Genomic DNA, 72,089 nt, shown 5'->3' with positions numbered 1-72,089 from the left:
CAGGCATTACCCACTTCTTTCCCCTACTTACTGTTACCTATGGATATTCATTTCACGGATGTTGGTGATATGACAACAATGTCCTGATGTGATCACAACAGCCAGCAAAAAGTCAATCATTCCATGCTCACACTATGTACAGTTCATTTGCAATGGTTATAGCTGTTTCAATCAATACAAATTTGCAATACATGAAATACTAGTAGTCGAGTTTTATCCAAGGGTGTTTATTGTTGTGCTAAGAAATTGAGGGGAAAGTGCAATGGAACGGAGTGATGATGAAGAAAAGTCCAGGGTATTGTTCCACTCTGTTTGTAGCACATGTGCAGTGTCCATGGGGACATAGGAAGGGGAGCAATGGCAGTTCAAGGTGCACAAGGTGACGGTGTGGGACACAAGAGGGACAATCAGAAGAGTCTCATTTCCTGGCGGTGGTCTTGGCAAGTATCTCTGGCTTCTGTCTGGTTCAAAGGGAACATTTACAGGGTGGTTCACCTTCTGCAGGGGGAGGGATTCTGGTGGCCTGTGGGTCCTGTGGCGGGGCCTCATGAGCCTAGCAGCAGCGGAAGGGGAGGACTGTTCAGATGCCTGACTAGTGGTAGGGGCCCGCTGGTGTGCTGTTGACTCCCTCAAGATGTTGGCCATGTCTGCCAGCACCCCTGGTATGGAGATCAGGGTGGTGTGGATGGCCTGCAAGTCCTCCCTGATCCCCTGATACTGTTCCTCCTGCAGTCGCCTGTTCTCCTGCACGTTGTCTAGGATCTGGCCCATTGTGTCCTGGGAATGTTGGTAGGCTTCCAGGATCTCAGTGAGTGCCTCCTGGAGAGTTGGTTCCCTGGCCCCGTACTCCCCCTGGTTCACAGCAGTCCTCCCAGTGTCCCTGGTGGCCTGTGCCTCTGTCCCTTGAACGGTGTGCCCACTGCCACTGACCCCAGGTCCCTGATTGTCTTGTGGGTGAGGTGTGGCCTGGGGTCCCTGTACAGGTGGGCACACTGCTGATTGACGTGTCCTGGGGACAGAGGTGTGGGTACGCTGGCTGGATGCTGTGGTGTTGGTTCCTGATGGGGGAGGCTCTGTGGTGGTCTGTGAGTGGGCTTGGATGACCGGCTGTCCAGTGGTCCCTGATGGGCCAGGTAGGTCCACCAGATCCAGAAGTCCAGAGTTACTGTCATCACTGGGGGCCTCTTCTGTTGGGGGACTGGATAGTGGTGGCACCTCCTCTCCAATGACATTGGCTGGGGTACCCGTGGGGATGTAAATGCCGTATTATGCTTCAAGTGTATGACATTTGTACTTCCCTGGCTTCCCCTCTATGGTTGTTGTTACCCTGCCAGCTTTTGCTTGTGTATGTTGATGTGTTGTGGGATTGTTAGTTTCCCTATGCTGGGCATGCTTTAGTGATGGGTGTCCATGCAGGGTTGGGAGGGGTGCCCACGCATTGGTACAGCATGCAGGGCCTTACATGGGGATTAGTGAGATGTGTTGGTGGAGTGTGTGAGATGTGGTGGAGTGATGAGAGTGAAGGGTGAGGGTGTGTGATGGCATTCAGATATGGGGGCTGATAATTGTTAAATGTTGACTTACCAGTGTCCAGTCCTCGGCAACTCCAGCGAGTCCCTCAGGATGCAGTAATGCCAGTACTTGCTCCTCCAATGCTGTGAGCTGGGGAAGAGGTGGGAGTCCACCGCCAGTCCTCTGTATGGCGAGCTGGTGTCTTGATGCTATGGAACGTACCTTCCCCCGTAGGTCGTTCCACCTTTTCCTGATGTTGTCCCTTGTTCTTGGGGGCTGTCCCACGGTGTAGACCCTGTCCACGATTCTCCACCATAGCTCCATCTTCCTTGCTATGGATATTTGCTGTATGTGTGCTCCAAAGAGCTGTGGCTCTACCCTGACGATTTCCTCCACCATGACCCTTAACTCCTCCTCAGTGAAAAGGGGGTGCCTTTGTGGTGCCATGGGTGTTGTGTGATGTGTGTTGGTGAGGGTGTGTTGGGTAATGTGGTGGGGTGTGTGATGTGGAGTGCGTGAGGGGTACATGGGTGTATGTGGTGTGTGTGTCTAGTTGTCTCTGTGCTTTTCTTCTCATTCTTCTGGTGGCAATTGTTGTTCGTAAGGGGTTGTGGGTAATGTGGGTGTGTGTTTTATAGTGGTGTGGGCATGTAGGTGTAGTGTGTGTATGAATGTCAGGTGTGTGTATTTGGTATTGCCCAATGTAGTGTTGTTACGTATGTGGGTGTCCATTCTGAGTGCGGTGGTGTGTACCGCCAATGGTTTACCGCCGTTGAATGTCTGCTGGGGTGATTCGCGGGTCATAATGTGATAGGTGTTGTTTTGTTGGCGTAACAGTATGGGTTTTGGGACCGCCAGTTTATCACTGACCTTTGGTCTGGTGGATTTGTGTATGTGGCTGTATTCTGTCGGATTGGTGTGTGTGTGTGTCATAATATGGTGGACGGATATTCGCCAGTGCAGCGGTAAGTTGGCGGATTTACCGCTAATGTCATAATGAGGGCCTATGTGTTCCTTTCATGAAAGAACCATCCATCTGGAGCTGTTGCTGGGCCAGTATGATCATAACCTAAAGCTACCTGTCTCAGAGTCCCTGTTCCTCACAGGGCAGTGACTGGAGCGCAGTAAGTATGAAAAAAAGACTCTCCATTTGCACAGACCCGAAAGGTGAGGCACCAGTCCACTGTACCATATGCAGCAGGCTTGGTCAGGACACTTGTATTTCTGCTTCTCCGGTGCCAGCCAGTAACAGCGAGACTGCTTGTTCAAGGGTTGGGCCCTAATGTAGCCTGGCCAAGGAAGAAAGTTATCAATGATCCAAACATAGTCCCTCGAAGGTATGAGTGAGCAGAAAAGGGATATAAAATTCTGAGTTGTTCTGAGCAGGGGCCCCAAATTATGTTTGGCCCGTGCCCCCCCCCCAAAAATCCTTAAGATGTCCATGCCTTTGAAACCAAATCCTGACACCAGTGCTCACTTGGAAGCAGGCCAAACAGGCTGGCAGAATATTGACTTTATAAAACTTAACCTGTTGGTATATCCGTATTAGTTGTCCAACTGCCTTTAATTTTGTTCAGAACTAGAAGGGCCCCTTTTTTGCTACCACTGTGGAAATGCAGCATTAAATGTTGCTCCTCCATTTTAGTGTTGCTATAAGAAGGGTTGATCACCCATTATGCCCACTCTGTGTGCACTTTTGTGATGGACAAATTTTGAGTGCTGGCACTTCTTGATTTCACAACCAGCTAGACTAGAGGATAGGGAATGCAAGGCTGCTGTTAGCTCTGAAAGCTGCAGAAACCAACCTACAACCCCCTGAACTCATAGAAGCGAGGAAAACCTCTGGTTTATCTCAGATCCCCCACACACAGAGAGTTGCCCTGTCTCCACTCTTCATTTTCCTCTCCTTACTTTTAATGTGTGCCTCTTCCTCCAGGACTGTCAGCCACTCTCTCCTTTTTCTCTTTTCCTTACTTTCATCTATCTTTCTCTTATCTCTCCCTTTTTGACCAGCCATCCTCTTTATCTATCACACTTTTCCCTTCACTGTACCTAATCTCTTCCTGTCCCTCTTACCACTGAATACAACTCACTAAGCCTAACTTAGGTGTCTGAATACCTGATGAAACAACTAAGAGCATTTGGTGTCAATGCCTGGTTGGATGATAGTGCCTGATGGTATGACTGTGCATAGTAGTGTGACTATGACTGATGGGATATGTGTGTCTGATACAATAACTATCTAATAGGTGGTAATTAATCCACAGTGTTACTGGGCAGTACTCCATCTAGGGTAAGCAAGTCTAGACACCACCAGCAGGGATGTGTGCCATTATGAGCAGCAAAGGTGTTCCCATGACAGGAGAGTGGGTTTGAGTGGATAATTAAATATGACTACACTTGGGGATTTAAAGCTCCCTGTTCTGGCCCTGGTCCAGGCCCAGGAAAAACGTACATTAAGCACTAGATAGAGCTGTGAGTACCTTATCCAAGAGCATTTCAGTCATGCATGGGGTCTGACCGGATGAGTTGCATCCTTACACCTCACTTAATGGGGCTTTTTATAATTCTCCTTTTAGCAGCATATACAACCATCTTGAAATATCTTTATAAAAAACAACTACATTCTAAGATGAATAGCTTTGTGCAGTGCACTACCATCACCTAATGCTGGGGCAAACAAGCATTTGCAAAGTCAATAGCCTTGTTTTCTAATACAGAGACCTATTGACATTTCCAATGTTTGCTGTAAATGCACTTTTGTACATTAGTTTCCAACACGGCAACAGAGAACCCCCTACTTAGCCAAGTTTGTTTTTCCAAAGAAGTAGTAGCTTCCTCTGTGTTCATGAATGTGGAGTATTGTGTGTAGAAAGTGAGATGTAGCACGAGGGCTTTCTTCAAGGTGGAGGAGCCATACATATCTCCAGGAGGGGTGAGCTGTCTGTTTGATAGAACCCTTGACGTATCTGGGCGTAAATGCTTTGACTTGATTGACAGTCCACACAGCCAGTTGCTTCTCGCTATAATAGTTTTTGCATGTTTTGTTTTTATAATTGACAGAAGCATGCGTTCCAGTAAAAACAGTTTTCAGCAGGGGATCAGTTGGAGTGCTTTCTCGCGGAGTATCAATTGTTTTACGTGCTGGTCCTGGAAAGCGTTGATTAATAGCGTGGCATGATGATAGCAGTTACTCGGCATAATAGCACAGGCTTATCAATGAGACTGTGTGTAGGGCACTAATGGAAACAGCAATACGGGCATCTTACAGGCATGCTAACATCTTAGTGCTATCCGGAGTTAATGATTAAAATCATACTTGTTTGCACAAATGTAGTTTGTATTTTAATGATTAATAGCCTTGCATCATTCGACAACCAAGGATTGTACCTTGGCGTAGCGCAAATTTTGACTCCATCCTTTACACGTCAATCATTGCGAAAATATGCATGTATATTTCACATTATATTTACTGTGTGTTTTCATATTATTAACACGTGCGCTTATCTTGCTGCATTAATGAAATGTAATTACTGAAAGACTGAAGCTTTATACCCTTGCATATTAATATTAATTTAAAATTGTCTATATGTATTTATTCTTAACATTTTACATTCACATTTTAAGTTGCATTAGTTGAAGTACTACGTATTCTCTTCTTTCTGTGTTGCATTTATTATGAAAAGTTGAAAGTGCACCTGTAGAACCATATACTCGAAATGTATATTAAATGTATAGTTAAAGTCAGGCTTACTTAACTGACTAAAGGCCTTAATTCTGAAATGCATTCTTTGTTTGGTTAGCGTGTTCTTTCTTTGCAGGTGCGTTTCAAGGCTTCACTAGCTAGAGGAAAGGAGTATAACTTGTGTATTAGTTTCACTACGTTCAGGGTGACCCAGACTGTTCGATTTCTGTGGGATGAGAAATCTAGGTGATATTACATTTTACAAGACTCACTTGAAAATCTTTGGTCCCTGGAAGAAGGGGAGAGATAATGTTGATGTTATAGGTTCTGTTTGTTTTAATTAATGCTGACATTGTTAGAAGTTAAGGCAGATTCCCTTAGACTTTCGAGGGGTACAGACCCCTCTGTTTCTTTTATTCTGTCAGGTGTGAGGCTTTATGGTAAATGCGTATTCCTTTTTGAAGACTTCTACTAAAGTCTTCACTATGCTGACACCTTGCATTCCCAAATTGCTTTGCGCCTTTATTCCAACCATTCTCATGATTTATTTCCGAACCATCCTCACTCCTCACTTAGAATTCTCACTAAGAACCATTTCATGTTTAAGAAGGAGAACAGGAGCTTCTTTTTGGAACAAGTATTTCTAATTCTCTGTAATTTCTCTGTATCTTAATCTATTAAGACTGGATCAATTGCAATATTTCAACTTGCCAGATTCAATCTTGTGCTTCTTCAATATTTTAATGACATGCATATATATTTGATTGATTATTGATTTGCAATAAATCAAGTTAATCTAAATTTCTGATTCTTGGTGTTTATTGTGGGGCCAAATGAGCTTCACTGTAAATTAAATTGGCTGTTAATGTAACTCTCATATCCATCTCAGTCAACGAAAAAGGTCCATCGGATGAGAGTGTAAACTGACACTCCTGCGCGTTCTCAACCGTGTGATGCCTTCATGTCCTAGAACATCTGGTCTAAACTGGCATTTGCACCTTTATATGCCTTGTAGTGTTTGTATTTATGTGATTTGAGGTGCACTTCCTCTTATTTATTGGTATGTAGTTGTGTTTTCAAAGGTTTGCACGGATTATATTGGTTGGTCTCAACTTTTCTGCATTTGGAGCACTTCACCAAACATAGGTTTATTTTTCACATGCTGTGGTCAAATGGTGCAGAATCTAACTTTGGTGGGTGGGATCTGTGCTTATAAGTAGGGCACATGGTTTCACTGCAACACTGCTAGTACTTTAAACTTTTACATCATACGACCCGTATATGACTACTTTCAATCATTGCCCTATCCTGCATTACAGTGGCTCGTTGCCGTGCCCTTAGAGAGGACTGGCTCCATGAAAGTTCTCAATATCTGTACATTTTTTTTGGTTAGGCGAATCTCAAGTCAGGTGATTTGAAGTCATGCAGTGTGATTCAACGTGTAGTAGTTGGTCGCATGTGTTTGTTTTTGCAGTGTTCTGTTGGTGTGATTTTTAGAAAAATTTTGATTTCAGTTTGTAGTAATAAGCAAAAAACAAGTGCAGTGCATATTTAGGGCCACCTTACAACATACACAAATGTATGACTCACAAAGGTGAATTGTGTATTTTCAAGCATGGATGTGCTGGGCATCTTTGTTCAGTTGACCTCCTTAAGAATATGCAGGAGTCTTGCAGGCATCCAGCATATTTACATCCATTTTCCTGCCACACTGTATGTGGCAAAGAATAGACTCCTTTTAAGGTTAACAACTTAAAAGGAATCATTGAGTGGCCCATAAACATAAAATCTTAGGAGCTGCCATATTTACTTTCAACTCTTTCCAAGCATTGAGAACACATATCATTTAACAGCACCCACACAGAGCTTGAACCCTGATCCACTTTAAAGCTAGACACATCAGTGCAAAATTTATTTTTAAAAAACATTACAGCATGTGCTCAAAGTTTTCCATTGGGATGAGCCGGCAGCGCTGCCAAATGCTAGGTGTAGGGTATTCACATTTTCAGAGTAGTCACCACCAATAGTTTGCCTTTTTGCTGAACCCTAAATCTTGACTGAGTTTAGAACTCTGTGCACTTTACCCCTGTTAACCAGGAGGAGAGTACCAGTGCTTCCCTTTTAAACATGGTTGAGTTGGCTTATTCCAAATTGACACATTTAACTTGCCAGTAAGCCCCTAGTTTATGATATATAAAGCGCACCCAGGACATGGAAGTGAAACGCTACCTGTAGACTGCAGCACCATTGTGCCATTCACTATAGTGTCAGTACATAAATGGCTTCAAACCTAGCATTGTAGCTTGATTGCCACAGTGTGAAACCTGCAGTACAACCTGTTACCGTAATCTTTTTTGACAGGTAAAAAACAATATTTTAAATATTAGTAAGTCACTCCTATGTTAGCCTTGTAGTCTATAAGTTAAGGTGCATGGTATTTAAAAGTGGAACTTGTACACATTTTATATTGCCACGTTACTACAGTGTCAACACCCTAAAACTATTTTCACTATGGCATGCCTAGGTGTCCTATGTAGATAACCAGTGTACAAAATAAAATACTAATACTATATCTTGGAAATATGACCAGCTAGAAAAATAAGTAAAGCGTTATTTTTAATAGTTATTTCAGAACCATTTCAATTGTGAAGTCTGATTTTGAATAAATATTAAGGAAAATTACTTTTAGAAAGTTACCCTTTAATTCTCTGAACTGTCAGCAGGCTAATTAACATACACCTCTGCCAGTTCTTAGCCTGTGCTCATGCAAATAGTTTTGAGCTATGTGTGAAAGGACTCATAGGAGTGCACAATAGTCTGATTTGGATGAGCCGAGATGATTCCTCTAAGCTCAAAAGAACATGCAAATTGAAGGCTTTTTTTGGCACACCATGATCAAATTCCGCTTAACAGGTACTTTGGGCAACATTTAACACTTTGGGCACACTTGTAATGGGGAGAACAGACTGAATGCCAAGACAATTCTTGTGAATCCCCTGTCTGGCTACTTGTTGTGGGTAAGAGACTATTTCAAACTGGAATTTAGTATTAGATGTGGTAGGACACTCAGAGCCTACGTTTAGTGTGGCCACCTTGAACATACCCTGACTCATGGTATTTTGGACCTGTCTGCAGTAAGGCAAACAGGAACTACTGAAAAAGTAGGTGGGGTTCGCTCCAGGAACTTTTTAACCCCATTGGTTAGGGTGTGGCCATCAGTCATCCCTCCCACTGCTGGTGCCAGGCATATATGTGATACCCGAGTCATCCGCGCCAGAACACATTCTGGACCTGAGTAAAATAAGAAGTCATAACTTGCTGTCTGGTAACTGAGGAGAGGAGCCCTGAGGGCTGGACCTGCTCCTTCTTGCACCCAGGACAAAGAAGTGAAGTGGACTCAAAGAGACAGTTGACTAACCTCCTGTGTGGCTACAGGAAGACATAAACTGCAACAGGCTTTTCCCTGAAAGCACCCAGCTGATCAATAGAAACTGGAGCTGGACTGGACCCTACTCTTGGCTTCTCCCTAACAACTTGTGAGGCTGTAACTGCTTCACATGATGTCCTGGGCACTTCAGATGTCTACTCCAGCATTTGACTGGGACATAAAAGACCAAGGGCCTGATTTAGGGCCTGATTCTAACTTTGGAGGACGGTGTTAAACCGTCCCAAAAGTGGCGGATATACCACCTACCGTATTACGAGTCCATTATATCCTATGGAACTCGTAATACGGTAGGTGGTATATCCGCCACTTTTGGGACGGTTTAACACCGTCCTCCAAAGTTAGAATCAGGCCCTTAGTGTTTGCCAGAGGGGTTACTCCATCACAAACGTGACGGATATCCTGTCCACCAAATTACAATTCCATTATAGACTATGTAACTTGTAATACAGCGCATGGGATATCCATCACGTTTGTGACAGTGTGAACCGTCCACCAAACTGTAAATCACACCCTAAGCCTAAAGGAAAAATCTTTGACCGGGATGGACCTGGTTGGTATATCTGACCCATGCCCCATTGAGATCAGCCTGAATTTACTCCTAGGTCCTGATCTAGTGCAACCATAGGCTCCTAGTGCTTTTTGGCACTATTGTTACTTAATGTATATCTGTGGTTCTCCGCCTTAGATTTTTGTCATTTTGGTGTCATTTTGTATTATTCATTTTACTCTGTTTTTCATATCCGATTTGGGATTTTTATTGTTTGGCGTTTTGACTTTATTACTGTGTCGTGCTGCATAAATTCTTCAGGCATTGCCTTAAGTTAAAGCTGTGTGCTGCGTACCTACCATATGTACCAGGGGATTGAGTGCCTATTAATTTAGTGACTTGGTGGGTTCACCCTAACAAGGATCGTCCTTATTCAGTGAAGTGGGCAGTTGCCAATCGCAAATAATAATCTAACACTACGGTTACCCAATGCAGTGGCCAGGGGTGTAACATAAGCTCCTGCAGCCCCTGGTGTGAGGCCCGACTCTCTAGGGGTCTGCCAAAATCAATGAGTATCAGTGAGATATGGAAGACTCGGGGGGCCCTCATCACATTCCGCTGAGGAGCTCTGCCATTTTGTGTTACACCACTGGCAAAGAATGCTTCATTTTGATTGCAAATCTTGTCTCTTTCTGACACTGCCAGATACTTTTTGTCTCTTTTTCTCATTCTTGCAGCTACCTTTTCATCTCTACTTACTCTCTTTCTCACTGGCTTTCTTTTTTTGTTTGTTTCTCTTTCTCAGGCTTGCAATCTGATAATGATAAATAAGTCCCCATGCCCAAAAATGAGTGCTTGTGCCCACCTCCTGCAACCACTGTCACAAATTATTCACTGCAGAAGACGGTCAGGAAGGAGCTTGGCAGCTGTGCGCTTAACTTGTGCTGTCAGACTTGGAAATAGTGAAAACTGGCTATGTGGGTGCTCAGTTTCAGAACATCACTTTTTAAAAGAGAGTTACATTGGCTCAGAAGCATTCCTCTTCCAGCAAGATACACCCTTCATTCGAAAGGAGTTAAAGACCCATCTCATTAAACAGCATCTATTCGCAGTGTTTGAACAGAACTGTAAGACTAAAGGTGTGTTGCTTTCCCAATATAGAAATTACTTCTGAACCTAGTTTATAGCTTGCATGCCAGCAAGCAGGGCCAGATGGGAACTCAAAGCAGCCCCAGCAAGTTTTGTCAGACCAACCCCCATATGGAAAAAAGAAGGACAGAAGGGAAGATAGTCATAGGAATCAGTGCTCACAGTGAATCACCAAATTCGCATAATAACAAATTAATCGTATGCACGGTGCTCCTGGCAGGAGGATCCTCCCCACTCCTCCTATGTTTCTACACAATAGAAACAAAACAGCGGCAACAGATGTCATGGCACTAGTGAATAACAATTCAATCATCCATGTGTTTTATGTCTTGGTGTCTTGTTCATGGCCATCAAACGTAAGTCGGACCAGGAAGATTGGCAACGTAGTTAAGGATACCCGAGGAGGAAATAGGGAACTGGCTCTTAGGAATCGGGAATGTTACTGGATTCTTAAAGTAAGGGCTGTGGAGGAGGGCCTCAACACGAACTATGAAATGGAGTACTTTCTGAGGGAATAATTTGGCACTCATGTTATCCAGTTACCATTATGTATGTTGAGTCTCACTGAGAGATAATGAAGAATGATTATATGGTCATTTGTTTCAATCGTTTGACAATGTACAAGAGTGGGGGGGCATGGTAGATTAATTGCCTTACTCTGCATATGAACGTGAGACATTTGTTTGATAGACTTTAGCTTCAATTGGATGTAAAATGTATATTTTTCATACTTTCATGATTTCTAAGTTAGGGAAATGTATTATTTTAAGGGGCGCGTGATGGTTATGATGCACGAGTGAAGTGGAGTAGGGGATATTGTGAGTAGAATTGTTTTACTTATGTAGATGAACATGGGATGGTTGTATGTTAAATATGAGTTTTAACTGAAGGTATAATGTACAAATTTGGAGAACCATTTTGCCTCAAGGGTCGTGTGACAGTCATGACACACAAGTGAAGTGTCTTCTCTTAGTCAAACTCCCATCTTACTGGAGTTCGCTTTCTTTATTTCATTATGGTAGACGTTTGGTTTAGGTTTTTGTGCTTGGTCTGACCTTACAGTTTATAGACTGTAGTATATGTTCATATTGACACACATAATATGGCGCCCGTGTGATGACTTTTTAGTCCTTTATTGCTTTTTACTCGCACTCTACGAGACTGATAGCTTCAGATCTCAGGGTTTTGCGTTTATACATCAAAGATGGCGCCCACGGTGGTGATTAATGCTAGTCCTTCTTCACTTTTTCTTTCTTTTACCGCTTGTTGATCAAATATAAATGGAGGACTTGCCGGGTGCCGGCGCTCCTATTACAATGAACGGGAGCGCCGCATGATATATGGAACGCGGTTCTTTTTCGTTATAATTCACGAAGGTGAGTATGGGGGTCCTGCTATAAGTACTTAATGGACATGTGTGACCAGAATTTCTGGGTTATGATAATGAGAGTTCTAATGCTTTCACATAATTGTTTCCAGCTACGTACGTGTGTTTACACACACCGTTATGGGCACACACGCACAAACTTGGACATTGTGCTACGGGGTAGGTGTACCTTTTGTTGATCTTGTCACTGATTTGATAAATTTGGTGGCAAACCTGGGCTAACTCGGGCTACCATTTTTATCTAAATTTATAGAAATCAACTTCTGTTGGGACTTCAGGAGAGCTAATTTAGCACTTATGGAAACGCGGCCTTTTTCAGTCATTGCTTGAGGTATGCTTCCCTATATCGTAGGAGTGATTTCTTTCCTCTTATGGTGGTATTCCCTTTCATTCTCAGGACTCTTTAGTGCTTTATTTTTTATTTTTTAGATCACATGGATGCTTTTCTGACCTTTACAAATGGGTACTCCTTAATGAATTTTTTAGCTGTAAGGCGTTCACGCGGGTGTCATGACTCTCATAATATTCTTCTTTCTGTATGATATTATTATCCTCAAAGGCAACAATTTGTTTCAAAAACATAAGGCATGGTTTTGTTGTTTTTCAGCTAGTTCATTTATTGGTGGCTTCATGTTTGTCTTATTGCTCACGAATTGTCACATTTATAGCTAGGGTTTCTCACAAAAGTCACGTGGGTGTTGGCATTGGATATCCATTGTTGATGAGTGTTTGATTGTAATTACAGTTACAATTTGTATTTCTTACAGCCCTGATGAAGTCTTTGAGTTTATTTTCTCACAGGATGAAACACGTGTTGGCTGTTGTTTGCTTTAATGGATAGCTCGTTTCAAGAATAAATCGAACCATTGCCAATCTTCCTGGTCCGACTTATGTGTGATGGCCATGAACAAGACACCAAGACATAAAACACATGGATGATTGAACGTTTATTCACAAGTGCCTTGACATTTGTTGCCGCAACCCCCATATGGGGCAAAGCGAGCGAGCCGGACCACTAGAATAGAGCTTGGGGGTTTCTGTACCCCCAAGAAATATTGGAAAAAATGGCACAAACAGTGCATTCTATAGCACATTTTTCATTATATCTCCAATTGTATTAGTTTTCAAAGCATTGTAAATGATGAGCTTACACTGCAGCAGGATACAGCTATCTTTATGGGGTCTCTTCAATGATTCCATCACCATCTCCCTCTAACAGTGCCTCTCATCTCTCCATAACCTCTCTCTCACATATATTTCATTTATTTTATTATGCCTCTCTTACCGGCATAGGTTATTGGAGAACTTTACTTCACACAAACAGACAATGAATCATACATGTGTAAATCAGTGTACAGAAAATGTTACATAAGACAAAGGGGACTACAAGGTGCTTGGTGCTAGGGAAGCATAAACTCAGGATTCAGAACGTAACACAGTGGTTAGAGTTGACTTTAATAATAAGGATAGATTTCTACCCAAAACAAACCCCTTTTGAGCAAAATTGGGTTAATCAAAGAAAGAACGTAACTTTCCAACCTGTACCATGAGGTTTGCATGCAGCTCTTTGAAGGCAGGTCATGGCCACTGTGCTAGATTATGATTGTTACTTATGAACTGCACAGTAGCAAAATAATCTCTGTGACAAAAGCAGTAGCACCTTGAGCATTGCACATAAAATATTGTTCTGTGGTCTGCATGGCACATGTTCTTTACAGCAGGCATATTAACCATCAGCGCTTCCTTAGATTAGCCAAAACTGCCACTAGACAAACCTCCATCTCTCTTCAGCAGGTACATCAATCACCAGAGTTATCTTGGCACTTTTACTGTTGTCCCCCAGTAACAAAAGCGACCCCCATCCTTCCAACCTCCTGGATAAACGCTCGATGCCGGTTTTGGCCAGTCCAGCTTTGCCAGCAAGCTGACCGAATTCCAGACTGTACATGGAACTAGCCAGCACATTTGTAAATGCACTGGCCTTGCTCCTCCAGTAGCAAATGTTATATCAGTTATCACAAACTCAAACAATGCAAACTTCCTTTGGAGAACTGAATGATATGGAGTATCGGGAGGTAAATAAATGTGAATGACATAACAGTCTTGAATGACGTAACACTGCCGACTTTATTGTCTTCAGGACGTTTCACTGAAGAGGAGGGTTGGATAGTAGAAAAAAGAGATGTATGTTCTGTCTTTTTTTCTGACAGCCAGGTGATTTTCTTTGGAGAAATTTTAATAGGATATTCCATAGTGTGTGTTCCTGAGCTGTAAAGTAGGATGGTCCCTTTGAGCTAAAATATGTCCTGGGAATTTGGAGTAGAAAATGGGTACACCAGCAAATGAAGTATTCTCTGGTGTAGCATCGAATTTAATTACAAATGGTATTAAAAAGGTTTCTGCAGATATTTTTGGGCGTGGGGAGAGAGTATTCAAAGACATCGATGCAATTTTGGGAAACCAGAAACTGACTAAAGCCACCTTCCAAGACTAACCACAGCTTTCTGAGACAACAGTCATGACAGAAGTGCGCAATACAAATAACACAGGGCCAGATGTAGGAAACTCTTTGCGACGCGCAAACGGCAAAAAATGCCGTTTGCGAGTCGCAAATGTGAGTTTCCAATGCAGAAATGCATTTTGCAAGTCGGGACCGACTCGCAAAATGCATTTCCGAATCGCAAATTGGAAGGGGTGTTCCCTTCCTATTTGCGATTCGCAGTGGTATGCAATACCATTTGCGACCGCATATGCAGTCGCAAATGGTGTCGCAGTTACCATCCACTTGAAGTGGATGGTAACTCACACGCAAATTGGAAGGGGTCCCCATGGGACCCCTTCCCCTTTGTGGATGGACCACAAATTATTTTTTCAGGGCAGGTAGTGGTCCAAGGGACCACTACCTGCCCTGAAAAAATACAGAAACTAAAGGTTTCGGATTTTTTTTTAAGTGCAGCTCGTTTTTCTTTAAGGAAAACGGGCTACACTTACAAAAAAAAAACGGCTTTATTTATAAGCAGTCACGAACATGGAGGTCTGCTGACTACAGCAGGCCTCCATATTTGCGAGTGCCCATAGTCGCTATGGGGCCCCAATTTGCGACCCACCTTATTAATGTTAATGAGGTGGGTCTTTGCGACCCCATACCGACTCACAGAAGGTGTCTGAGACTCCGTTCTGCATACCAAATAGCGAGTTGCAATTTGCGAGTCGGAAGGACTCGCAAATTGCAACTCGCTATTTGGTTTTTTGCTACATCTGGCCCACAGTAACAACAAAACTATTAGCGGGTAGGTCTGTCTGAACGGAACTCTCTACAGATGAATTCTCGCTCTTTTAGAGAGCTTCCAACGGACGAAGTTCCACACCTTCCAGAAAGGGCTAGATAGACTAATACTGCTTCATGACAGACACCATACACAGATAAGATGCTGCGGTCGGTATTTTCTTTGTTTGTTTGTGTACTCATCTGTGACAGGAAGCAAGAAGTCAGGTGGCCTGCTGTTCGAAACTGGCGCCCCTATCTCTACCTCTACGTCCCATCCTTGTTGAAACCCTCTCCAACAGTTTACAATATTTTTGAGTTGGTCCCAGTAATCCTCACTTTTTGGTTCATCGATCATAATCATTGGACACGGGGGCTTTCCCTTGTAGATTTTTAGATATTTATGCATAATATGTCCTTCCCAACCACCATTCCTCTATTGGCTCCCACATTTCCCTTTTAGTAGACCTGCATTTACGGTCAAGTTTGCAGAATCTTTGGGCAGAGAATGCCATTCTCCACAACTCTGTGGTAAACAAGAAACCTATTTCATGCAAATCTCCCACCTGGCAAATGCAACTGAGGTGAATGGAAGTGCTCTCTGTTTCTTATGCAGCCTTATAGTGGACCCGTCATCCTCCAAGATTCCAAAAATCACCAGTGCTAGGCTTACTTTAATGTGTCTCCCTTCTGTTTCTGACAGAGCTACCCGCATCCTGCAAAAAGAGTTGGATGGCGGGGCACTGCCAAAACATATGCACCTCATCTGGAATCTCTATACCACTCTTAAGACAAACTTTTGTCTCTCGAGCTGCAACGTTAGCCAGCTTTTTCAGAGTTCAATACACTCTACTTTGGTAGGTTGCTTTTCAAAATTTCTTCTGGTAAGATGAAGGCTCCATAAACCCCCTGCAGTAACATCCAATACCACTTGCCACCTCCCTTTTGTTGGGAAATGTTCTTGCAAATCCCGGGTTACCGCCCCCATTTTTACCAAGCCTGCGTATCCAGCTAGTCTTCTGTATTTGCATCCAGATAACCTGCTGTCTGTCATTAGAGTGATGTCTTTCCATGATACCAGTCTATATCCATGATAATCTGGCTCCGTTAGTTTATGCCGGCTTCTATCAAAGTTCTTGCCAGACTCTCTTGCAAGCATTCTGGGATTCCGGGTGAATTTCAAATTGGAGTGAACTCACTATAGTATGCTATCTATAGTATTAGTCTAATCTGGAACAATAGTTTATGTGCTGCATTAAGGGTCTTGAGCCTTACCATTTTGATGAACTTGGGGTGACCAAATTTATATAGAAAATGAGAGCCCTTATATTTTCATGCTAAGCAGCATAGTGTGTAACATATGGGTACTCTGCTGAGTTTCTCCTTTCAACATTGTTCTTATGTTTTTCAGTCGAAAAGCCCAAAGTCTGGGGCTGCCATACCTCCTTCAGATCTATTCCTGCAAAGTTTTTTCTAGGCGATTCTCACACCTCTTAATGACCAAATAAAGATACTGACTTCACCTTGCAGTTTCTTAAACCATTCCACCATAAAAGTTAATGGGATTGTATTAAAAATAAAAATACATTTCAGAAGTATTGCCATCTTTATAATGTTCGTTATTCCTAGGATTGTTCACGGAAGACTACGCCATGATCTTGACTGCTTTTTAGTCTCCTTCATTACTTGGTCAAAGCTATTTTGCACCACTTTATCCAAATCTGGTACCTCTTGGATCCCCAGATACTTTATTTCCATCTTAGCCAAAGGGCTATAGCTTTGGGTGTTCCATTCCATGATCTTGGTTTTTTGTTGGTTCACCAACTAGCCAGAGATCTCTCCGAATTCCTCCAATGTTTGCAGAGTGGCCGAATCTGAATTTACCAGATCGTTAGCATATATCATTAAGTTTTCTGTATATAGAGCAACTTTCTTTGGTCAGCCATTACTTTTAAATGGGGCTATGTTAGGATTTGCTTTCAGCCTCATTGCTAGTGGCTCGTGGTATAGGTTAAAAAGCTGCGGAGACATAGGGCACCCTTGTCGTGCTCATCTCTGTATTACAATCTGCTTAGTCAATCTCCCATTCACAACTATTCTAGCTGTCAGTTCCTTATAAATTAATCGAATTGCTGTTGAGAATTCTTCTCCTAGATCAAGTTGTTTGATCACACCTTGTAAAAATGCCCATATCATTCTGTCAAAGGCTTTGCCGGCATCAAATGTTAATATTGAGAGGGGATTCTCCCTTCAACTACCAAGTCTATTGCTTTCACCAACTCGTGTCAATTCGTAAAATTGCCATTCTTTGATAAAAGCCTTTTTGATTTTCTTGGACTAGACCTCCATTTACCTTTCCTAATCTCCTAGTCAGTATATGAGAGTAGATCTTATAGTCACTGTTTAGCAGTGAAATTGGCCTGTACGATTCGCAAAATTTGGGTTCCTTTTTAAGTTTGGATAATATACTAATTGTAGCCTTATCCGATTCGCAAAATTTGGGTTCCTTATTAAGTTTTGATAATATACTAATTGTAGCTTTATTCGAAGATCGTGGTGTGGTTTGTCCTCCTCTGAAAATATGTATTAATAGATTGGTTAATACTGATGTTAATTTGTCTGCCAGCATTATGAACACCTCGTTTGATAAGCTATCTGGGCCAGATGCTTTCCCTTTTTTAAGTTCTTTTATTGCTACCTTCACCTCCTCCTGACTTATCTTTTGATTCAACTTCTGACTTAGATCTGGCCCTAATTTTTGAAGTGAATCCTTTCTAAGACATTATAAGAAACTGGGTCTCTATTTGGCAGTGCTTTGTACCCTGTCCAAGTAGGGTCACTCACTCTAGTCAGGGTAAGGGAGTCTCACAGCTAAGATAGCCTCTGCTCAACCCCTTGGTAGCTTGGTTCAAGCAGTAAGGCTTATCTCAGAAGCAATGTGTAAAGTATTCGCACAAACACACAGTACACTGTGAAAACACCACAAAAGTTCTCCACACCAGTTCAGAAAAATAGCCAATATTTATCGGCGTAAAACAAGACCACAATGAAAAAATCCAGCATACACATGCAAAAATACAACTTTTCAAAGAGTAAATTCTGGGTAAGCGCTTAGAAAGACAAAAGCTCCAACTGGGGCTAACATGGAGTCTTGACAGAGTCGCTCCCAACAGTCCGATGCCACTCGTGAGGGAGTACGGTCCGGTCATGGAGTCGCACAGACGCCAGTTACAGTATCTTGGAAAACAATGAGGAAACAAAGACATTGCACAGAGTTAGGGAGGTGAGGCATCACTGGAACCAGTGCAGCGTAGGCTCCTTATTGCTACCGGAGAGGATAGGCATTTTTTCCTTGCTGCTAGGCAGGGGAGGTGAGGTGTCAGATCCTTATGTTTACTGATGCGTAGTTGGTGGTGAGGTGTTGGTTTCTTACAACAACGCAGAGTCGATAAGTCCTCAGGTCAAGACGCAAGGTGTCGACTTTGCGGTGTCGTGATCACACCACGAGCCACATGCGCTGCGGTGGAGTCGTAGTCAGTTGTCACGGATGTCGGTGACACATAGCTCTGGACTTGCGCTGTGTTGGGACTTCGGAGGCGCTGCGGTGGTGTTGGCCCTGTGGCGTCAGTTGTGGTTGTTGCTTTCACCTTGGACTAAGGCTCTGGTGCAAGTAGCAGTGGGGAGTCAGTTAGCGGCGCTGGTTCCGAAGTTGCTTTCGAGTCGGTGTGCCTGGTTTCTTATTGGTTGCACTAGAACTCACTTCCAGGGGCCCAGGAACTGGATTTGGCACCACTTGGAACATCGGGACTCACAGCAAGAACGCCCAGGTGTTGTTAGATGAAGTCTTTGATATCACTGAGACTTCTTGACAAGAGGCAAGCTCAGTCCAAGCCCTTAGAGAACCTTAGAAAGCAATATGTAGAAAGCAAAGTCCAGTCCTTTTACTCCCAGGACAGAACCAGCAAGCAGCTGGCCAGCACAGCAAAGCAACAGGCAGATTGGCAGTCCCTCCTACAGCATCCAGCTCTTATTCCTGGCAGAATGTGCTCAGTCCATAAAGATTCTAACTTTGTGGCCTCAGAGGTCCAGTGCTTCTACCCACTACTGCCTTTGAAGTAGGCAAACTTCAAACAAAAATTCTTTGTTAAAACAAAACCCTGCCTTTCCTGTCCTGGCCCCAAACACACCCCAGGGAGTTGGAGACTACTTTGTACAAGGAAAGGCACAGTCCTATTCAAGTGTCAGCTCCTCCCACAATTCTAACTCAGGAAGACCCATCAGGATATACAGGGCACACTTCAGCTCCCTTTGTGTGACTGTCTAGAGTGAATTCACAAACAGCTCAACTGTCATCCTGGCCCAGACGTGTATTCCACAAACAGGCAGCGGCATAGAATGGTTAAGCAAGAAAATGCCCACTTTCTGAAAGTGGCATTTTCAAACTTACAATTTAAAAAACAACTTCACCAAGACAAAATATGTATTTTTAAATTGTGGTGAGGTCAGAGACCCAAAACTCCATATCTCTCTCTGCCCCAATGGTAAATTACACTTGCAAGATATTTAGAGAAAATCCCTATTACTCTATGGGAGAGACTGTAGTGAAAACCGAATTTAGCAGTATTCCATTATCAGGACATGTAAAACACACTAGTACATGTCCTACCTTTTAAATAGACTGCATCCTGCCCATGGGGCTACCTTGGGCCTACCTTAGGGCTGGTTTACATGTTGTAAAAGGGAAGGTTTGGGCCTTGCAAGTGGGTGCAGTTGCCAGGATGAAATGCACTTTTAAAACTGCACACATAGGCACTGCAATGGCAGCCCTGAGACATCAACAAGACAGCGTAATCACGCGCTGTCCATGCGCTCTCCGTACTGATGGACGCATTACTTAACGCACAGTGACTGGAAGAAATAAGGTTGGGCCCAGAGGGACCCCGTGTCTATCATTATATGTTACTACGGATATACCTTTTGACCAATACTCACGAGTACGGCAAGCCGCATAGTGCCAAAGACAGGAGTACCAGCCACAAAATATGGCAAGACTGACTATTAACATTGGAACCAATGCTATATTTTAGGGGCTACAGCAGCCCTAGTGAAAATAGTCTTCATCCAAGTCTGAATCTATGAGCCTTGAAAAAGTCCGCTAGGACGAAACACGTGTTGGCTGTTGTCTGTTCTTGGATTAAACACTTCTTGCAACTCTACTCATCTTGGACTATATATTTATTATAGAGACTCAGAGTGCCCTGGTCCCTGTTTCTTTCTCAAATTGTACCTGAGACATGTTTGCAGGGCTACTCATGCGGGCGGCACAATCAGTGCTGCAGGCCCCCTAGTGGCATTTGATTTACAGTCCCTGGGCACACCTGGTGCGCTATACTAGAGACTTACAGGTAAATCAAATATGCCAATCATGGATAAACTAATCACCAATATCATTTAGACAGAAAGCACTTGCACTTTAGCACTGGCCAGCAGTGGTAAAGTGCCCAAAGTCCAAAAGCCAGCAAAAACTAAAAGCAGCACATAGTCAACACAGGGAGTCAGAGGCAAAAGGTTTGGGGATAACCCTACAAAAGGGGCCATTTCCCACAGTCAGTCTTCTAGCCAATCCTCCAAGACCTCTAGGTCGTCTGTATAAAGCTCCTGAAAAACAACTTGTGCATGCCTGCTCTATGTCTGCATCAGCTGTATACCAATCCCCAGTCTCTTTTTCCACAATCCCCTTAATAGTATTTCTCACTCTTTCTACCTTTGCTTTCCAGGCAAGCAGTTTCCCACAGCCTTCACCATACTCATAATCAGTGAGCTTGCTGGCCTCTCACTTCTTCCGCAAGGCACCATCTAATTAATTGGCTAATTTGCCTTTTACTATTTTGATCTTGTTGTATGCACTAGCCAGCTCCTGTGCTTCACTGAATATCTCTGTTCTTCACTAGGACTTTCCACTCAAAACCTCTCATCTACTCTTTGTGTTTATGAGACATTAAACTAATCAATCTCCCTCTAATATATGTTTTGTGAGTGTCCCAAATTGTGTGCATAGGAGCTGATCCCTTATTTGTGTTGAAGAAAACTACTGTGTCTTTCCTTAACTGATAAACTACTCCCACAGTACAACAACAGTGACCCATCCACAGTCCACCTTGTAGAGACTGTTCTGTTTCTAAAAACAAATCTAATCTCACTGCAGAATGGTCTGAGAAATGCTCAGGAACGCAGACTACCTCTTTTACTTTATTAGTCAATCTGATGTCCACCAGAAAGAAGTCAATTCTGGAGGCATGGCCATGTTTTTTATTATGAAAAGTAAAACTTTTAGCCCTGTCCGCCTTCTGTCTACAAATGTCAAGAAAATCCAGGTCCTTCATCAACAGCTGTGCCTGCACCAAGATCTTGGGGAGTTTGCTGTGCACTTTTGGTGAATCTGTCAAGAGCAGGGCCTTACAAAATGTTGAAGTCTCCCCACCCCTACTGGGACTGTCACTTCTAGTAGCTGACAATATAGATCCGGAAGGGGGACAAGAATAGTCAATATTTGGCCCATAATAGCCGACTAATTTGATTTTTTTACCATATATTTGAATTTTAGCTATTAGCCACCGCCCGGTGTCTGTTATGCATTCTCATAAGATTGCCTGAGAGGAGGATTTGATCAAAATAGCCACCCCACTGGCACAGCAGGCTTGATCAGTACATTAGAAGCCTCTAATCCATTTTTGTTCTTCATCATTTCCTTGCATTCTTTTTCAGTAGATGTGTCTCTTGTAATATTATTATTCCACTCTTTGATTGTGTCAAATATTCTATAATCTTTCTTCTCCTACTCTTCACTCTAAGACCATTTACACTCCATGTCAGAATACCTGGGGTCTGTTCCTTCTTTCTGTCTATAATCAGCCCCCCTTCTTCTGTACATTCCTCACCTCCCTCTGTCCTTATGTTTCAAGTTACCTGTAACAAATGAGGACCACTTTTTGTTTTTCTCCTGCCTGCTCTTCACCCAGTGTCATCTCCTTCTCAACACCTGCAAACATGTCAACCTCCCTTCCCTCTACCCTGGAGAACACTCCCTTTTTCTTCTTTGGGTATTGCTTGTAGAGCTATTAGAGCTTCTTCCTCCTCAGGTGCCCAACTGTATACCAGGTTCACTTTGATTTGTTTAGGTAAGCTTTCCGCGTCCTCTGGTTCTCTTATTTTATGCACTTTATTGTCCCACATTATTGTAAGAGTTGCAGAGAACTTCAGTTGGGCTGTAGCTCCTAGCTGTTTCAGTTCCTAAATATACTTAATCAATTCACACTACCTGTCTTGTGTGGCCCTTGAGTTGTCTGACCTGATGTAAAAAGACCACTTGCCCTTTTAAAACTGCCTGCTTTTGGAGCCTCAGAAAGGATTTGCTCTTTTACTATATAAGACTTGAAGTTAATCAAAATCGTCCATGCCTTTTTATGTTTGGGTGTCTCTTGAATGGATCTTGATGTATTCTTTGGACATTTACAGCCAATTTGTAAGGGTCCACAGATGGAACACATTTTTGAAGTGAGGTAATCATAAAATCTTTAATGTTGTCTCCTTCTACCCCTTCAGGGACATTAAGGATTCTTATATTGTTCTACTTTGTGTTGTTTTCAAGGGACTCTATTGTTTCTTGAAGCTCTTTCTCCCATCTTCAGTGCTTGTATTTCCTTACAGTTTGCCCTAACCTCCTCAAGCAAGGTCTCTGAAATGTTTACCCTCTCTGTGTCTATCTTAGTCTTTAGGGGTTTTGCAAGCACTTTAAGTGCTCGCCTAATTATTTTCTGACGTTGTGAATTTGTATTTCATCTCTTCCATCATGACCGTCAGTAGTTTCTCCACCCCATCTGCCTCCTGGACTCTTGTTTCTCCCCTATTTCATCTGAAGTATCTGATTGCAGCTTTTTGGCCTTATTCATGGCCGGAAGTTTATCTGCAAGTAAGTGGAACCTGTTATCTGTGTGTTTAACAGCCAAACCTCTCATCACACCTTCCCCTTTCACCTCCATATCAAAATTACTCTTTTGTCGGTTGCCTGGGGAGTCTTGAAAAGCGTACAGGGGCAATGGAATTTTATTACTTATATATTTTCTGGCCTGGACTTTGAAGAAGGACCCCAGGGCTGGGGTAATTTTTTCACTATGTAAAGGCTCTGCCCCACATCTTGTTATTTTCCTCATCTGCACTATCTTTCCCCGGTGGACTGATATATTGGGATTCAAGACAGAAGCCTTACTGCAAGAGTTGGGAGATACTATGAGCCCCTCACAATTTGCACATCCAGTGAGTGCATCCAACCCAGGGAAAGTACTCAATGATGTCCCTCTGTTTGTGCATCACTCCTGTAAGTAAGTCTCTGCTGCTGCAAGAGTCTCTAATCTTAGTTTATTATTGTGCAGTGCCCTAGTCCTTTCTAAATCAATCCTTAGGGCCCCCACCAATTGTACTGACCTTTTGTTTCCAGCTCTTGATTTATATGCAGTGGAAAGCAGAAGTGCAGTCCCCCATGCTTTCTCATTGCGTCTACATGTAAAATTCATGGAACATCTATCCGGGGCTGCTGTCTCTTCCTGTCCACCCTGCTTCCTCACTGCTGAGATTGAGTAGCGCAAGAAGTTGGGACATGGCGACCAGCTAAGGTAGCTGGCCGGGAGCTCTCCTCCGCAGGTGCTGTACATCACTGACAAGTCAATGAGGCAGTCTCTGCAGCATGGTAGAGCAAGAGCACAAAAACTTCCTTTGCTAGTACCTTGAGTTTGAACACTATTTGATGGTCAGCGGTGGCGTGGCTGAGGGTGAATGTGGTGGCAGGGTCACACTGAGGAGGAAGGCAGCACTGAGGCTATGCGAGGATTGCAGGGCCTCGGCGCAAATCTCGTTCCCGGGGCTGCCTGCTGGAGTCAGCATAAGCTGGTGGCTTCTCATGGATCCAATACCAGACTGGGTATTCTATCCTGCCAGACTTGTTGATCATTTACACCCTGAAAATCCCTAGTGAACAATATAATATTGTTCCAAGAGGTCACAAATAGAGTACCAAAGTAGTTAAATATTGAAGTGATTCTTCCAACTTGTGAGACATCCATTGTTTTGTGAGGCACGATACGAGCTAGTCCATGAGTAGCCTTTCTGAATCAGAAATCAATCTTCAGTGATTCAGCATATCACTCATGGACGTCCACCCTCATCCTAACTACGTGGCATAATGTAAAATGATGGGTTTGAGCCTCCAATATCACAAATATTCATAGTCTTTGTACTAAAAAGGAGCCCTTTGAAGCATTAAGGACCCCCTGAAACACTTTGGCCATCCCTGCACAGGGGGAACATTGGCCTGTGTTATGTCCCTGTCTTAACTCCCATAGGTTCAATTAACCTACATCTTACTGTTGTATTGTTTTTCTCTGCCAGTCTCATTGTTCAAATAATGTGTTTTATTCCATCATATTCCACAGACTTGTGTGGTACTCACACACTCTGACTTCTATTTCTATATTTCCCTTGTCCCACGTCTCATGCTCATGTATGTCCTTAGTCACTGTTTGCTTCACACTGTGTTTGCAAAGGGAGAGGTGCTTTGCAGTTCTGTTCCCTCTGTCACCCTGACTGGACCAAGCCCTAGTTGTTGCTCCAGTATTTGACTCATGGGATGCCTCACACTGTTTTTGTTAAGAAGAGCGCCGTACACTTTTATCATCACAATGCCCCCGATACTGCTGTGATAGCATTTTGTCCTGTTGGGTCTAATATAAATGGACAGAGGGACTTCCTGTCAGAGAACCACCATGAAGTATGAACACACAGATATGGTCCATGTCACTGGTTGGCTACAGTCTATCCATCTGCTCAATGTTTCCCTCAACCCCCCTCTCCATTTGTAATGTCAATGGCCTCTAGGTTCTCTAGGTTGATGGCCTTCTCCTTAACGACCCCTTGTCTCTCTAGCCTACAAATTAGATTTTTACCACCTGGATACTTTCTCCTCTGCTGACCACCTTTATTTTAGGGGTTTTCATCCTTTCATCATAGAGATATTGTCCTGAACTGTGTCCAGTTTCCTCTCAGGCCTCTCTCTCTGCTGCATTGTATGACGGGGCTGTCTGTCTTTAACCCCTGTAATGAACCACAACGCCACCCATTTTTTGCCATCTGTCTCGTGCTGTGCTTTGTAGGGATCGATGCTCAATCATTTTCTGCAGGGCACTTGTTCCAGCCACATCCTTCTGGTAGTTTTGCCCCCCTCTTTAGATATTCTTGTGGAGTAGGAGTGTGCTGTTTTTGCGGATGTGCATTTGAACCTTCACCAACTTAAGCCCAAATGTTGGCTGCTGGAGCCCTCACAGCACATATCCTATGGAAATGATTTGGCTCTCCTTTTGCTAGAAAGACTGCCATGAGACTTAAATGTCAAGAAAAGTGAGGGTGTTAGCCAAAAATAAGCACAACAGTTAAGAATGTAAAAATTCAGACCATGGTTCATTAAAAAAATGAAAAAGATGTGGGATTAGTAGAAATGCCAAAGATTGCTAAATGTGAAGTTAGAACTTGGTTGAAAAATGGGGGCCCTGGAGCAAGTTGGGAGCCACACACCCTAAGCAGCATTTGGTGGGGAGGGCAGGGACACCAGTACTTATGATGAAGGAGGAAGAGAGAAAGAGAATGATGTGTGCTAAGCTGCACTGAATATAAAGTCTTACACTTACATATTACCACATCAAAGCTTACTGTATTATCATCAGGCAACAGTGTGTCAATCCTACTGTCGTACCATCCTGTTGGTCTTTGCTTTGGTACTTTGATGTATGCCATGTTGGGAGCAAGAACTAGTTCATGGCCTGCAGTAGATGGAAATGCACTCAAGGCAGAGAGGGTTGAAGGGGCTGATGACGATGCTATCAAAATGAAGAACCATGAAGGCCCACAGGATCTGGAGCTGAAATTGAGTGAGAAGTTGGCAATGGTCCTTGCAGTCTCAGCCCAAATACAGCTAGAAGGGAAAGTTATTACTGCAGTTCATTCTTCAGTCCCAGTCATACCCTTGAGGAATGTGATTTGAACATATGGAACCTTAACTAAGCATCCAGCCCTTTGTTGTTCGCATGAAGGGAAAGGTGACATCAGTTGATGCCGCTGATGACCCACAGGGTCGCTCTATATGAAACATCACTTCTAGTGGTAAGAAAAGCAGAGAATGTAAAGCTAAGAGTGGCATGGATGAACATGTTTATTAAAAGCCGGAGGATAGTTTCCTAAATTCACAAGCTGTCTACAGAGGAGAGTATCCCAGTGCCAGGGAGGACTGCAGAAGCTGTCCCCAGCTTCCTATAAGTGTAGTGAAAAGAGAGGTAAAGTGTATGATTGCCACATCACCTTCATAGAATGCAACGAAAGTGAAGAAAACTCTGAACCTACTGACTGTACAAAAATGGTGGCATAAGAAACTACCCCTCTACTAGATTCTCAAACTTTCCTTGTCTGTTAAATCATTCTCCAAGGCTAAGGCACTCTTTATAAATGATTCCGATACCAAGCACACATGAAACATTGGAAAGAAGGCTCTGGGACAATGTTTTGCTTAAATGCTGGTCCAAATGCCACTTTGTCCATAGAATAGTTTTTTCTTTTTTTTTTACAAAATTGTAGTACTTTCTTCGTTATAAATGTGCACTGGGCAGCAGCTAGCTTTTCTACTATGTGCCAGCCTTTAAATTGAAGAACGGATTAACGCGTTTGATTCTGATTATCATACTTTCAGTATTGTCACCACAGGTTATGGGATGCTTATGACACGTTGTATATACATGTCATAACGCTTGAGTCTTTGTAGCAATATAATGGTTAGTGGTTAATATCTGCGTTCATGATTTGGGATCAGTGTGTTACTGTTGCACTAGTATGCGTACACGGTTAACAAGCCTTAACAAAGTCTGTTTTTTTTAATCGCGTGTCTAATTTTGGAATCAATTGCATTATTTCTCTCAACCACTTGCATATTAGGTTGAATGGTGTGAGGATAATAAACGGGTAGTTACATGTTTTACAATGTTTTGTAATAATTTTAGGAGTTACTATATGTAACGGAAAGGGACATTACAAGGGAATATAACCAGTTACACGAGTGAAGTGAATATGAGTTGAAGATTGCGACGTTCCTTAATTTCATGAAATATTGATGGTATGTAACCAGAATTGATTATTTTGTTGATATTAAGTGGTGACATGTGTTCCTCGAACTTGCCATTGGTTTAGTTGTGGGGTAAGGTTCCACAATAAGAATTAACTATTCATTTATCATAATAAACAAATGGTGTTTATGCACCAATCAATTATATATTTTTTCATTGGGTTGCATAACACAGTTAAGTATTTTCCCCTCTCCAGGGCCAGGGTCCTTTTGGTTAATATACAGTCATATTAGTATATAAGTATGCATACAGATTAGGGATAAATAACAACATTCATTATTACTGTGATGTTAGATATCTAGCCATTGACGTTTACAACATGAAATGGAGTTGTAAACTTACCTAAGTCTAGTTTGGGATGCAATAATCTTAGTGAATAAGTGATATTGAGGAGATCCATGGTTAAATATTTTCTTTGTTGTTACATGCCTTTAGCAGACATAGGTTTTTAGTAGCAATTAATACTCTCAGAGGGGAACATATGCATGTTGAATGTTTTTTTGTTTTATTTTGCTGTGAGTATTGGTTGATTCGGGGTATTGCTCTTTGTTCTGTCTTTAAACACTTATTTGTATTGCTTAGTTGGTTTGATTATATGTTTGTATTATGGTGATATATTATGTTTTAAAGAGGACATAAAAAATATATGTATTTTATATGTGTTTGTTTTACAGCCCTGAGGAAGTTCACATGTGGTGAACAAAATGCGTTGTCTGTTATTCTTTTTATGGAAGAAGATAAAGGATGCATAGGAGCAACTTGATTGGATGATTGAACTTTTCTTTCAAATATTGTTGGTGCCCCTCTAATTGTTTTATAAAGACTTTGGACCATTTGGTTGCACCTTGGGAGCGGCAGGTGCCTTGGTTTGGAGCACAACACCATAAAATATTTGGGACAAGGGGGAAGTGTGGTTGGACGTTTTTGCTTGCTGCTCTGGTTTATGATTGCTGGTCCAAGCTACCATAAATATGATGGGTGTAAGTCAATTTCAAAGAGTGGTATAGTGAAGGTGCAACTGACTGAAAAGGAAAATGAAGATGGCCAGGTGGAGATAATTTCAAACTGTGATGTCACCTTAAGGGGCAATTTAAATTAACAACCAGGAAGAGCTAATCATGGATCAATATGCCCAACCTAGTGGGAAGTCATGCAATACTATGTAAACCAAATAGTTCAGACCCAATACTGACTGCAACCAAAGCTACAACTTCTGGCTGGAGCCTGATGGTGGCTATGAAAGAACATAATTGAGGGGTGCAGAAGAGACAAACCCCAAGGCAGAATATTCCTGTAACATTACACTATGTCTTCCCCTCCATCTATTTTACTACCATCCATTACTGGTAGTAACATTGAATGGGGATCCTTGGAGCACATACACAACAAAGAGTGAAGAAACCTATTCATAAAGACAATGTGGTGTTAACTGTAGCATCCTCCTCAGCCTGGCTACCCGCTAAGGACTACGCCACACACGGAGCTGTTAATCAAACTTCTTTATTCCTATGCATGTACCTGTGAACTCCAACATTCTAAACCAACCTTTCATTGCATTCTATTCTTGTGATTATGTCACACTGCTACAGAGTCCATTCAGGGCCAAAAGGGATCTATTATAAAATGTGCAAGACACTACATCTTCCCCTCTGTTAAATAAGAAAGTATTTTTTTATAAAATCAGTAGACATACACATATACATAGAAATATATACAACTATATCTCTTTGATCAATCTTCTTGGCGCTTTGGTCATATGACCCATTCTGGTTACTGGAAGCTATAAGCTGTCATCTTTAGTGTCAGAGAGTGCCAAGGATGTTCAAGAGGCAGCAGCAGTCACTGAATTTTCAGGGTCAGTCTTTCTTACACTATTTCAAGTTGAAGACCAATGAATCACAGGCCTAAAGTGAGAAGAGTCTCTGGTAATAGACTTCTAAGGGCGCTGGACATTCACCATGTGTCCCTTGGTAGACACCACTTGGAAAACATTCAATATCATTCAATATTTTGCGCATCTGTCGGGCGATCACCAAATCTTATTTTCTAAATGAAATGTCCTTTGCATGTCACCTCTTGTCTTGTTAACCAAGTCCATTGTATGAATCATGTGCTCACTTTGGTCTCTGTTGTTTATCCATTGAGGTAACTTGATTGTCATTGCTCTCCTGAACATCAAAGTTGCAGGACTTTCATGTGTGGTCAAGTAGGGTGTTGAACAATAAACTCATAGAGTAGAATTCAGTACTGTTTTCAAACTGAGCTTCTCGTGAATTGCACACTGCATTGCTTTCTTTAATGTAGTCATAAAATGCTCAACAAGTCTGTTAGCCTGTGGCCACAAAGGCGTATTCTTTTGATGCTTTATGTTGAGGTGCTCCAGATTTTTTTTATATTCTTTCCTGTTAAAGGTTGGGCCATTGTCAGACTTCACAATGGCTGGAATGTCTCATGTCGAGAAGATGCACTCAAGCTTTTCATTGACTCGTTCATGAGTTGTAGATGAGAGATCTTCAACCAACAGGAAACTTGAATATTCATCTACAATCGCCATTAGATGATGTCCATTATCAAGTGGACTGAAGAAGTCAATGGCTATTCTCTCTCATGCATGTTTAGGGAGTTCTGACATGTTTAGAGTATGTTGAGTAGCAATGGTAGAAAGACAGTTGCATATATGACAGGCCTTTTTCAACTCTTTCATCTAAGTATAGAAACCAAACTTGGTCTCAGAGAGCTCTCTTTGTGGCGATAATACCCCAATGTCCTTCTGGAGCAATCTCAATTACTTTCTTTTGCAGAGTCCCCGAAATAAGGATAATTAACCCTCACAGTGCAACACCTTACTGAGTTATGGACAAATCATCATTGACATTTTTGTATTTTTGATATTCACCATCATTGGTGAGAGGTTAATTGTGTTGGTTCCAGGACTGATGCGTAATTATATCTTTTAACTTCAGCAGATCACTATCATGGCTCATGGTAGTTATAATCTGGGCTAACGAGATAACAGCTGGTGTATTTGACTTGACCATGAAATTAATGTAGGAATCAGCCGTCTTGGATGGAGAACTGTGACCTTGTCTAGGCCTTCTCGAAAAGTATTGAGCAGGATTCTGATCTTTTCCTGGACGATGTACAATTGTATAATTGTATTCTTGCAATCGGAGTCCCCATCATTCAATGTGAGGAGGCATCTTGGCTTTTGGATTGTCAAAGATGGTCAGCAAAGCTTCATGATCCGTTACCAGAGTAAAAGGTTTTCCATACAGGAATACATGGAAATGTTCACAAGCCCATACCAGAGCTAGGCTTTCTTTCTCAGGTAGTGAGTAAGCATGTTCTGTTTGGGACAAACTTCTACTAGCATAGGTCACAATATGCTGACAAGCATTTGGGCATCCATTATGCTGTGCAAGGACAACAATCTCTGTTGAAGATTTGGATTGAAGTTTGCCATTTCTGTAACATTTTCAATAGCATGTTTGATTCTCTTGAAATTTTGTTCACGTTATTGTGACCATTGAAAAGAAGCATATCTTCGTCAGCTCTTGTAATGGAACTCTAGTAGTGGCAAAGTCTTCTATGTACCTTGAAAGTAACCAGCCATGCCTAGAAAAGAACGTACCATTAAAACACCTTATCAGGGATCAGCATTTGACAGAGCTTGTACTTTTGCAGGAATGTCGCGTGGGCTCTCATTATCCTAAATGAGACTACTGGATTTCTAGGCAGCAGGATCGATAACGGTGTGGGGGAGTGAGTCTGACCCATGTGTAAGGAACTCTGTCACCCTAAATCCGTTTTTTGCTCCGGCTAACTAGCAGTGCCTCATTTCTCCCACTGGGAAGAAATGATTAGGCAGCCCAGCGCATGACATCTTTGGAACTTCTCAGGGAAATCGTGGTCACTCAGATCCAAACCAACTCTCTCATTTACAATACGGACTCATATACAAATGACAAAGACAGTATAGGTTTTATATAATGTTTTAATAAAACGACTGTATTTTAGATAATAAGGCGTGAGCCGCAATAACCAGAACAATACAACATAGTAGGATTGAAATAGTCACCAGGAGAGTAAAACATAAGAACAAAGCTATCATATTTCCTAACAGTTTCTACTCTCCCTCTGCTTGTTCTATTTAGAGCACAGCATGTTAAGCTTCTAGCTTGCCTTTCCGAATCACCGGGGAGACATAAGCCCTCATACCTGAGCAAAGGCCTGTGATCTGGTTCAGCATCTGCAACGAGGCAGTCAGCGTCTAGCTGTGGGTCTCTGGTCGGAATCTCCATCTTGCATGTATTGGGACAAGGAAGTGATTTTATAACTAACATGTCATTGTGATCACAAAATGTCCCTACGCAGGAATGCCAAATCTAAACTCCTACCACGTCTATCGGCAATGTACCAGACTGTGTCCTTGACTGAAGAACAGAGTGAATATGTTATGAAGAACTCCAGTGCTGAAGTAGGCAAAACAGTGTGATATGAATAAAAAACAACACCGTAGAACTGGCTATTTGAAAAATAACAGTACGAAGCCTAATAAAAAGCATGTCGAGCAAAGTGCACAGAGGCTCTAAGCTGTCAGCAAATGAATAAAATACATTCAGGGCAAAGTGCACAAAGGCCTAAAGCCTGAAGCTAATGCGCAAAGTATACGTAAAACTAACCACACTACACCCTCCCCTTGTCGGTAGCAAGTGGTTCCAATAACATAAAAACATGCCCCAAACATAAACAATATATTTCGACAAGGTAAGAAGACAACAAAGTCATAAATTTAGGAAACATGTGACGAGAAGGCCAAATTCAATATAGTGTCAATTTTGCCGACGAGAAAAAAAAAAAAATCCAATTGTCAGACAGAAGCAATAGAATGTAGGAGCTCCTCCACTTCGATATATGTTCATATCGGAAGATCCACGCCACAAAGTACCATGGAGCAGGTGTGTTCCAAAGCCCCAAAACCATTCAGGGCGGCACCCCGTGCAGGGCCAATGAAAGAGACAATACCATCTTCCTCCAGGAAGGGAATCTCATAAACCGCCTCACGAAGCAAACGCAACCGTAGTGCACAAGTCTGGGAATGAGCCCTAATCGGGAACATCAACAGATCAGGATCGACCACTGGAGGGCGCTGCAGTGAGAGACAGAAAGCCAGTGCATGTTCAAATGAGCAACAAAGGCACCAAAACACGGGTTGCACACAATCCAAAACCGGTCTGAATGACAGAGACCAGTCACACTCCAAATGGCCCAGAAGTGTAGCTCCAAAATGCTGCATCATGCGTTCACGACACAGCTGCGCTGACGGGAGCAGCAATATAGGATCTCGTCATGGCGGGACAGCCATTGCGAAAAAAGAGCAACAATAGCAAGACTCCAGCCAACAAAGCCAAAGTAATCGGGAAACCCCCAAAAATGCTTCCGAAAATAGAGTGTATAGCCGAAGGTATCAAACCGAATATGGAAGAGAAGGTGTGAGCGAAACCAACACCAACGGCTTTGAAAAAATGAGCAATACCAGCAGTGCTGGATGCATTAAATATACGTCCCACAAGTTCACCGAAGTGACTTGGAAAGTTAGTATTCAAAAGGGACTGTATCTCCGCCGATGACCTTGCCACCTGAAGTGCGTAGGTCTCGCTAGCAGATGTAAGGGCCACATGCTTTTGAAACAATAAAGCTTTCAGCCGACTCAACTTGTCGAAATCAACCTTGGAAGTAGCAATATGAGGCCAGATGTCCGCTACCTCCCTAATTTGAGTGGGGGGAAACAACACATTCCCGCAGCACGTAACGGCCTTGTTGACAACGACAACGTAAACTATTCCGGCACGCATGCCACAGCAGCGTTCACTGTTAAGAACAACGTAACTGCCGTTAGAAAGCACCTGGAAAGTGTTTTTAATAACCAGGACTGGAACACCCTTTAAATAACAAGCTAAGTTAGCAATCGAAGCGTTACACGCTCCGTGCAAGGACAGCTGTTTACAAACCATGGAATGGCTGACAGAAGCTTCGCATTCGCTACCGCTAAGAAAAACCTCCCTCAAACCATTAACACATCTGTATTGAAAGGGAAGCTCCCACACCTCGTGTATGTAACTGTCTCCCAATAGTTCATATCTACCCACTGGAATGTGCTTCAAACAAGAAGTAAATTGCAGAGTGGAGATAGGCAAATTAATAAACCCATGAATCAACCACTCAGCTGATGGAATCTCAGCCACCGTGAAAGGCAGTTTCTCCAATTTCTCAATATTCAACATAACATACGTCGCTTCCTTTTTAGCCATCAACTGTTGTTGACGAGTCAAATTAAAGGAGATAAAGATCTCTCTGGCATGAATGTGCTGCCATGGAACGCGACCCGCCTTCAAGGTCTGAAGAGTCCAACCCAGCTGCATGATGGACCGCGTCTGACTCTGCCCATGATATAAAGAAGACATGTCCGATTTAATAATGTCAATAGGAGAGGAAACAATGCTGTCAATCGTGTAAACACGGTCAGAAAGGGTATGCATGCCATTATCAACAACAGACAAAGGGGCTGATGCTGACTGTGGCGGGCGGCGGAGGCCGCCCGCCACAGTCCCGCCGTCAAATGACCGCACCGCGGTCAAAAGACCGCGGCGGCCATTCTCACATTTCCGCTGGCCCGGCGGGCGCTCTCCAAAAGAGCGCCCGCCGGCCCAGCGGAAATGCCCCTGCAACGAGGATGCCGGCTCCGAATGGAGCCGGCGGAGTTGCAGGGGTGCGACGGGTGCAGCTGCACCCGTCGCGTATTTCAGTGTCTGCTTTGCAGACACTGAAATACTATGCGGGTCCCTCTTATGGGGGCCCCTGCAGTGCCCATGCCATTGGCATGGGCACTGCAGGGGCCCCCAGGGGCCCCGCGGCACCCCCTACCGCCATCCTGTTCCTGGCGGGAGACCCGCCAGGAACAGGATGGCGGTAGGGGGTGTCAGAATCCCCATGGCGGCGGAGCGCGCTCCGCCGCCATGGAGGATTCCCCCGAGCAGCGGAAAGTCGGCGGGAGACCGCCGACTTTCCGCTTCTGACCGCGGCTGAACCGCCGCGGTCAGAATGCTTGAGGGAGCACCGCCAGCCTGTTGGCGGTGCTCCCGTGGTCGGTGACCCTGGCGGTCACCGGCCGCCAGGGTCAGAATGACCCCCAAAGTCTGCAGCAGATTTTCTTGATCAATCTGCCTCAACCGGGCTGCAGCCTCCTGTTGTGAAAGTTTCCAAATCTCATTATAAACTTCATATAAAAACCTTTTCTTCTGTGGTACCTTGGGACCTGACAAAAAATCTTGTAAATCAGTACCATTAGATAGTAACTTGAGATGTGACTTAACTGCATCCAGCGTGGATGACTTCAACCATTGTTGACAAAGCTTCCCCACGCTGTACGTAGTTATAATATCAGCATTTTCTGGTGAAATGTAACGAGGGTCTGCCCTACTAGTCCTGAACCCCCCTGAAGAGGTGACAAAACGTTGATGACACTGATTAGTGTCTACAGGCCATAATAACCACCCGCCCGGATGTAACGATGAAGTGTTAAGCGTACCATTCTGGACCCAATGCGTAAATTCACTAAAAGTAGCATTCACATAGTGCTGCCAGTTGTTTAATTTGGAAGGGACAGGTATACAAGGCAAAGTCAACTCTCTAATCGTCGCCTAGCCCAAACAGCTAGTCTGTTGTACCGTGTCATTGAGGAAAATCATCTGCACAGGGATAAGACATGCTCTAAACAATGTATCCCTGCCTTGCATCTGCCAATTTTTCGTACCCCAAACACTTTTCAAGTCAACAGTCTTTAACCAGTATTCATATCCCTCGACCGAAAGTTTAGATACAAACAAATTTGAATATAGTAATTTAGTATTGGTCAATAAAATTTGCTTAGTAGAATACGGTGCAACTTTAAAATAGTAAGATTTAGCATTCCGCTGATCATGCCCAGAAAAATATGCAAATTTATCATAATACGTTTTCGAACTCCCTTGTGGAGGAGTCGAGCAATGTTCCCATTACACATAATTAAATATGGACTTAGGGCTACTAGCTTTATGAATAAAGTGGTGTCCATAATAGTTGTAGCAAAACATGTCACCATGATTATCTCTAAATTGGTAAGCATCTTCATCGTCATAGACAGTATAATATTGCAAATCTGTTAGCATAGAATCTACTGTCTTCACATCCCAATCATCAGAAACAATGCCTGGTATAACAATATCATTCATTGATAACTTGAGGACATAAGGTATTTGAATCAATTCAGTGGGACCATATATATCAAACATTACTTTATCCCACACAATCCCATCCGGAATCGGTATTGCAGAAATGTTCACATTGGACAAGTCTCTTCGAACCATATGAGACGAAAAATGTGGTCTCAACACAGTCTCCACGTGCTCAATGTCAGATCGATCAGGAAGAAAATGACCATGTATTACTAGAAAAAAAGTAACCACAAATCCCAACCATAAAAAAAGAGTCATTACAGTCATAAAAAGCCACAAATAGTTTCAAGGAAAAACAAAATATGTGCGTTTAAGCCAACTCCGCAGCTTACGTGGACCTCGGACAGAAGACATCGAGGACGAGGAGCTGGACACTACTTCATCAGCGTCGTTGAAGCAGCCAGAGGCAGTTCTTGCAAAAGGTGCAATTGTGAACAAAGAAGCAGATGGAAGCTCTCTCCTAGGCACGCTATAAACCACATGTTCAGAAACATCAGTAGAACGTACAGCAACTTGATCAAAAGATTCCATATTAATCGTGGTCTGTGGAACAATCGCAAGATCATCTTCCACCCTCCCCAAGCTCGGAGAGGAAACAGCGTCGGTGTAAATCACCTGCAGCGGGACTTCTTCCCCAGTAGTGAGAGGGATGCCGGAACTACTGGGTGTCCCTCTTGGTCTGCTGTGCAGAATCGGCCACATGTTGTAACTTGACATTATCAATAGAAACAAAGCGATTTCCTTTGGCCCCTTGCAGCGGCGGTAAAATCACAGTTCTCGTGCCGCTCCCCCCTAACACAGGGACAGGTGCTCGATAAGAAGGACCAAATTCTTTCTTTACTGTGACCTTTTCACGCACTAGATCCCCAATCCTGGGTATCCAACCAGTAGGTGTTACTGGCTCATCCTTAATTCCTGAGGAGGCAGCACTTGCAGAAGAATTATCTTCACGGAATTGTTGTAAATCCTGCAAAACAGTGACACGATCATTTATGTCAAAGGGCGTAACTGCCGCCTCCACACCAGGACCATCTAGATCAGGAACATACATTCGTGTTCCAAACAGGCACTCATATGACGTACGACCCCCCCAGTGACCGTCTAGGCAAGTTATTAAGTGCTCTCTGTACTCCATATAGGTGGGCTAGCCAACTACGACCCGTACCTATAACCCTGGCCGTTAAGGATTGCTTTAAATCACGATTTAAACGCTCCAAGACAGAATTTCCCTCGGGATGAAATGGAGACGAGAATTGGAGTTGGACCCCCAACGAAGCCATGGTGTCCCTGAATGCCTTAGAGGCGAAAGCAGGGCCCTGGTCTGAATGAAAAGCCGCAACTGCAAATGTATCGACAAAGATGCACAAATCTTTAATAACAGTCCGAGCGTCAGCCGAGCGTTGAGGCCATACCCACACAAATCTGGAGCACGAATCTACAGCAACCAATATATATTTGTATGCACTATCTGGTGTCAGCGGACCACAGTGATCCAAGTACACACACTGTAACGGTTTGTTTGAAATCAGAAGGGGCGTCTGCTGCGGGCGTCTAGCCGACGATGCTTTAATTTGTTGACAGACGTCACAACAAAGGACATACTGCTTCGTCTCTTTATAGAGACCAGGCCACCAGTAACGAGCCTGTAAAAGTGAAATCGTGGCAGCCACACCAGCATGTGCAGATGCCACCCCCTCATGTGCTGCAGAAATCAATCGAGGTATCTCAATTCTATTGGGAAGTTCACATACACCAATGCCTGGAATATTAACAACAGCATTTAGCGCACTACTCAAGCAGTAACTATATTTAGAAGGAAATCCTTTAGGAAACGGCGTGCCATCAGCCGTAGCTTTTATGGCAGCCGAAATCTCTGTGTCTGGTTTGGAACTCGAACGAGTCACTGCGGCCACAGTGGCGACAGCCACTGCCGACTTTGCGGCTTCATCAGCCAAAGTATTCCCAGCAACGTGTATTCCAACGCACTGGTGTCCAAGTGTATGCACAACATGGACCTTAGGAAGCGTTTCTTTCAGATCCGCAACCTTACCCCACAACAATTTATGTTTAATGGTGTTGCCTTTAGAATCTCTGAACCCATTCAACTTCCAATAGTGCAGATATTCATTGAAAGACTGAACACAGTAGTAGGAGTCACAGACCAGCAAGGTCAAAATCGCCGGATCCGCGTGCTCCAACGCTAACAATAGAGCTTTGAGCTCAGCCAGCTGCGCCGTGCAATCTCCCAAGGTTTTAGTATAAGTATGTCGGGGGCAGAACACTTCCCCCTCCATAGTGCCGCTCACCACCGCACATGCAGCAGAATACTGTTGTTTAGTCCCAACCGCTGGTTGCGCAGAGCCATCGGTATACATGACCACTTGATATTGGTCAATAGGCAATGTGCCAGCAGGAACTGGGTACTCTATTTCATATTGAAGAAATTCTTGAGTCTGCAGTTTAGGGTCAAATATGTAATCTACATCAGTGGCTGTCAAAGACGTAGCCCATTGTATCCATCGCGGGTGTAAAGCTTTCGAATTAGGAACACTCGCTTTTGTAACAGCCTCTAAGGCCGGAATCGGGGAAACGACAATGATGCGTTGGCCCTGGGCAAGCGGTCTTTCTTTAATCACAGCCATCTGTACTGCAGTGAGTATTTTCCCAGTCTGTGCAAATCGTTGTTCTGCAGCAGAATACAAGTGGGACTTGTATGCAATCGGGACTGTCTCACCCTCATTAAAGGTGACATACGTAAACCCAACAGCCCCAGGTATCACCCTGATGACTAAATGTGTCTTATTGTCCCGTGTGTGTAAGTGTTTAACTGCTAAGAGATCAGTCTGTAACTCTTGCAGTATGTGTGTATGCTCAATCGTCCAAAATCTACTTGAAATATTCGGGCGAATCAGTTCGTATAAGGGTTTTATACACGTAGCATAATCAGGAATGTAAGTTCTGCCAAAATTCAGAAACCCCAACAATGACTGGAGCTTCCGAACCGTATTAGGAGGCTGCAATAAAGCACATTTCTCCCAAAAATGTGGCGCTAGGCTCTTGCCCTCACTCGACAACTCATATCCCAGGAAAATGACGCTGAGGAAGGCAATCTTTGATTTCTTAAAATTAAACTTATAGCCAATATCAGCAAACCCCACAACAATGCGCGATACGCGCCTTAGATGTTGCAGAATCTCATCGTCTGTCAGATATATGTCATCAACATATGATAACGCTTCAGGGTCCAACTCGTGCAGCATTTCAGTCACACGAGCCGAAAACAGTCCTGGGCTATTCTTATACCCTGAGGCAAATGACAAACTTTTTTCTGAGAGCCAAACGCACTGAAACTGGTATAGTCCCGACTTTTGGGCGCTATATTTTGGCAGAAAAATCCATTTGAGATATCCAACGTTGTTTTGTGTTTCTTACGCACTATATTGTTCATAAGCGCTGCACTATGTGAATTCTGTATTGCATATGTGCGTGTGTGACTATTCAAATGTCTGTAATCCACCACTATCCTATATGAATGGTCCGGTTTAGCCACCGGAAATAAGGGATTATTCATCGGCGAGACACAGGGCTCAATTACACCCTGGTACTCCAATTGTGTAAGAATTTTCCGAACCGATGCCCTTGCCTCAAATTTAATAGGATACTGCGGCTGTGGCTGAGGTGTGCCCTTTATTTGAATTACATGATAAGGTGATTGTCTATCCCACCCCACATTATTTCTATATAGGGCGGGAGCCTGTGCTAGAGCCCATGTTTTACCATAGGACTCCGCTAGCTCTCTCGGAACAAGTGGTGAGAAGGAAGGTACAATAACATCCTCCCCAACCGGACAGTCGCGAACAAAGTCAGGTGGCCAATCCTGTTCGGCCAACAGAACATCATATGATTTTACCACATGGTCCCAAAAGATGGCGTGTACAATGCGGTCAATGTCCCCTTCTAATCGTAGAGTCTCTTGATATACTCTATCAGGATCAGAGACTCGCATGTCCACCGTTTCGACTTGTATGAAGTCATCAGTTGCTTTCACCTCCAGATGCTCTAGAAGACTCCGGCGAACTATTGTGACCTCTGCCGCGCTGTCTAACAGTGCTAACGCCCATGTCTTGTTCGTCAAGAGAACTCTCTTCTTGAGCGGCATGTCTAACTGAGACTGCTGCCACTTTTTTCTTTTTAAATTGCTGTTTTTGTTGCAGCGGTTTCTCTTCTTGTTTAACAGAAACCTCAGCTGAGCGTTGTGAATCCTGTCTCGGTTTCACGTACTCCGTCCTCCGCTCTGACCGCCCACCTCTCTCACTTCTCTTCTCTGAGGAGTCCTGAAAGGACCGAGATTGGCGTGTATCAGTATATTGATATCTATCAGGCGTCTTCAAATTATCCCTATTCCTGAGATTATACCTATTCTGCGGGGTCTCCGGTTGCGGAGACTGTCCCCCATCTTTTTTAGGTGCTTGCTGTTTCTTTTCCCAGAGCTTTTTTGTACCCTCAGGTTGCTGTTGCTTAGCATTATCTTTATTATTTTTACCCTGCAATTGGGGTTTCTGCGGTGTAGCTCCTAGGCTATCGCGACCAATACTTGAATATGCCTCAGCTATTATTCGCGGGAGTTCCCGCTCTTGATTAATCTGCGGAACATCCCGAAGACGCATTCGCACTGCTAGTGCTACTGCCTCTCCCTTGAGATTACTCAAAATAATAGAAGAAACTGCGGCAAAATTGCCCATTAACTGCATGCCCAAATCTAAGGCAGGGGCAGCCCCATATTCATCTTGAATTTGTTTAAGCACTTCCGGTAAATTAGCTAAAGTCGGTGTACCGTGTGCTGTAGTGTAGAGCGCGGCAAACACCGTGCCCCAGGTATTACAAAGGTCCACCGGAGGAACCATCCCATACGGCAAACACATCGTCTAAATTCTATGTTTATCCTGAGGTCCCGTATGGGGAAATACTGCTTCCAGCGTATTAATTTTTTGCGCCAGCCAAAATGGAGTCTCCTCACGTTTAGCCGGTACCTTGCCCATAACTGAGTGTACAGTGGCCGGATTGATTCCCGGAACCACTGCTTGTGGGTGCGCCGGAGCAGCACGCGCTGCATTAGTATTTAATGTCTGCATCACAAACTGAACCAGTCTTCTGTATGTTGTAGCTAAGTCTATATATAAACGACGCACATCAGCCACTGGCAAATTTGCAACCGCAGGATATGGTGTGTAAGTAGCCAATAAAGGCCAGGCCGGACCATCATTACTCAACGGACCTAACCTCACTTGTGCTACTGTATGTGGGAGGGCGCCATCAAGCCAATTATGGTGTTCTTAATAAGATAGAGGTATCTCTAAATAAGCGTAAGCCCTGTATTGTACAGGGGCATTCGCAACAGTGTATTCGTGAAAAGTATTTGTACCCCCATCAACTGCTGGAAATGCGACCCAAGAATAAAAAAGTTCTGTCCTATAGGCTGCATGGGCGTCCACCACAAAAGTGACTGGACCCCCATGGACTGTTAGTCCATGTGCTATCAGATGTCCTGTGAGCGGGTGACGCATATTGATTGCTATATTCACTACATTAGGATTCGTCATTTGCAAAAAATAGCTCTAGGTCAGAGAAGGCACACCAATATCGGGGTTTTTCCTTTCAAAGTTCAAGCTTGAACAACCAACCACTAAGCAATAGGACATACCTATCTCGCGGTGGCGGAAACCCTCAGCCCCACAGACGTCTCCGCGTACGAAACCGAGGAGTCAAAATATATATGAGACCGAGAGAGTCAGTCGGACCTAAACATTAGAGCCAGACCAATCGTTGGCGGCGCCATGTCGCGTGGGCTCTCATTATCCTAAATGAGACTACTGGATTTCTAGGCAGCAGGATCGATAACGGTGTGGGGGACTGAGTCTGACCCACGTGTAAGGAACTCTGTCACCCTAAATCTGGTTTTTGCTCCGGCTAACTAGCAGTGCCTCATTTCTCCCACGGGGAAGAAATGATTAGGCAGCCGAGCGCATGACATCTTTGGAACTTCTCAGGGAAATCGTGGTCACTCAGATCCAAACCAACTCTCTCATTTACAATATGGTCTCATATACAAATGACAAAGACAGTATAGGTTTTATATAATGTTTTAATAAAACGACTGTATTTTAGATAATAAGGCGTGAGCCGCAATAACCAGAACAATACAACATAGTAGGATTGAAATAGTCACCAGGAGAGTAAAACATAAGAACAAAGCTATCATATTTCCTAACAGTTTCTACTCTCCCTCTGCTTGTTCTATTTAGAGCACAGCATGTTAAGCTTCTAGCTTGCCTTTCCGAATCACCGGGGAGACATAAGCCCTCATACCTGAGCAAAGGCCTGTGATCTGGTTCAGCATCTGCAACGAGGCAGTCAGCGTCTAGCTGTGGGTCTCTGGTCGGAATCTCCCTCTTGCATGTATTGGGACAAGGAAGTGATTTTATAACTAACATGTCATTGTGATCACAAAATGTGCCTACGCAGGAATGCCAAATCTAAACTCCTACCACGTCTATCGGCAATGTACCAGACTGTATCCTTGTCTGAAGAACAGAGTGAATATGTTATGAAGAACTCCAGTGCTGAAGTAGGCAAAACAGTGTGATATGAATAAAAAACAACACCGTAGAACTGGCTATTTGAAAAATAACAGTACGAAGCCTAATCAAAAGCATGTAGAGCAAAGTGCACAGAGGCTCTAAGCTGTCAGCAAATGAATGAAATACATTCAGGGCAAAGTGCACAAAGGCCTAAAGCCTGAACCTAATGCGCAAAGTATACGTAAAACTAACCACACTACAGGATCAAGTGTTATACCTTCATCAGAAAAGATATGGCCAAAGAATTTTAGTTTTGTCTTGTTGAACCCATACTTTTTGGCATTCAGAGTCAATCCTCCATCACTGAGTAAACAAAATACTTGTGTGCGAGCTCTATCGAGCGCCTTCTGTTTGACTCCGAAAACTAATACGTCATTGCTATATTTGAATGCATTCAAAACATGCTATATGATACGTCTAATGACATTTTGAAATCTTTCTGCAGTCAATGACACACCAAAACTAGGGGCCTGATTTAGATGTTGGCAGTAATGGTCCTGCCGCTGATTTTTCAACAGAAAACCCACCGCCTACTTTGTGGTCCTCCCGCCTGATTTATTGTTGGTGGTCCCATAGGAAAAAGAGAGCCTGAGTCCCACTGATTCTACTAGGAATCTCTAGCCACCTCGATGACAGCGTTTGGAATAGGGGTTAACGGCGGAACTCCAGCCACCTTTACTGTCGAGCAGATTTGGATGTGTTTACCGCCAAGTCAACTGTGGCAGTCTGACCTCTATGCCTGAGTTGGTGATTGGATGGAAAATTCCACCTCTACTTTCGACTCAACTGGACATGCCCTTCCGTCGCTGCTGCCACTGGACCATGGAGAAAACAACCCCCGTTCTCCAGAATTAAAGGTAGGGAACCCGCTTTGGCTGTGTATGCTGTGTGGTCACTGCATATGAGCACAGGGCCTCTGCAGTCGCATAGATGTCACAGTAATTTTTTGAATTACTGTGCCATGCATATGTCGGGAGCACATTTGTGTGGGACATTGGGACACACTGGTATATGGCAGAACATTAAGGTGAGTGTTGTGTGGTTATCATTGTTGTGATTTGTGCTTGTGTGTGTGTTTGTGTAGCTGAGTGTGTAGTTATGTCAGTTGTTGTGATTCTGTTGTGTGTGGGTGCAGTGTGTGTGTTATGGATGTATGGCAATGTGTGTTTTCAGCATGTACATGTTGTGCGGTGTTCGATATAGCACTGGATTATTGTGTGTATGTAGTGTGTTGTGTAGTGTATTGTGCAGGGGTACACATATGGCTTAAGTAAAGTGTGTGTGTGTGACTTACCTTATTCCATTGCCACTGCAATTGTACGATGTCCATTGGGTGCAGTGAAGGGCTCCCTCCATCAGCAATCCGCCACCAGTACATTGCCTGCAGGGCTGTAACATCTAAATAGGGTCAGAGGGAACCTGCCAGCCTGATGGATAGGAAGAGCACTCCGTCGTGGTAGTCTGCAGCTCAGCCGCGATACATCTAAATACGGCGGGTGGAACACCGTCAACTTGACAGTGTATTTGAGTCTGTGGTGGATTGGTGGTAATACCACCAAGATCTAAACCAGGCCCTAAGTCTCTTGTATCTACACAAACCAACATGTGTAGAAAAGGTTGTAATGTCCCTGCACATTATTTAGGTGAGAAAAGACCTTTGCACCATTCAATTGCGTTATCATGTCAGCAATGTGTTAACTTCAATGTCGTTCTTGTTCAATTGCCTTGTTTGCCTGAAGCATGTCAAAGCAGATGCTTGCAGTTCATTAACTGTCCTTTATGCACACTATTACTATGGGAGAAACCCATGGTATTGGACCAGTGGAATGCTTAAAAATAACATGCTTAAGTAACGATTCAAGTTGTTTTTCAACTACTTCTTGTAAATGAAAAGCAACTTGTCTATGTCTCTGAACAACAGGACGGACATCCTCATTAATATGCAGTTTTACTTTCATAGTCTGAAGCGATCCTAAAACATGAAACATCGAAGAGAATTGACTTACTATTTTGTGATGATTATTCATGTTGTATTTCACCGAAATCGGTCAGATATCAGCAGCCGCGTTGAAACTGAGTGAACAGGCACTTGACGCTGTACCTTGAAGCACATGAATTGGTGCTTGTACCTTTGTTTTCTTATGTTTCACTGCTGCTACAAATGAACCTTGACTCTTTAAGAGCGTCGATGCAGCCCAAGTGTATACTTCTGTCTTTGGTTGCGCATGTCACGGCAATGGAGATAGTTTATTGTATTTCTCTTCAGGCGTTGTATTTATCTATGCACCACTGTCGATAAGGAAAGGTATTGAACACCCATTTATTTTCAATGTAATCTTGGGACAGTGTTTGTATAATTTAGCTACTTTGGCATGTCGACTTTTCTTTGACTGACACTTTTCTTCACATGAGACCAGTCCATGGGCACGTTTCTCTGAGGTAAACCTCGACATGGCACAATCACTTTCTCTAGTCTCACTTGTTATGGAGACGGATTAACTGTTGGATGATGATTTAGGTGACAATCGACTTTGTTTAGTATCAATTTGCCTCAATTGATATTGCCGCTTGGCTAGGGGGCATGCACCGAACTTTGCTTCTGGAACATTCTGATGACCATTTTGTCTTGCACCGTGACGCACATACATTTTCCTTCACTTTACACACTGTACCAAAATGGTTCTCTTTCCTGCAGCCTTTACATAACTGTCCAATGGCGGGACACTTTCATTCATGTTGAACACAACTTCTTTTTATGTGTAGACATCACTTTGTGTCCTTCAGTGGCGTCAGATTACTTTTCACACTCATGACTGACTTGCTCTGGGCACCTCCGGCCTCCATGTCAGCAGCATGTCTCTCAGGATGTTCCTCAGCTCTGGCAGCCATCAAAACTTGCGCCAGTCTAAGAGCTACTGTCAGCATTTGTCGTCTGAATGTATCTGATGAGCATCTATCAATAACTCTAAGGTGCATAGCTTCTTCATCATTACATTAATTGAACATACAGTTTTTGATGAACGCATCTAGTCTTTCCAAAAATTCATCAATAGTTTCACCAACTCTTTGACTTTCTTGACTGAAAATGTATTGTCCATAATAAATGGTTGGTGCTGGATATAACTTGGGATTCAAAGCATTTTTTATCTGACAGTACGTGACTTCTTCAGTTATCAGCATTTTCTTTATGACTTCTTTCACATCATCACCAGTAAGATTTTTGAGATACTAGATAGTCTTTCTGTTAAAAGTCTCTTAAAGTGCAACAAGGAAGTCTTCAAGTGTCTCTAGCCAAGCAGACCATCTATCACCAATATTTAGCTTTTTGGCAGTATTGAAAGTGCTGGTGGTTTCAGGAAGGCAGCAGAATTTTAACCTAGCATGAAACTTGCTGATGTTGAGAGTAGCGTGCTCTATGACGCTGTCTGATAATCAAATGTATGCAAACTTTCTTTAGAGTCCCTTGACGTGTAAGCCTTAAGATTGTCTTTGACATTAATTGAAGCTGTGTCTTCTCTCTGTGCTCTTTGCTGCCATCATAAAATTTCACAAATCCAACTGTTGGCTTCAACTCTTTGCTTTTTGAAGACCTATGAAGTTGCTCTGAGCCCCACACTGCAGCCTGGTGGGCAACTGCTTCGAGTATGGACAGCTCTGTAAGCACAACCCTGAGAACTTCTCCTTGAGCCACTTTGTGACATGCTGTGGCACAATTACTCTCTTTATAGGGTTCAGAAAGTTATTTATTTCCCCCTTTCTTCATGTCAGTTTGCATTTTCACCAAGACTGTTCACAACTTTCTTTGGTGAGTTATAATTATCTTTGATGGCGGTTTGCAAACCTGGTTGTATCTGCCTTCATTGTTAACACTCCTTACAATGTATAATTTTATCTTTCTTTACACTCAAATGTTTCACACCGGCTGGAGATGCGCGTTGACTCCACATACGCGAACCGTCGACTCAGCACTTTGACAGTGGCACACTTGGCAGGCCCGAGCAGTTTGCTAGGACCGTGGCAAGCTCTGTGGGAGAGCATTGTCCTTCTTCCAGTTACTCATCCCCTATCTCGTCACCAGTTGTAGGCCCCCCCCCCCTAGCCTGAGCACCCGCAAATGACTAAGCCACACACAGAGCTCTTAATCACATGTTTTTATTCCTCTGCATGTATCTGGAATTCCACCATTCTAAACCAAGCTTTTATTACATTCTATTCTAGAGATTGTGTCATACTGCTACTGAGTCCTTTCAGAGCCAAAAAGCTTCTGTTAGAAAACGTGCAAGACACTAAATTAACATGTAGTTGTAAAGCATGAGGTACTACATCGATTACTGGACATACCTTTAACAAATCATTAAGCCCACAAGGCAATTGAAAAAGAGATTACAAGAAAAAGGGTAGGTAGACAAGTACAAAGAGTACATTATCAAGGCCCCACACTGGACATGAGCTCAGATTGTACCGTTAGCTCTGGTAGTTGCCATTTGGATACTGACTCTGATTGTAGTTTTGTACCTCCCTCCACCAAGACAGGAATAAGGGGGGAATGTTGATAAATGCTACCAAAAGTAATAAGGAAACAGCTAGAAAAAAACCACAAAGCTGTAATAGACCTTCTGCAGCTTATCATTGCCAAATTATAGAAAGACAAAATAATGTACTAAGCCTCTCAGAAAGAGTATTAGAAATTGGGTTGTTGCTTGACTGGAGTGTAATTTTAGTCAAACAACAACCAAAATCCTAGTCTGGGTAAGTGCTAGGCAACCCCTAAATTGACCTTTGCTCACCCTCTGGTAGCTTGGCACAGTGCAGTCTGGCATAGGTTAGAAGCAGTGTTTAAAGTATTTGTGCAACATTTCAATGAATAAAACAGTGAAAACACCACACACAAAAAATTCCACACCAGGTTAGAAAAATAGTGCAACATTTAACAAGACTAAAATTACAAAAATCCAATCAGTAGAACAGGGGTTGTGAATTTTGAAAGGATAAACTGCATTATAGCTCCTAGAAGCATAAAGCACCAACCGTGGTTATCTGGTTGCGCTTGACCAGTTCAAAGTCCAAAGTTCAAGCTGACTGTGATTGAGCGTGGGTGAGATACCATCCCAGATTAGTCCCACTGAAATTTTACCTTCTGAAGAATTGTGCCAAAAGTCCTGTTCGCAGGGAGGAAGTTTGCAAGGAGAGTGCAGCAGCGTAATTTAGGCTCCATCCTTAACATGTTATCATTGTGCAAATATACATTTACATTCAACATTATATTTACCATGTGCCTTAGTTTTATTAGTGTGGATGGATATTTAATTACATTAATGAAATATAACCACTGAAAGACTGAAACTTTATACACATGTACACTAATATTCATATAAATTGCTTCATGTATTTATTATTTCTGTTTTACATTTGTTTTAAGTTGTTTTTGCAGAAGTAGCATGAATTACTTTATTTGTGTTTTGCTTCTATTTTAAAAGTTATACGTGTGCATGTATAACCATGTATTCAGAGTTTACATTAGTTAGGTTAACTTTACCTGGTTAAAGGGCTTAATTTTAAAATGTATTTTGATTGGACAGTGCTTCGTTTTTTTGCAGGTGCATTTCAAAGCTTCATTAGCTAGCGAAAAGGGAGTATTGTTCTATTTCTTAGTTACTTATAGTAAGGCCTGATAAGAGAAATCTTGGCTAGAAACATGATGATCTAATGAGCCGCTTAAGTCTCCTATACATCTTGTACCAGGAACAGGGAATGCTCAAGGTTGCAGAAGCTGTCCGAGTTCTGTCAGATGAGAAATTCAGGCAGTGTTGCAAATTGCACCCGTCGGAAGAAAAAATGATTGGTTCTCAGAGGGGGGAAGGAGCTAATATTGACGTTTAAGGTTCTGTTTAATTTAATTAATGCTTGTGCTGTTAGAAGTTAGGGGAGATTTCCTTAAACTTTGAGGGGTACAGACCTCTCTGCTTTTATTTTTCCAAGTGTGAAGCTTCATGCTAAACCCTTAGGTCCTTTTTCTGGAGTACTTCTACTGAAGCCTTCGCTATGCTGACATCTTCTTGCATTTCCTATTTTCCCTAAGAATTCATTCCAACCATTCTCATTTCTGACTTATAATATTGATTAGATGATTTTAGAATCATTTAGGTGGTCATTACAACCTCGGCGGTCTTTTAAGAAGACGGCAGAGGGACCCCCGTGCGGAAGACCGCCAGTAGTGGCGGTTTGCCGTTCTGCGTATTATGACCGTTGGCTGCCCTCCGTCGTTTTTCCGACTGAGAGACGCCAACAGCCATACTTGCGGGCGGCGGGGAAGTGGAAGTTGCTCCACCTCCACCGCCACGCCAACAGAACACCGCCAAGCTAATCACGTCCTATGATTCTGTGCGGCGGTGTTCTGTTGGCGGTGTGGTGTTGGCAGAGCTGCCCCCATGGCTCCCCTCCCGGAGGATCGACGGAACAGGTAAGTCGATCGTCCGTTAGGGGAAGTGGGTGGGGGGTGTTGTGTGGGTGCGTGGGGGTGTGCGTCTGTGTATGTAGGGGGGGTGTGTGAGTGCGTGTATGCTTGAGGAGGTGTTGCGTGTTTCAGAAGTGTGTGCGTGTCTGTCTGTATGTATGTCTGTATGGATGTGTGCGTGAATGTGTGAATGTGGGTGTGCGTGTCTGACTGTGTGTGTGGATGTTGGCATGTATGTCGGGGTGTGTGCGTGTATGTGTGTTGGTGGTGCCTGCGTGCGTGTCGAGTGTGTATGTGTAAGGTAATGTTGGGGGTTGGGGTGGGGAGGGGGGCCCTGCCACCTTTGGGGGGTGGCAGGGGTGGTGGGGGGTGTAGGGGAGGGAGTCGGGGTGGGGGTGAGGGGTGGGGGAGACCCCTATCAGTGCCAGGGAAGGAATTCCCTGGCACTGATAGTGCTTACCGCCATGGATTTCATGGCGGTTCCTACCGCTGGAAATCCACGGCGGTAAGCCGGATCACAATACTGGCGGCGGTATTGTCACAGCCGCCGGGCTGGAGACCCAGTTCTCCAGCCCAGCGGTCGTCTTCGCCCTGGCGGACGGAACGGGGAAGCGGCGGATGACCATGGCGGTAACCGCCATGGTCATAATACTAAAAAAAAGACCGCCAGCCTGTTGATGGTCTTACCTCCGCTTTAACACCGCCGCCAGGGTTGTAATGACCCCCTTAATGTTTAGGAGTGTTAAACTTTTCATCCTTGGTGTGGTCTCCCTTAACCTTTTGCCTCTGTTTCCCAGGTTGTTGATGTGTGCTGGGCTCTATTTTTTCTGTTTTTGTTACTCTGGGCACTTTACCACTGCTAACCAGTGCTAAAGTGCAAGTGCTCCTTTACAAAATGTGTATGTAATTGGTTCATCCGTGATTGGCGTATTTGATTTACTAGTAAGTCCCTAGTAGAGTGCACTAAAGGTGTCCAGGGCCTGTAAACCAAATGCTACTAGTGGGCCTGCAGGACTGGTTGTGCCACCCACCTAAGTAGCTCGGTAATCATGTCTCAGACCTGCCACTGCAGTGTCTGTGTGTGCAGTTTTGAATTGTACATTCGACTTGGCAAGGGAACTCACTTGCCAGGCCTAAACCTTCCCTTTCCTTACAGGTAAGGCACCCCTAAGGTACGCCCTAGGTAGCCCCAAGGGCAGAGTGCAGTGTATGGTTAAGGTAGGCCATACTGTAATGTGTCCTGACAGTGAAATATTGCTAAATTCGTTTTTCACTGTTGTAAGGCCTGTCCCTCTCATAGGTTAACATGGGGGCTACCTTTAAATATGAATAAAGTGTAGATTCCCTTTGGGAGCGGATAGACATGTGGAGTTTGGGGTCTCTGAGCTCACAATTTAAAAATAGATCTTTTAGTAAAGTTGATTTTAAGATTGTGTGTTTGAAAATGCCACTTTTAGAAAGTGAGCATTTTCTTGCTTAAACCATTTCTGTGACTCTGCCTGTTTGTGGATTCCCTGTCTGGGTCAGTTTGACAGTTGGGTTGATTGCACATCTCACTAGACAGTGACACAAAGGGAGCTGAGGTGTAGCCTGCATATCCTGATGAGCCATCTGTGCTAGGAGGGAGGGGAGGAGAGGTCACTTACACCTGAAAGGGCTGTGCCTGCCCACGCACAATGCAGTCTCCAACCCCCTGGTGAGTGTCTGGGGCCTGGCCTGGGCAAGGCAGGTTTTCACAATCAAGAGAGACTTTGCTTTGAAGTAGGCCTACTTCAAAGGAGAAAATGGGTATAAGAAGGGCACCCAAAACCACAGACTTTAGAACACTTCTGGAAACCAAGAGGAACCACTGCCTGGAGAAGAGCTGAAGAGCTGAGGAAAAAGAGCTGCCCTGCATGTGACTGTGCTTTGTGGAGCTATCCTGCAGTTGCTGCTTCTGCCAGAGTAAGAGGGCAAAGACTGGACTTTGTGTGCCTTCCATCTTGTGAAGATCTCCAAGGGCTTGATTTAGAGCTTGCCTCCTGTTGTTTGAAGTCTCAGGGGCAGCAAAGACCTCTCTCTGCCAGCACCTGGAGTCTCTGGAGAGACTCCTACTCTGCCAAGGGGTGCCCATCCAGTTCCTGGGACCCTGAAAGGAGAAGCTGGCAGCCTAAGAGGAAGAAATCCACGCACAGACCGCCGCGCGGGGAAAAGATCGATGTGACTCCGATCTGCGGCTGAAAACGGAGAAACGACGCACAGCATCGCTGACGGAGGCTGGTGAGATCGCAACCCGCGCTGCGTGGTTTTCGGATCATCGTGCAGCTGAATTTCCAAACACCACTGGGCGTGTAAAAACAACGCAAGGTCTGCCCAGACCCGAGGGTGCCTACCAGATCGACACATCGCTCTCCTGCAGAGAGAAGAAATGACGCGCACCGGCCCAACGAAAGGAGAAACGACGCAGCCTATGACCCCGGCGTAGTAATAAGTTCAGTATAGAATACAATGTGTTGTAAATGTCTACTAAGTTTTGTGTTGTTAGTTGTGGAGTGCAACTGGCTATACAATTGAGATAGGGACAATTACCTTTGTATGAAAGTAAGGGGTGGATGGTGTGGCAGATCCTTTTGCGCAGGGGTGAAGCTGCACTAATCTGGGTGATCCTCCGCCAGTTGAGGTTTTGATCGAGTGTCAGTCAGAGAACACCGGAAAGTGTCACTCTGGACTATTTCCTGTGTGTTTGAATACTACTGATTCTTTAGCGGAGCAGACAAAGTTGTTGGAATTTTGCTTGGCATTGTTATTGTGCTTGTATTGAAACATTTGCAAACATTTTTAGAAAAGGGTGAGCCACAGCTAGCAGTGAGAGAGGTGTCACAGTGTTCTACTCTGAGATTCGATTGTTGGCGTGGGTGCTAATCTGTTATTGGTTAACTATGTCATAGAGTGCCGGACGTCTATTGGCTGTTAACATCAAACAAAAATTGTGGGCGAAAAGAAATTACTTCCCAGTGAAAATTGAAATTCTATTTGTGAATGTTGACATTATTGTTAAAAAATGAAATTCTTTAAAGCTATACGGAACCTGCATAGGGGAGATATGAGAATACCTGTTTGGAAGGGAGATATGCTAGGTCATTGTATGGCTATAAATGTAGGGCTTCACACAGGTATTTGGCTGAGTCAATGGCATAAGATCAGAGAAGGAAGGTGAATTGTTGTTTTCATGCTATGGCACATTTAATTTGAGAATAATTGAACATTTGAGAAATGTTTTGTATGAAATAAAGCCCCCTCCTGGACCTGCATAGTTTGAAGCACCTAGTGCTTTGGAACACACACAACTCATGATAGGCAAAGGGACAAATATCAAGGATGAGCCTGAAAAGCCGTGTGTAGCTGTGCTGATGCTAGATGGGATGCAGAATAGAAGTGGTGGAGGACTGATATGATAGAGGGAACTAAATTGTAAAATGTATTAACAAATGAAGAATCTGAGAAAAAGAAAGAATAGAAAGGGAAGAGGAAGGAGGAAAAGGCAGGAAACCCAGAGTGTTCAGGAGAAGACAGTGATAGTGATTATAGTGATGATCTCCCAGATGTGTTGTTATCAGCATGTCCACCTCCATATAATGTGGCCAAAAGTAAAGGAGTGAATGGAGCAGTCGCCATTGTACACTCTAGAATAGCAAACACGCCATTTAAATATTAATCAGAATTTGACAGGATAAACCTGATTCAGCAGGAACCATGACACATACTTTGACAGTCTCTACTGAAGGGAGTATGTCTATAAATATGCCTATGTTTCCAGGAATGGGAGGAACTCCTTTAACCCCAACTCAGGTGAATACCCCTTGTGTTGTCTCTCCAGTGTCAATCATGGATAGGACAGGACTTACTCCAGTAAGAGATTCCACTCCAAGATCTAAAATTCTAACATGTCTATTTGTAATTCACCTCCAGGTGTTATCAGCAGCAGTCCCAGAGAAGGACTTGAGTACAATATCCCTATAGTTCAGAATAATACAAATTCTCAAGCTCTAGATGATTTTTCAGTATTTCCTTAAGAAAGTGAAAGTTTAGGATCAGGCAAAGAAATAATTCAGACCCCGGTGAGGAAAAATGCAGCGGATGTGGTCAAATTTAAGTTAGACTGGTGATGATACAAGGAAACCTTGATCTTTCCTGTTTAGATACTTATCAAGAGAACAAGCTTGTGTTCATGTGTAAGAACGTTACTAAACATGCAGGACAAGCTCACAATACATTTTCTGAATTAGCCCAGATTTATCAGATAGATTTAAACCGAACAAAGTAATTGCAGAAAAATGATTGTGTGTGTTTTGATGAGAGTGACATATGCAGTATGAGAACCACAGGAATGAAAACGCAAATAAAGAATATTGGTAGCATACGGAAATGGAATGAGTTGGATAAGTGGGAAAATAGATGGAATAAAAAGAAAGAACAAAAGAAGCCATAAAAAGGCTTGTCTCCACCTTCATGTGATAGAGAGAGTGCTTCAAATTTTCCATTGAGGGAAATGCCTGGGGAAGGTTATGTCCATGTGCCTTGGATTAGAAGTGATCTTGCATCGTTCACTAATGAGTTTCCAAAATTAAGAGAAAAAACTGTGAATAGCATAAACAGATTTGTCATTTTTGTGAAGATTCAACAAGTCTTCTGGGTGAACTTTAATACCTTCTTTGACATTGTGGTACAGAGGTATTTGTGGGCAGAATGTAAAGTGGCTGTGGAGTGGCCAGAAATGGCACCTCAGAGGAATCCAATAACAAATGCCACTTCACCATTGATGATGAAAAAGTATCTTTGCTGACCTTTCTGAAAGGGAAGATACCAGCAAAAGACATTGATTGGGTCAAGATTGAGAGGACAACACAAGACTCCAAAGAGTTGGTGCATGCCTTTCACAAGAGATTGTTGCAGGAGTCTAAGAGGCACAGTGGGATATAGGACATTTTGTGTCCTGGTTTGTGATGGGATTGAGACCTGAGACTAGCTTGATGATTCAACAGTATTTGATCTATTGGCAGAATGCTAGTAGATTAAATCCTGAGATATGCAAAATATTGTAGTGATAAATTGGAAATGAAGCAGAAGCGGTTGAAAGAGAAGTTATTGGTGGCAAAATTAAAGCAGCTGAGAGAGGAAGTCAGATTTATCCTTTTGTAGGGAATGTTGGTTTTATGCAAGGAGTGTATTAATAGAGAGCTCCCTTGATGTAAGGTGGAAATGGGTTCCCGCAGCGAGGTAGAGGTTGTAGTGTTCCAATTGACCTGAGTCCAGGGATTGACGCGACAACTTTGAAGAGACTGAATCCTTGTCAACATTGCAACAAGTTAGGCCATTGGAAGAGATTGGAAGAGGGGATGTGGTCCTAATTCTAGCAGAATGATGAATGAGAACCATGTTCAGAATTCAGGGTTTGTACACCCCCCGGAGTAAAAACCTTTTACAAACCCAAAATATACCAAGACAGAGAATGAAAACTTCTAATGTTCCCCAAGCTGCAGTGATGAGGTTCGACAAGCCCCGATGCCACAGCAAAATACAAGTAGTATCCGACTTAATTCAAATCAAGTCCCAAGTCTAAATCAAAATTCCTTCTAAGATCAGAATCTGTTTCAGCAATTTCCATATTTGATGCCTTTGAAGGCTACACTTCTGATCAGTCACAATGACGGTGACTGAGGGGTAGCGAAGATTGAATACTTGGTGCAGTCTTGGAGGTAGACCAGAGGGGCCCATTTGTAGCAGGTGAGGTGAATGACCAACCAGCATCATTTTTGATTGATGCTGTTGCTACCCTCTCTACTGTCACAAGAGTGGAGGTTCCAAACCTAACCCTCCTGGGAAAAAATCCAAGTTGTAGGAGTTGCAAATAAGCAAGTGACAAACACCATAACAGAAGAAATATTTGTTAAAATATAGGTGGTCATTACGACCCTGGCGATCGGAGACCGCCAGGGGTAATGTAGCGTCCGTACCGCCAACAGGCTGGTGGTACGGAGGCCCTTATTACGACCGCGGCTGTAGCCGTATTAGCCCCGGCGGTGATAATCTGCCAGGGCAGCGCTACAAACCACTGGCATGGGCAGTGCAGGGGCCCCCTAACAGGGCCCCGGCCAGCTTTTCACTGTCTGCATAGCAGACAGTGAAAAGCGCGACGGGTGCAACTGCACCCGCCGCAAGGCCGCAACACCGCCGGCTCCATTAGGAGCGGGCTCCTATGTTGCAGCCTCATCCCCACTGGGCCGGCGGGCGCAAACTTGGTTTGCGCCCGCTGGCCCAGCGGGGATGTCGTGATGGGAACCGCATTGGCGGCCGCACGGCGTTTACCGCTTGGTGGGCGGCGGAAGCCGCCCACCAATGCCGTAATGACCCCCATAGTCCTTTAAGGAGATTGTGGTGTGTGAATCAAGTCCTGTGAGTTTACTGGGAAGTGATCTGTTGTGCATGTTAAATTGCACTATCTATTCCAGGCCCATGATGAGGATGTAGGCTCTAAATTGATGAGTGAAGAGCCGGAGATTCAGTTGTATTATGTAATGACATCTGAAGATTTACCACCGGACTTTAGGGATACGGTGAAGTCTGTGGACATTTCAGGAAAATACATTGGTCTTATAAAAGGGATTGAACCTGTTTGCATAAAGGAAAAACCCAATGTTGAGTATCGAAGAGCCCCACAATACATTCTGACCCCTGAAACAATTGCTGAAATTACTCCTTTGATCAAGTAAATGATACAGCAAGGCATTTTGAAGGAGATTATGGGGAGACCATGTAACTCACACATTATTGGCTTACAGAAGCCTAGCGGTAAATAGTGCATAGTGCAGGACCCGAGAAGAATCAACAACATTGTCGTTCTCTGCTATCCCGTGGTACCGAATCCAGCTGTGATTTTGTTTCAAATTCCGTGTGATGCTAAGTGTATCATTGTCATTGATTTGTGCCAGGCATTCTTTTCTGTTCCCTTGCGTGTGGACAGCCAGTACCTCTTCGTACTTTGGTTCCAGAACCATGCTTTGGCATCGTGTTGAGTCGCACAAGGGTTTACAGAGAGCACCTCAATTTTCAATCAGATCCTCAAAAAGAATCTTGAGGCACTGATTATGCCCGGTAATCCTGTCCTAATACAGCACATTGATAACCTGTTAGTGATATCTGATTCTCAAGAAGCTTGCAAATGAGACTTCATTGCATTGCAGAACTACTTGGCTGAGAATGGACATAAAATGTTTTGGAGTAAGTTGTAGTATTGTCAGAAGGACATTCTGTATCTCGGGCATCACATTGAGAAAGGAGCTAGGAAGGTGTCACCAGAAAAAATAACAACAATTCTTAAAATGAATCTGTCAAGCACCTAGAGAGAAGTCGGGATGGTTTTGGCAATGGTGGGCTACTGTTGGCAGTGGATGCCCAACTTTTCCCTAGTGGCCAGGCCTTTACAGAGGCTGACACACAAGGATGTGTCTGATCTGATACCATGGGATAAGGACTGCTTGGTTGCCTTCCTAGAGATGAGAGAACGTCTCTGCCCCGGCACTAAGAATGCATGCTGATTGCAATATAGCTTTTACAGTTTTCAGCAATGAGAGAGAGGGCTACGCTCTCTCAATGCTTACATAGATACACAAAAATGTAAGAACCCCTGTGGCATATTTCTCTGCTACTCTTGACCCTGTAGCCGCGAAGAGTGAAAATGATGATGGAGTGGTTAAACATGATTGCCTTGATGTCACTGAACTATGCACCAAGCCAAGACCAGATATTTGGGATGAGACACTTATAGAGTATGAACATATACTGTTAATGGATGGATCTTGTCTTAGAGAGACAATGAGGAAAACATGAGACCTGCTTATGCAGTCTGTACAGTCTCAAGAGTAATGGAATCTTCCTGGCTTCTAGAAGTGTTTTCTGCACAAGTGGCTGAAATGGTAGCTCTTACTAGAGCTTGCTGTGTCTCTGACCAGCTAACAGTGACTATATTTACAGATAGTCAGTATGGCTTCAGTGGCTTTCATGATTTTGGGCAGTTATATTCACAAAGAGAGGTTGTGACATCATCTAGCTCCCTGATCCATAATGGAGATAATGCTATGAGATTACTGGAAGCAATACAGTTACGTACACAATTTTCAATGGTGAAGTGCTCTGCTCGCCTTGGAGGTGACGATTAAGTGACAGTGGGCAACCTTAATGCTGATGAGGTTGCCTGATATTGTGCACAGTACCTCTCCTAGAAGTGCAACCTACAACTGAAAGACAGCAAGAAGAGGGTGCACGGAAGAGTGTGACTGAACAAGAATCTGTGACAGTGCATCCTCAACCTGGGGGTGTCTCAATGAACTGACATTTCAGGGGTCATTGCCTGAACCGCTTCCTGAGCCAGACTCAGACATTGACGATGGGCCTAGTGCTGTGTCACATCGAATAGAGACTGATGACTGTTGGCCGAGTAGGCAAGAAATGAAATGGGCAGAAACATGTTTGCGAATTAAAGACTCATAGGACCTTAATATCCTTAATGCCCCTTCATATTTATTTTTAACCTCTCCCATCCACCCCACTAATAAAGGGACATCTTGGGAGTTGATGAAGAATGTCCCCCAATAAAATAATATACCAAGATCTCCCCACCACCCTAGCTTCTAGGGGTCAGGGTGAACCCAATGATGAAGCATGCCACTATTAGAGTGGGGGAGGGTTATTTATAAAAAAGGATTACTTTCCTTTTTGCCCGCCTCCTATTTTCTCTATTAGAAATGCCCTCTTTACAAACTCTCCTACTAGGCTAGATAAGGGTTTGGCTCTTGTCTCTAGGAATATTGCTGGTGCTCATACCATATTATCTAGCCCTGATTGGCTATCTTATGTCAGCAACTATGATATCATCTGATACAAAGAGACACTGATGGCTTGTGTGCCTTTTAACAGATTGCTACCTCCTCATCATCTGGCGGAGCAAAGGGATGCCTGGCTCTGTTTGTTTTGGTTAAATATAGCTTGATTGGAACAGATGAAGTCGGGCCCTCTCTGCATTTTCTGGTCAGTTTTCTCTCTCTCAAAGTTATCTTTGATATTTTATTGATACATTTTATGACAATAGTTTTAATCATAGCACAGGATGTATGTTAGATCAATTTGATGCTATTTTAGAAAAATAAATAAAAACAGCTCTTGTACCATTTTTTTTAATATGGATGGAGGATTTTAATGTTTCAATTTGTGAATTCAGTGGCCAACATATTTGTGGCTATAACAGTCAGAGAAATATTTAAATATCACACTTTCGTCATTCAATGAGAATCTTAAGATAGAATAATTAGAAATATGACCTGCGTTTCCTAAGTGAAATGACTGATAGGGCAAAAAGCCCAAATCCTTTTAATAGGAATTTCAAAGGGAGTAAAGTTTATTTTATATTGGCTTCAACTGACCTCTATTCTTTTGTGTAAGTTTTTAAAATAACCAGTAATTTTAGTAGTGATCCTAACTCCCCTACTGCATTTTGGAATATAATTGTGAATACAACAGGTTCCTCATGAAAGCTTCCCACCTATGTGTACTGGAAGTCTAAAGGCATAAGGATAAAATGGAATAAGACTGACCGAGACATTTTTATTAGGAAACCTATTTTTGAGAATAAGGATGCCATTTTAACATGTTTGTCCTATGAGTTTAAGGCATGCAGTATACAAGAAAAAATATATGCTCTCTGTTTGACCTGTGAGACTTAGGGTGGTCTTCCCCCAACTTTTTTGCCAACTTGACTTATATTTGTGCTGTATCGTTTTGTTGGCCTTAGGACTCTGAGCACTTTACCACTGCTGACCAGTGCTAAAGTGTATGTGCTTCTCCCCTAAACACGGTAACATTGGGGTATAAACAATCAGCATATTTAATTTACGTGTGAGAACTTTGTAAAGCAGTATACCATATACCCAGGGCCTGTAAATGAAAGGACCTGTAGCACTGGTTGGGCCGCCCACACAAGTAGTCTTTCAAACTTTCTCAGACCTGCCATTGCAGGGCCTGAGTGTGCAGTTTACTGGCACTTTGACTTGACATTTAAAACTAATTTTCAAGCTGTAAAATCCCCTTTGATTACACATAGGGCACCCCTAAGGTAGCCCCCAGGTAACCCTAGCCCTAATGGCAGGGTGTTGCGTAAGTAAAAGATAGGACATGTATGTTTAAGTTTTGCATGTCCTGGTACTGACAAACAGCCAAATGTGTTTTTCACTACTGCAAAGCCTACGTCTCTCATTGGCTAGCATTGGGAATTCCTTAATACACCTTTAAACTGTCACTCCTCATTAGAAAGAAGTAGCTGCATCATGTTTCATATCATTGGAATGGTAATGATAAATTCTCTTTAATGGGAAATTTAACATTACTATTTTATAAATGCCACTTTTAGAAAATAGGCATTTCTGTGCTCTGTTTGCCTTACCTCCTGCCTCCAATACACATCAGGGATTGGTGACAGCTACACTTTGTGCATTCCCTCTAGACAGCCACAAATATGGGAAGGGTGGATGTGACAGACAACTCATATGCATTCTGATAGATCTTCCTGGGCAGGAAGAGTGTCATGATCTAGTTTGCAATAGTTACCCAGTCTGTGGGAGCAACTGTGAAATGGATGGGCCACTTAAAAACAGGTCGGTCTGACCTGTAAATGCCGACAAAAGCCAGTGATTATTGTTATGTGCCTTAGTATGTGCAAATAAGGAGTGGACACACATATTAATTAACCCTTGGTGACTTAAGTATATTGACAGATTATGACTCACTTGATGCCTATAACTTACCACTTACTTGCTGCCAACAGACCATTACAATCCTGTAGGTGCTTTCGAGCAACACAGACTGTGATGACCAACAGTGATAAGGCAATCAAAACCTATGTAATAATTACTCACTCGTGCCAGGCTAAAGCACCAAGTTTCAGTTCACTAAATGCAATCCTACGCACGCTAGTGTTGTATCACACGCTTTCTCTTTCCCAAATTTTGCCTTCTTTTAGTTTCAGTGCACATGGGTTTCACAAGGCATGGGTGATGCTGTAACCTCATGGCCATCACAATTTGGAGTCCATAAAACGAGCCCCGTCCCACCTCTGAGTGTGGATTATTGCCAATTCCAGTGCAAGGCCCAAGATGTATTCAGGCATCTCTGTCTTCAGTGAGTAAACATAAGTAGTGATAGGTCCCATCGGACTCCTGGGAGCAGGTTGGCGAGCTCCGTTTATGCTGCGTTTCAGAATGTGTCTTAAATGGTGAAGTTGTTGAGTAGAATCAGGTGCATTGGCCGTACCTCAGCTATTAGACACAAGGATTTGGTATTTAGTAGCAGACAATCAAGATTTCATTCCAGTATGTCTTTTGAATTGCAACGCTACATGTCATTGCAAGCTGCAATACTTAAGAGAACTCTTGAAGTGTGAAATTATGTGTGATGTATAGCCCACTAAATGTTTGAACTATCATAGCAAACTTAAATGCATAAAAAAAACCTTGGAGTGTGAACTCTTGTGACAACCCTAGATGCGATAATTGAATCCAGCAAGGGCAAAGGTGACAAATCACAAATGTTTGGTCTAATGGTATTCACAAACCCTGACGAACTGTCAGAGCATATGGGAAGACTCAGAGAATGTTTACAGTTAAACTATGATCCACTAATCCACGCCCCTTGCTTCTCAGGTAATGTGTGTATGAGAATATTCACTAAATATTTCAAACACTTTCATATAATAGGGAATTGCAGAACAACAGGTTAATGTACCGGATCTTCTGTTCCAGGTCTCCCTCTCCAAAGTACCCTCCCTAATTCCCTTCATCTGGCCACTCTGATCCTCTGTAATACCTAGGTCAGAGTCAGAGCTGCAGGAAGGTGAACTTCTTGAAGGTACTGCTCCCGAGGAACTCAACGGTCCCTGCAGGACTCTGACGAAGAGGGAGGGGGAGCTTAAACTTACACCTGAATAGGGAGTGCCTGTCCCCACACAAAGAGCTGATTGCCCCCTTCTGATAGTCTAGAGCCAAGGCTAGGAAGAAAGGACCTCTATGTACTTTCAAGACCCTTCTTTGAAGTCACCCTCACTTCAAAGGCACAACTGGGTATAAGTTTTAGGCATCTAACCCTACTAAGATAGTACAAAACTGGACTGATGTGCTACAATGATTGCTACTCTGTTGGACTGCCATCCTGGAAGGATTGCTATCTGCTTTGCTGCACTGCCCTGCTGCCTGCTGATCTCTGCCCTGCTGAGAACAAGGACTGGACCCTTCTCACCTGAATCCAGAGTGACTCTAAGCTTGCTGGTTTCCCCCCTGTTCCTCTGCAGTCTCTGGGACATCAAAGACTGCCTGCAATCCACAACCAGCACTTGGACTCTGTCTGCTGTGAGTCCTGCTCTACCAAGAGGTGCCAATCCAGTCCTAGGCCCTTGGAAGTGGGTATCTGTGCTGCAATCCTCGAAAACCAATGTATCTCCACCTTTGCACTGATTGAAACCGCCGTATCCCTCCTCAACGCTAACACATCACCTCTGCCGCTGAGGATGATGACTTTGCATCATTGACTGCACGATTCAGGATTGATGCATCACCACCAGCCCCGGCTCATCTCCTTTGCATCGGTGGCTGTGCGGCTCGACACTGATGCATTGCCTGCATCACAAAGGTTTTGATGCTGCACCTCAAGGACATCACATGACCACTGCTCTGCTCGACAATGGCGCATCCCCTGGTTGCGTGGATTGGAACCAACGCATTGCATTTGCATCGCTACTCAACGGAGACTCTACTTTCCACCCAAGGTACTTTCTCAGCGGGCCCTGTGTGGGTCCTGTAACCATCCTGCCCTCCATCGCAATTAGCCTGAACTTTGGATTTACTCGTCTAGCATGCCTTAAAGTAACCTCTTAGCTTTATTGACTTCTAAGCACTACTTTTGATTTCTTCTTCTAAAATTCATAACTCCACTTCTACTTATTGGATATTTGTAATTTATATCTTGTTTTACTCATAGAAATATAACCTATTGTTCTAACCCTGTGTATAGTATTTTTGTGGTGTTTTCATTGTGTTATTGTGTGTGTGTTGCACAAATACTTTACACTTATAGATAAGCCAGACTGCTCTGTGTCAAGCTACCAGAGGGTGGGAACAGGTTATTTCTAAATGTGTATCTATCGTACCCTGACTGGAGTGGTGGTTTCTGCTTGTACAGAGTGCATACTCTCACAACCAGAAACCCCAGTTTTAACACTCTGCTGTTTCTTAAACATTATTGTCTAAGCCAGTCCCCTTTGAGGCAAAATGCACCACTTTTTTCAGCAGCCCATAAATAGTTAAAGTTTGCCCTCCAATCATATTCAAGATCTTCTCAGAAGATAAAGAAACCATGCACGCAACATATATAAATACACGCAGGAAGCATGAGAGAAGGAGATTAGGTGTAAGGCATGGGAAGATTTAATAGATGCAGGGAGGAAAAGGAACTCCACAAGATTTGGGGAGGTTGTTAATCACCGTACTTCAAGAAATCTCACATTGCCTAGGGTTGAGTTTCTAATTCCTGCTGAGTTATTGGTAAATCATTTCTCTGAGCTAAGGGTGAATCATTTCTCAGAAATTTTCCAAACAGAAGAAGCAGAGACTTGTATCCTAGAAACAGAGGGCGAAGGGCCATTGTCTGTTTCAGAACTATAAGCTTTCTGTAATACAATGAGGGCTTAGGAAGTAGTCCGGGCAATATGAAGGATGGCAGGTGCTTTCTGACTGGTGGAGGGACCTCCACATTTGAGAACCTCTACTTAAGAATAACATTTGGAAAATCGCCATCGCTGGATACCTCATCATTACAAAGGAGTACTGCAATAAAAGTGCTGGGTACTGATGGAGTTCTAGTGGATATTTTTGAGGCAAATATTCTCTCATTGGTTCCTTAGCTCACCTATTCACTACCACCCTATTGATTTGTGTGCAAAAATCTTAAAACGGGTCTTCCTGGAAGTTTAGGCAGATGACAACAAGATCCTAGCAAAATTTCAGTTTGGTTTCCGTATGGGGATTGGTACCATGGAACAATATTTCAACAAGTATCCTTTAGCTGGGAAGTATGTTCTAGCGAAGGTGGAGTGTTAGAAATTGGGTGTCTAGATGGCCGAGGGATGCACCATGTTTAAGTATGGACCACAATCCTAGTCAGGGTAAGTAAAATACACACCCTAAATTAACCTGTGCTCACCCTCTGTTGCTTGACACCGAGCAGCCAGGCTTAACTTAAGAGGCAATGTGTAAAGTATTTGTGCAACACTTAGGGGGTCATTACGACCCCGGCGGTTGGTGCTTTAGTGGAGGTATTACCTCCAACAGGCTGGCGGTACCTACCTCCACTATTATGACATTGTCGGTTTGGCCAAAGTCAAACCTCCAAGTCAACACACCGACCGCCATGGCGGCCTTCACTAGGCCGCCCATGGCATTTTGACCCCACCCACCGCCATGGTTTCTATGGTTTCCATACCGCCACGGAAAACATGGCGGTAGGCACTATCAGTGCCAGGGAATTCCTTCCCTGGCACTGACAGGTGTCTCCCCCGCACCCCTCCTCCTCTCCAGAGTCCTCCCCCATCCTCCCCCTCCCACTCCCGACCCCCCCACATATACACACACATACATACACACCCATACACACACGCATACACATTCATCCACGCATGCATACATTCATCCACACTCACAGCAACACTCACGAACATACATCCAGGCACACATGAAAGCACACGACCCAACATGCACGTACACACACCCACTCATGCACACACACATTACACACGCATGCACGCATTCACACACAGTCACACACCCCCCCACACATGCACACAACACCCCCCACAACAGCAGCAGCGTCCATCAGCAAAACACCGCCCGGCCTTATCACGGATCATGATACGGTAGGGGGTGTTTTGCTAACGTGGCGCTGCTGCTGGCAGCAGTGCCACCTTACAGGCCTCCGCCGCCATGACCGTCACCAGAATTCTGCCAGCCTTCTGGCGGAATTCCGGCTATGGTCATAATGGCATGGATGGTCAGTAGCCACAGTGACGGTATGGCGGCGGCCAAGTACCTTATGAGGGCCTTAATGCAGTAACACAGTGAAAACACCACAGAAAGACTCCAAGTTAGACAAATAGATTATATTTTGATGAGCAAAACAAGAATAAAACAACAAAAATTCAAGAAATAGAAGTCAAAATATAAATTTTTAAAGATTAAATGTAACTGTAGTTCTTAGAAGCATAAAGTGCAAACCGGAGCTATCTGATTGCACTGGACTGGGGTAAGTTCAGGCCGATTACGATGGAGCACGGGCCGGCTACAGGGACCAACTTTGTCTCACTTAAAGAGTACCTTGTATGGATGGCTGTTCTGGTGTTGAGAATCCGAAGTGAGGAATAGAGAAGACAATGTGAAGGTGATGTGTTGGTTCCAAACTACGTAGTCAGGGAATGCGTCATCGTCAAGTCATGCAGTCATCGATCCTCAAACAGTAGTGTAATGTCAAACCTCTTTGCAAAGGTGATGCAGCGTTGTTGAGTCGTGCAGCTAGGTGATGTGAAGTCGATGTGTCATTGCTGAAGGCGATGCCCTGGTTCCGAGCCACACAGTTGGTGCTGAGGTGTCTTTATTCTCAGTTGGAGTGGCGATGCGTCGGTGCCTAGGAGGGATGTGGTGGTTCTGATCCAGGCAGCAGCGGTGATGCAGCGAGGTCAAGAGTTACAGTACTAAAGAACCCACTTTTAAGGGCCCAAGACTGGATTGGCACCAATTGGCAGGTCAGAACACACAGGTGGCATAGTCCAGGTGCTGTAAGGGAGAAGCATCCATGTTTTGATGTCCCTGAGACTGCAGAATGGGAGGCAAGCTAACAAGCCCTTGTAGTCACTTGGTTCTGGGATGCAGAAATTCAGGTCCAGTCCTTCTCACTACCAGGCAAGGAGGCAGCAGGCAGTAGGACAGGCACAATGAAGCAGGAGTTCAGCAAAGATCTGGTAGGGACAGAAATCCAATTCTTATACCCAATGGTGCCTTTGATGTGGGGTTGACTTCAAAGAGGGGATTTGAAAGCACACAAGTCCTCCCTGGCTCCAGACACACTACAAGGGGGTATGAAGCGCCTTGTGTGGGGGCAGGCACAGCCCTATTCAGGTGCAAGTGTTAGTTCCTCCCTCTCATCCTACCCAGAATGGCCTATCAGCCTGGTGATGGCTCATCGGGATGTGAATGGCCCATCAGGCACACCTCATCTCCCTTTGTGTGTGACTGTCTAGAGGAAATGCACAAAGCATAGCAGTGACCTCATCCAGATGTATATTAGAGGTAGACAGCAGGCACACAGTGCTGAAGAGCAGAAAAATGCCACGTTTCTCAAAGTGGCATTTTTAAAGTTGTAATCATAAATCTAACTTTACCATTAAGGAAGATTTATTACTAAAAGGCCATAGGTACTGAACACGACAGTCCTTCTCCTTCTCAATCAGGTATTGCACTTAATAAATGTATTAAGGAATCCTCATTGTTATCCTAGGAGATGGGTAGGCCTCATGGTAGAGAAAAATGAATTTGCGAGTTTTTCATGACCAGGACATGTTAAATTAAAAAATATATGTTCTTCCTTTTACTTACACAGAACCATACCCTATACACAACCTAGGGCCTACCTCATTGATGTCTTGTGTGTAATAAAAGGAGAGTTTCCACCTTGGCGAGAGTTTTTAAATGCCAAGTCTAAGTGTCAGTGCAACTGCACATGCAGGCTGTGCAGTGGCAGGAGTGAGACATATTTAAAGGGCTACTTAAGTGGGTAGCACAATCAGTGCTGCAGGCCCATTAGTAGCATTTAATTTGCAGGCCCTAGGTACATATACTGCATTTTAAGGGACTTATAAGTGAATTAAATATGACAAATATGGATAAACCAATGTTGTCATGTTTTATGGGAGTGAACACATGCACTTTAGTACAGGTTAGCAGTGGTAAAGTGCCCATAGTCCTAAGGCCAACAAAAACAGATCAATAAAAGTGAGGCAAGTCAGGCAAAAGGTTTTAGCCAAGACCACCATAAGGCTGTTGGGTCATCTAACAAGGGGGCTCTGCATTTGGCCTTTATGGGCTTCTTTAGTGCATTTGACATGGGAAACTACACGAAATTATGCACCATAATGGAACAACTGGGCGTGGAAAAATAATTGTTAATCACAATAAAATGCATGCATTCGGAAACCTCTGTAATTGTCTGCTATGGGCCCTTAGGTGAAACTACCCCATCAATTAGAATACACAGAGGCATATGACAGAAATATAGTTTGGCTCCCTTTCTCTTTTTGCTGAATATAAATAATCTTAGTAGTTTTTCATTGAAGAAGGGTGCAGCTATGGCTAGGATGGGAAAGTGTCCGATTCCAATCCTATTGTACGCTGATGATGCAGTGCGTATCTCTAGAACAGCTAATGGCTTTCAACTTTTATTGGATTCGTTTTTATCTTTTATGGAGAGCCTGGATGTGAAAGTCAGTTTTACTACATTTTTTACAACCTGCTGTCCAGCTAAGACAAATTTTAAGTCCTACTTGTTAGGGGTCAGACAGCTAGCTAGAACTAAAACTTTTAACTCTCTGAGTATTTTATTTAATTTTTCTCTCACCTGGACCCCTCTGTTCACCCTGAGACTCCAATAATTCAGGAAAAGAATTGAGGCTGTGCTTAGCTTTGCTCATAGATTACGCCAAAATCCAGTTAAGGAATTAGTAGACATTTATAGGAGTAGGTGTATTCCTGTAGGGTCCTACAGAGCAGGCGTTTGGGGGCTACAGTTACTTGGATATTATCCAATGCATGCAAAATAAATTTTGCTGCAGGTTACTGTTGGTGCCCAGGAGCCCTGCTTCCATCATTTGAAATTAAAAGTTCAGCTTAACCTATTTGGAAGAAGCAGTTGGGTTTGCCCCTCTGATTCTATAGATCAATTGTTGCGGTAACTGGAAGCAGGCCCGGTGAGAGATTTTCTTGAGGCCTGTCACTTGATAATTGGCGCCGATTTCCATGGTTTAAAGAAAATGTTTATTTGTTGAGAGTTCAAGAATTATTTATAAACCCATAGAATATAACTATAAACTTCAAGGATAGATTAAACAGTGTTATCAACGTATGTCGCAAGAAAGGAAAAATGTTTCTACCTCAACTATAACTAGGTATTACGCTATTTGTACATCCCCTAGGTAGGAACCTTATTTCAACAGTTATACTTATACTTATTGCAAGACACTATGACCCTCATTACAAACCTGGCGGTCGGTGATATAGTGGCGGTAATACCGCCAACAGACTGGTGGTAATAAATATGAAATAATAACCACAGCGGAAACTGCTCAGACAGACAGACACTTTAACACACCGACCGCCAGGGCGAAATCAACAGGCACCACGGCGGTAACCGCCTACAGCCAGACGGAAGACAATGTTTCACCCACTGTATTATGACACACCAATCCTCCACCTTTTCCGTGGCGGTACCAACGACATCAAAAGCCTGGCGGAAACACTGCACAGAAGGGAAAACACTCATCTCTGGAGACTCAAGGAAGAACCACGCCACCATGGAGCCCGATTTGCATGTCTTCCCCATGCTCTTCTACGTTCTGCTCCACTACGAACATCAAAGCCGGCGAAGACGACAACGGTTAGTACTTCCGCCTAGCACACAGAGGAGGGGGGGAGGAAAAAGAGAGTGACACACACACGCAACCCTCAACACCATACACATAACCAGATACAATAACATTACATATTCACCCCGTACCCCTCAGGAATAATGCAAGGACAAAATGAAATGATTGAAGTGAGTGTAATAAGATAAAATAGTATATGCATATTTACAAATGTAGGGACACTGCCCAGTCTTCAATGTCTGTGAGCCACAGGGCCACATCACATAGTCCAAGGCCCCACCTCACTCTTGCAAGAACACGGAGAGAACACTGCCGGGGCATCAGGTCAAAAATAGCCAGGCATCTCAGGGGGACGGGGAAAGGGGGGGCACCTCAGCCAGAAGATGGTACAATTCCACTGGTCCTGGAGGGGATGCATGCCCATTACTCTGTCCTGGGGAGTGCAAGGCCACAGTCTCTCAAGTGGGTGACTTGCCCACTGGCTCTGGAGGGGGCAACATGCCCTGTGCTTGATCCTGAGGAGTGCAAGGCCACAGTCTCTCAAGTGGGTGACTTGCCCAGTGGCTCTGGAGGGGGCAACATGCCCAGTGCTTGGTCCTGGTGAGTGCAAGGCCACAGTCTCTCAAGTGGCTGGCTTCTTCCACTGGTTCTGGAGGGGGCATTGTGCCCAGTGAGCTTCATCCTGTGGAGGATGGGGTGAGTGGATGGCTTCTCCACTGGTTCTGGAGGGACCTTCGTGCCCAGTGAGCTTCATCCTGTGGAGGATGGGGTGTTTGGAAGGCTTCTCCACTGGTTCGGGAGGGAGCATCGTGCCCAGTGAGCTTCATCCTGTGGAGTATGGGGTTAGTGGATGGTTTCTCCACTGGTTCTGGAGGGGGCATTGAGTCCTGTGATGCAGATCTTGGGGAGTGCAAGGTCACAGTCTCTCACCTGGGTGTCAGACCCACAGGATTTGCAGTGGCCAGGCCACACAAGAGCCCTTGGACGCAGGACTTCACACTGTCCGCCGGTGGTGATGGCTGCTTTTTGGTGGTGCTGCTGGTGGAGCTGGCAGTGGTGGGGAGAGGCTCCATCCCCTCCCCTGCAGCCTCAGATGGCTGGCCACTGGGGCTGCTGCTGCTGGCAGTGGTGCTGGTGGCGGTGCTGGCAGTGGTGGGGGGAGGCTCCAGCCCATCCCCTGGAGCCTCGGACGGCTGCCCACTGGGGCTGCTGCTGCTGATGGGTGCGCTGGTGGGTGTGCTGGTGGGTGTGCTGGTGGCTGTGTTGGGTGCAGTGCTGGCAGTGATGGGGTGATGCTCCAGCCCATCCCCTGCAGCCTCAGACGGCAGCACCACCCTGGTTGGGGGTGGGGGCTCTGAGTCCCTTCACCAGGCCACTTGTCTCTACTGCCTGCTATTGCAGGCCCCTGGCCCCTCCTTCCTGCAGCTGGGGCTGCCTCCTTGCCCTTCCGTCCTGCCGCTGGGGCTGCTTCCTTGCCCTTCCGTCCTGCAGCTGGGGCTGCCTCCTTGCCCTTCCTTACTGCAGCTGGGGCTGACTCCTTGCCCTTCCTTGATGCACTTGGGGCTGGCACCCTGTCCGTATGGCTGGCTGGTGGCTGGGATCCTTTCCCATCTGGAGTAGTTGGGGACCCTACTCTGCCGGTGGACTGGGTGGCTGAGGTGCTTGCCTGGGTTTTGACCACCCTGGCCTGACATGAGGGACGGGGGGTAGGGAAGAGGTCAATGGTGGAGAGGAAAAGCTTCTTAGGGACATTGGGGTGGGAAGAGGGAGATGGTTTGGGAGTGGAGGAAGAGGGAGTGGTGGTAGGAGGTTTCTGTCTGCTATGTTTGGGTGCAGGTGCATGGACTGGATGCTGTTGTGAGGTGGATGGCTGTTGGGTGTCAGAGTGCATGCGTTTGAGTACTTTGGGAGGAGAGGGCACAGACACAATGGGAGAGGACACAGGGGATGTGTGCATGGGTGTGGGGGTGGTGACTGCCAGTGAGTGGCATGTACTGTTAGGTGTGTTGTTGATGATGGTAGTGGACGAGGATGTAGTGCATGCAGGTGTGAGTGGAGACGCAACTGGGAGGGAGGTGGACACGAGGAGGAGGGATCCACAGTGGAGGCAGTGGATGTTGGCATGTCTGTTTCTGGATGGTGTTTGTGTGAGTGCCTGTGGGATGAAGTGTGGTGCTTGTGTTTGCCATGTCCACTCTTCTGTGTTGTCCTGGGTGCATGCTCATCTGACTGTGTGCTTGGTATGGGTTGGGGTTGAGGGGAATGGGATTGGGAAGAGGAAGTTGGAGGGGGGAGGCTGGAAACAAGGACAATGGCTGCCATCAGAGAGGGTCCAGAGCCTGGATTGATCTCTGTTGGGCCGCCAAGCCAGTGTGAATGCCCTCCAGGAATGCATTTGTCTGTTGCATTTGGGCTGCCAGCCCTTGGATGACATTCACAATGGTTGACTGCCCAACAGAGATGGATTGCAGGAGGTCAATAGCCTCTTCACTCAGGGCAGCAGGGCTAACTGGGGCAGGGCCTGACGTGCCACGGGCGAAGGAGATGCCCACCCTCTTTGGGTGAGCGGGCACAGGAAACTCGCTGAGGGGCTGCTGGGAGGGTGGTGCTGGTACGGGGTGGTGGCTGTACCTGTGGCTGGGGTGGTAACAGAAGTGTCCACCACCACCAGGGAGTTCCCATCGGAGGAGGTATCCATGTCGGAACTGTCCCCTCCTGTCTCTGCCGTGGTGCTCCCCTCGCCCTCTGTCCCACTGGTGCCCTCCCCGTTGGTGGATTCGGCCTTCTGGGTCTTGTGGGATGCAGCTCCCTCCATCGCCTGTGCCTCTGCTCCTCCGCCAGATGATGCTAATGTATAAGGACAGGGTGACAAAATAAAAAGGAGGGGAGAGTCAAAGGATACACTTGGTCAATGGCGCCAACAACACCTCCATTGGCGTACACGACACACTCACACATAGGGAACAGCCCTACGCACTAGGCAATGCACTACGAGTCACAATGCTAGTCACCAGCCCATGGATAGGGACACCCAACGCCAATTGCAGCATACCTGAGACCCATGGACCCCTGCCCAGTAGTGGATGCCTACTAGCTTAGTTGGAGTACTTTCACATCAGAGCCCTGTCCAACATGGGACCTACCCTGCAATGCCAGGCCTGGGCTAGGAGCACCCCCAGGGCCCACACCCCCCACCCGAATACCACTCCACCAGGCGCAAGTTGTATATTGGGCCACTGTACTCACTCCCTTGTGGCTGCTGTGATACCCCAAGCGCCCATCTAGCTACGGATAGACCACCACCAGTATGCGGGCCATCAGGGGATCAGGGTTCGACAGGCACCCCTTCCTCGTTGGGAGGCCATCCCCAGCTGGGTCTCCGCCGTCTTCCGTGCCCAGCATCTCAGGTCCTCCCACCTTTTCTGACAGTGGGTGCTCCACCTGCTGTAGACCCCCAGGGTCCGCACATCCTTGGCGATGGCACGCCATATTCCCTTCTTTTGATGGGCGCTGACCTGCTGGGGAAATCGACACAGGGAAAGGTATTTGTCCAACTCTCCTGCCTGTTACACTCCTGGCCCACCATGCCCCTTCCCATCCCCATTAGCACAGACATGGCCCACCATACATGCTGCACGCTGCCCAGGGCCCATCCACCACCCACCCCCTACATGAGGCCTTCACACACAGCACTCCATGCATTCACGCCCATGCATCGTACTCAAGGTGTACTCACCTGTTGGTCTGGAGGCCCATACAGCAGTCAGTAGTGGGGAAGGACCCCATCCACCAGTCGCTCCAACTCCGCCAAGGTGAAGGCAGGGGCCCATTCCCCAGTCACACGAGCCATGGTTAGTTCCAGACACAGGTCACAGCAGCACATGCAGTGTAGGTCCTGTCCTGTTGAAGGTCAGGTAGCAAGTGAGGAATTAGATAGAAAATGGCAGTGATGTCGGAGGTGGTGCGTACCGTCACCACCGGCATACATCACCGTTGGCCACTGTACCCCATAGGGACCAATGTTAACCAATGAGGAGTTGCACGGCGGTTCTCGACAGCCTCCAGCTGCGGCACCCAACGCCAGTGGAATGATCTCATTTCCACCTGTCTCTCCATACAGGACAGGCGGACGCCATTTCGGGGGGGTGCAGGCCATGGATCCTAACTGCGCCACAGTACACAAATGCACCATTTGGACATCTCCAACAAAATACTGTTACATTCACAACATGCATTGAACTGTAGTGGTTGGAATGTTGAGATAATGACTAGCTGCTCAATATTTTACCCCATAGTTTGCAACTGCTGCGGATGAATAGGAGATGGAGACATCCCCTGTGTACAGACCCCTGGTGGACTTGGCAACAATGGAGTTCAGGCACCTGATCCTCATCTATAGACTTGACAGGGTCACAATCACGGAGATCTGTGCCCAATTGGAGCCTGACCTAATCTCTGCTATCCGTCACCCCACCGGGATCCCCCCTCTTGTGCAAGTGATATCAGTGCTCCATTTCCTGGCAACTGGCTCCTTCCAAGTGACAGTGGGCTTGGCAGCAGGAATGTCTCAGCCAATGTTCTCAATAGTGCTGACCAGAGTGTTGTCTGCCCTGATTAAACACATGTGCAGCTACATCGTTTTCCCCCAGGTCGAGGATTTGGCCACAGTGAAAGCTGATTTATATGCAATGGGACATATCCCCAACATTATTGGGGCTATTGATGGAACATATATTGCATTTGTCCCCCCCGGTAAAAGGAACAGGTGTTCAGAAATCGGAAGAGCTTTCACTCCATGAATGTGCAGATGGGGTGC

Source organism: Pleurodeles waltl, chromosome 8, assembly GCF_031143425.1.
Source record: "Pleurodeles waltl isolate 20211129_DDA chromosome 8, aPleWal1.hap1.20221129, whole genome shotgun sequence".
Lineage (NCBI taxonomy): Eukaryota > Metazoa > Chordata > Amphibia > Caudata > Salamandridae > Pleurodeles > Pleurodeles waltl.
The sequence above is the reverse complement of the archived record's forward strand: the minus strand, read 5'-3'. Positions refer to the sequence as shown.